Source organism: Hibiscus syriacus, unplaced genomic scaffold, assembly GCF_006381635.1.
Source record: "Hibiscus syriacus cultivar Baekdansim isolate YM2019G1 unplaced genomic scaffold, ASM638163v2 tig00112715_pilon, whole genome shotgun sequence".
In the NCBI taxonomy this organism is placed as follows: domain Eukaryota; kingdom Viridiplantae; phylum Streptophyta; class Magnoliopsida; order Malvales; family Malvaceae; genus Hibiscus; species Hibiscus syriacus.
In genome coordinates, this window is record NW_024063388.1 from 1 (window position 1) to 72,089 (window position 72,089).

Consider the following 72,089-nt stretch of genomic DNA (forward strand, 5'->3'; position numbering starts at 1 on the left):
CTAACATAAGCTAAGTATGAATATACATGAACTATTATATGTTATAAACATTGTGTTTAAGATATGAATGAAGGTAAATCATGTAATATGCATATTTAAACCTAAGTATAAGAATGTGGGGCTACTATATAATTATTGATTATGTATGGTCATGGTATAATGCATTATCAATATTCTAAGTATGAAATACATAACATGGTTACTAATTTAACATGTATTGTATCAAAATGCATGTGATCATAATAAATGAAACAATAGTAGAGTATAAGATGTAGAGAAGTGTAAATTAGGTTAAGAAACTTCCTCAGCCTTTAACCATGGAAGTGTTGTAATGAAAAAAAGTAAGGTGAGAAGAAATAGGATTGTATCATTATGGTACCATGATATTCCTTATTTAGTACATTGATACAATGTTGATGGTATTTGTACAAGTAACTGGCATAAAATGCAAATTGTGCATACTCAATGACTTGCATACCTTGCATTATCATTTATGTACTTTGGCTATGTTTGATTGAAATTGAAAAATGAAGAATCAATTGATTGTTTGAAAGTAAATATTATATAATACATTGAATTGCCATTAAATGCTTTATATCCCAACTGTTGATTTTCAAGTTATACTTATAAGAATGTGACTTTGATATAAGTCTTTTTTATTATCATATTTATTATATGATATTTTATGTACTATGTTATATGAATTATTTATATACTAATACGTTTACTTTTAAGTTTGGAAAATGCCTCACCAAGTGTATACTTACGTGATGATTTTCACGAGTAGGTAAAGCATATCGAGTGGAGTAGAGATATTTTGGCATCTACTAGCGAGGATTACATCTTCAGCATCATAATGCTTAAGAATGGCTTTGATTTGAATGTTAAAAACTTGAAATTATGTTTTTATGCGATTAAATGGTTTGTGGTTATTGTTTAAAAATGAGCAGTTTTAAAGAAACAAACTTTTTTTTATTGTTATCTAATAAGAAAGGTTTTACAAATTCATGTGACATCTTTTTACTTCTTTTTTTTTGTTTTGTAATTCATGTTGTAACCTTCTTCAAAACATTTTACTTCTTTTTATATGTAGGAATGTGTTTGTTGTTGTTTCTAACTGTTAATGGATGTTTGGAGCCATTGGAGACTTATTTTTTACAAAAAAAATTGCTTAGTACATGGAGTATCAATATTGCCTAAGGGAGTATCGATACTTCCTTTATAATATTTAAATAAACTAACCGTAGTGATTGTTGGGCTTGACCAATATCGATATTAGGATTTCATGGTATTTATATTATTGTGTAAAGTAGTATTGCTACTCCATCAATACCATTTTGCATACTAGAATTTGAACACTTGGAAAATAATAGGTATTGTTCACGCAATATCGATACTATTAGAAACAATTGGTACTACTTACCCAAAAAATTGTTTTGTGTTCAATTTAATAGTATTGATACTACAATTAGAGTATCGATATTTCTCTTACATTTGGTATCGGTACTGCAAGAACAATATCGTATTGTTCATGCAATATCGATACTATTAGAACAATATCGTTATTGCTCATGCAGTATCGATACTATTAGAACAATATCGTGCTACTTACCCATAAATTGTTTTGTGTTCAAATTATAGTTTTTGTGGACCTTTGAATTATTTTTGAAAACTTTGAACAAATTCAATCAAATCCAAAAACATTTTACCATTAAATTGTTGTACCAAATATATGATTAACATATACCTATTTAGGGACTAGGATTGAATTCTTCGAATATGATACCACATGTATAGTACTAATACTAAATAATCATTTAAATATTCAGTTTGACGTATGTCATGAATACCTCATGTTTAGGTATTGATATCTATGCATTACACAGCGAAGTTTTTATGCCAAACATGCTTGGAAAAACTTGGTCTAGACTATATGCAACCCATGACAATCAATAGCACTTCAATATTAACATATATTACTTAACTTTTGAAAGTATTTTAATTTTCAAGACCCCTCCGAGATTAATGCATTTTGTCACCTGTTTATAATTCAACGATTGATATATTATAGTTGGATGAGTGAAAATAGATATTTACGGTTAACAGAATAACAGTAAGAAATGAGAAGATATTCACTGGGAAAAAAAGAGTCAATCTCAGTCATCTATTTCACTCATCCAACGGTCCCAAATCAATGTAAAACTAAATAAATTTACATGCGTGGATATATATATATATATCTATATATATATATATATATATATATATCTATATATATATATATATATAGACATATTTCAAAAATAGGCAGGTAAAGTATCTCATTTTCCTATTTTGGTTCCTACAGTATTTTTAGGATAAATTATACATTTAGTACCCAAACTATTATTTTTGTTTCGTGTTGGTATTTAAACTTTAATTTTTTTCAAATTATACCTAACATTTAATTTAAATTTAAATTTGATATCACATAGTTAAAAATTTTACAAAACTGCTACCGTGATATTTTTTAATTTTTTTCAATAATAATTTGATATTATCTTATGGTGATGCGTCAATACACTATTAAATTTTTAACGGCGAAATACTAAAATAAAAACTAAACTAAACATTAAACATAATTTTAAAAATAAAATTTAGGCAATAAAACAAAACAAAAGTAATAATTTAGATACTAAATGTATAATTTATTCAATATTATATTATCAAAACGGAACACGTGATATTGACTGAAAAAATATTTTAAACATCTAAATAAAATATAATAATTTTACATATTTATTTTAAAAAAATACTTTGTACACTTAAATGAAAATAAAGATGGTATTCTTAGATACTTATTTTCGGTTTAATCCTATATATAATATGTATGTATTGGACGTCCGCCATTACTGTTCCTTAATTGATTTCTTTCTTGATCCTCCTGTTGTTTCCTCCACTTTTGATTTGATTTCCCCCCCTTTATTTGATTTCTTTTGCGAAGGTTTAGTGGAAAGATTGATAGTTTGATTAAAGAAAGAATGGGAAGGGTGTTTATTATTACTCTTGAAGGAAGCGTTTATAGCTGCAAGCACTGCCATACCCATCTGGCTCTCCTCAATGACATAATTTCTAAGGTTCTCTCTTTTTTCTTCTTTCACGTCTTCATTTTCTACGTTGTTTTGTGGGTTACATTTGATCCTGGGTTCCTTTTGTGAAGTTTTGTTTGGGTTATGGGAATTTGATAAATATTGTGATAGATGAATTAAATACCAAAAAATGATTGAACCATCGTCTGAATGATACCAGGGATTTAACTCCAATAGACTGATTCCTCTTCAGTTTTGGTCGTTGAATGTTGAAGTTTTTTCCTGGGGATGAAAATGTTGCACCATAACATTCAATGTGATTCCTTTTGGTTTTTGCAATTGTGGATGTTAGTTGAATATCCAGACTGATATTTTGTTTACGGGCATTCTAAATCCAAGCAGCGATTGACCGGGTGGCATATATTTTTTTTATTAAAAATCTGTTTTTCCCCTGAAATTTTATAAAAGTTGGCCTCCCTTAACATAAAATTCTGTTTCGGTCCTTGAATCCGAGCATAAACAAATCGAGACAAAAGGAAGCGGTAGAATAAGCAGGTTACATCAGGTTATTATGTTAAATTTTGGATACACATTTAGAATTACCGCATCCTTTAATCTAGATAGAAACATATGATTTGTACCAATTCTCATCAACTCTGATTCCTTACTTGAATCTGGATGGATTTTATATTTTATCTCTTCATGTAAGGCATGCGTTCTCATTGTTCCCTGCATTATACCAGGTATCTTTCTGCAATACAGGCACATACTAACCTCATCCTTTATTTGTGTTTCAGTCTTTCCATTGCAGGCATGGAAAGGCTTATCTCTTTGATAAGGTGTAAGTGTTTCTTGTTGCATGCTCAATTTTGTCTCTCTATAGTGCTGGCTAGAAATATTATTCTCTTATAAACATTTATGCTTGCTCATGTTTTTGTTAAGATAATTACTATATAATTGTCTCTTTTGCAATCTGTGAAAGTAATGTATTTATAAGGAATTGTGTTTATTTTCACAAACGGTCTTTGATTCATGGAAAAGATAGCGTTTTTTTCCTACAAGAACGACACCAAATTTTAGGTATTGCACAATTCCAATCCAGTTGGACTAAAATATCACTGAAATAATGTTATTTATTCATACAAATCATACTCTTTAATATAATAACATATTCACTTATTCAACTCAGATTCTATTTTTTATATAAATATGATTGATGGGGTCATTTACAAGCTATCTTGGATTTCTTAGGTTTTATTCTAACCCTACATTTAATATCCATTATAATTAATATCATATAAAAATAACATATATAATATAGGACTACAACACTAAAAATATATATTAAATTATTTATCTAGAACTTTATAGAAGAAGATTATATAAAATAGAAATAATAGAAAAAAACTTACATGTTTTTTGAAAATTTATATTAAAAAACAACTTGAAATATTCGAAGTATATGATGTTGAAATTAATTATAAAGGAAAAAATAAAGTTCTATTCTTGTATTAAAGACAGCAAATGACTGACTGAATGCAATTCCTTGACAAAGGGTAATAGGACTAGGAAGTCAAATAATTGATGTATTTTTTAAATATTTTTATTATGATACTAATTATATTAATATTTAACAAATTTAGATAAGTAACGAAAATAATTTTATCAGTTATTCTTATATTCTTCAATCAACCACGATAATCCTACATTACTATCAAACAAACTAAGCAAGTTAATGTAGTATTCATGTCAACCAATATTACATTCCATGAATTTTATTATCAGAGTTAATGTAATATTATGTGAACCAACGGTCCCCTAAAAGGTAAACAATTTGAACCTGTCAGCTGCTACCTGGTTCTAGACATGTATAGACAGATAGCCAAGAATCAATATATTGGTCATTCCGTTTTCTATCATGGCCCTCATTGCTTATATGCATTCTGCATATATGAATGCTTGAATTTACTTATTTTGTTTGTTAATCCATAACAGTGTGAATATCTCAGTAGGAGAGAAAGAAGACCGAATGATGATGACTGGGATGCACACCGTTGTTGATATATTCTGTGTGGGGTGTGGCTCAATTGTGGGATGGAAATACGTAAGAAATAGTTTTGCAATTTTTGGAGTTTTTGCTGGTTTGATTTCTTTCGAGGCTTAGTTCCATGAGTTAAATTCAGTAGAGCATCTTTCCGTTTTCCTAATGTTGTGAATTGTGAGTGATTTGATTCTAGGAGTCTGCACATGAAAAGACTCAGAAGTACAAGGAGGGAAAATTCATTCTTGAGAGGTCCAATCTTCACTCTCTCTTCTGCTTGCATATAATCAGGGATTTAAATATCACTTCGTTATATAGCGATATCGGTATTGTCCGAAACTGTTATTGCATAACTGCGATACCTGCAATAACACTTGTTGTGTCCGCATTCGTGACAAACGTAACGCAACTAAAAATGCGGCTGCAACCGTTATTTAAACCCCTGCATATAATAATAGCTACAAGTTCTCAAATGTATTGTTTTCTTTTTGAACTGTGGGGCAGGTTTAAGGTGTTGGGTCCTGATGGAAGCAACTACTGGTGAGCCATGAAGCTCTGGTTAGTGGCAGTGATGCCGATAATGCTTGATTGCTTTGTCCTTCAGTTGATTCTAATATTACCAAATGTTTAATTGTACATTCTCTTCACCTCATATGAACTCTGGCCTCTTAATGTGGTAAAATTCTGTTAGAGATCCTCTGCAAATGATACAAGAATGATACCATTCTTCCAAAGTCCATTTTGTTTCATTGGTTTCTTATGAATCTTTATGCAATTCTTACTATTAAATATTATAAATGGCACTTGAGTGATTACCCTTGAAATAATTAATACATGAATTGCACCAATTGAGTGGCCAGTGGTTAAAAAGAGTTCCATTCTCTCTTGAGGTCCTAAATTCGAGTAGTTGCATCTGCAAAATGTATACGCTATGATAGTGACAAAGTAAATTTATCAACATATACTATCTTTGTAAGATAGTAAATTATGAACTATCATTGTAAGATTATAAAGAGAGAATATCTTTGATCAACCATTGAGTACATCTCTTACATAAAACCACCACATTTTCTTCTCTTGAATCCCAGTACTGTCTTCCTCAAATATACACAGAAGACAAAACAAAGTGCTTCCTACCTAAAGGAATGATAAAAGTAGAATATTGTTAACTCCTGCTATTATTAATGCCAGAACATACCATAAACGAATAGACATGAAGCAGTACACAAGAACCTAACAGAATAAAAGGAAGCAATGTTTGCATGTACATACTAACAGTACTAATGCAGTAACAGTAGCCTAACCCTCTCATTTAACAGAAATGAAGCACAGCAATGAGCATTCTGCTTAAAAGACTATATAAAGATCTAGTTTATAGAGTAAATGAGCAATATTAGAAATCTTAAACCATTGAGAAGCTTCTGCAATGCGTTTCCACCCCATTAGACATCACTCTGCAACAAGTTGCTTTGAAAAGACTCCGGATCGGGTTGTTCTTCTTCGGCTGCTAGGGGATCCTGAATATTGGTTGAGCTGCTGCTCTTCTTTGGCTACTAGGGGCTCCTGGATTTGTTGGTTGAGATGTTTGTGATCTTTCGTTTCTACAGGCTCCTGAATATGTTGGTTGATCTGTTCCTCATCTTCCTTGATTGCTGCAGTTGTTTCTTCTTCCTGTGGTGTACCTTCGGATTCTTGCTTTTCTTCTGGCTGAATATTGTCACATTGGACATTAAAATACAATAGAAAAGGGAAAGACACGAAAATATTAGCTGCAATTGCAACAACCATGGCAAATTTTGCAAGGGAAAAATCACACATCGTCTCAAGATGATGTAGCTGTAACCAGATAATGATATTGAAGTAGCATGAAATTCTTAATAGGAATAGAAAAGATGTCAAAGAAGAAAAGAAAGGGTAGAGCAATACACTCGTGAGGCAATTACCTCGAACGATCTGTGATTTAAAGCTTCATTAACTCCAATCAGTGCATCGGTTGTACTATTTTTGACATCTTCACTCGCCTTTGATTCTTCAGCTGACATTGTTTCTACTGGACTCAAGCCAGGCACTAGGACAGGATTACCTTCATATGCTACCAAATTTCCTTTGGTAACCGCTGTTCCTACGCTGTCGTTATCTCCAAGATCTTCTGCTATCAAAGCATTCATATTTGAAACATCCAAAGCCTCATCATAGGGGTAGTTCGTTTTACTCAAACCGAGCACTCCATTATCTGCATTTGCTATAAAGTCTTCTGTTCGGTAACTAATATTCTCTGCAACGATAGGCAAGGGCTTCTCTAGTGAAGTATCACCATTGCTGGTGACTGATTCCTCGGATAATGCTTATAATTGCTCCTTTCCAGGAGAGGCGGGATTTTCCTCGGGGATTAGATCTTCCTCTGGAGGTGTCAAGTTTTCTACAACATTTGCCATCTCAGAATCAAGAAGTGGTTCATCTTCATTAACTATCTGCTCTTCCTCTATGACTTTCTGTTTTTCAGCTTTTTCCCAGTCTTCACAAACGACAATGGTATTCACAGTTTCACGGGATTAAAAATCCAATCAGGATCCGGTTGCCATAAAGGTAACCGGAGCGTGTTTTCAGAAAGAACTTGAACTGGACAGATACTCCAACAGGTATGTCCTGTGCAATTTCAATATAACAAATCCCATCAAATACATAGCCTTTACAAGTTTCAGAAGAAAAACAATTAACATTCTGCATAAAATTCCTCCTTACCAGCTCTGCTGTCCAAAAATGTCCTTCTGACCAATTCAATGCTAGAGCACTTTCAGGATCCCATAACCCTAACAAAGGATGATCCCCTACTATGAAAAATGCTCTCCAAAGGAACACTCTTTCTTCAACTGTAATTTGACCTTAACTGTCTTTGATGGAATTGTGCATCAGAGGATTTGGGATGAGACTCAGAATTCAGAGAAAGAAAGACAAATAGTTAAAAGGGCTAAAAGATCTTACTTTCTTGTTCAGGTTGAGTTTCAATATTCTTCAAGTCCACCTACATAAAGTAAATTTACCATTCGTAAAAGAGACCATATGATTATTAGATTCTTCATAATTCCTTAAGAACTAGACAGTCTAAATTACGATCCCCGAAGAGTAAACAGTAAGAATTGCAGTTTCCAGAAAGCAAAACCAATTGAGAACCAGAAAAAGAAAAACATTAAAAAAAACTATGAATTTCAAGAAATGATAAGGAAAACAAAACAGGTATAAAGGGTACATGCCAGTGGGTCTGGTGAAGGAGAAGAAGATGAAAGAACCGGCTGAAGACGCATGTGTTGTAGAGAGAACAGATGCAGGAACCGGATTCTAACATCTTTTGCAGGGAATAAGCATAATTCAGGTCTGTTAAAGGAAAAATCCTTGAGAAAACAAGAAAACCCTACATCTTTATGCTTCTCAATGTTGGCCTTGGAACAAAAATTTCATCTTTCCCAACACTAGCGATCTCCCTCTCTCTGCACAAAAGGCTTTTAAGTTGCGGTTCATAGAAATCAGTACCTCAAATAGTACTATACTTATAGAATCATCTTCCACGTGGCGTTTAGACACGTAATCAGTAGGGTGTATTCGGTTCGGTTCGGTTCGTTTTTTTACTAAAAATTGAACCGAATCGAAATAAACAGATTTTCAATATTTAAACCGAAACCGAATAGTTAAAAAATCGAAAAAATCGAAATCGGTTTTTTCGGTTCGGTTTGGTTTTTTTAACAGTTCGAGTTTTTCGGTTCGGTTCGGTTCGGTTTATCGGTTTTTCAATAAAAAAATCACTTGAAACTATAATTTTTTTTTACAAAAATTGCCTATTCGGATCAATATGGAACAAATGAGTTCCATATGGAAAACCCGAACCGAACCAAATCAAAAAAATGAAGCATTTAAATCGAATCGAAAACCGAACCGTTTAAAGTCAAACCGAATCGAACCGTTTTACTCGATTCGTATCAGTTTTTCGATTTTCTCGGTTTCGTTGCACAGCTCTAGTAATCAGCGTTGGAGTTGAGTATTATTTGAGATTTTCGTTTGAATCTCAAGCCTTGTTGTTTTGATCCGTGACCGTTGGATTGGAAGATGAGCGGAGACATATGTCTCGTTAGTATTATATATTCTTACAAGTAACTTGGGATCTCCAACTAATAATGATTCAGCTTACTGGAGCAGCTGCATTTTTTGCCACAAGTTTTGGAAAGTTGTTTGTTTCAGGGTTCAATCGATAAAGCTTTCGGCTCTAACCCAATCCCCAATCCGTTCAATCTTTAAATTTATTTTTGGGAAGAATCAATCCCCAATCCCCAATCCGTTCAATCTTTATGTTTTGGAAAGTTGTTGCTTCAGGGATCAGTCGATAAAGCTGTCGGCTTTAATATATATATATATATATATAGAGACAGAGAGAGGACAGGATCCTCTTTAATAATATACATTGATTTAAGATAATTAGATAATTAAAAATAGATGTTTTATATTAACATTAAGATATATGAAGATATTTACTAAAAAAGTAAAGAATTAATTTGTGTTATCTGTTTTTATTAATTCAATTGTTTTAAATATGTGGAAAATTAAAATATTTTACATTGTGTAAGTATATTCTAACTTATATATATATATATATATACTAAGATCTAATTTAAAACAAAAAAAATTTACACCTTTTTAAAATATTTTGATGAAGAGTTAACAATAGGAAACAACAAAATATTAATTAAAAAAATAATGAATTAATTTCAGCCTTTGATTTTCTCACCAATATATATATATATATATATATAATCTTGAATTATTATTTAAATAGTTATTTTAACACTAACTAAGTGCTTCAATATTTAAGGGGTAATTATCATCTCTAGAAATTTCGAGTTTGAAGATAACGTATGTAAGGCTGTTTGAGTGTTTATTGTCTAATAAAAATAGTTATTTTATTTTTTTAAACATTGTAACTCTTAATGTTTTGATTTTTTATTTAAATATGTCACATCAAACAAAATGTTTGAACGTACACAGTCAAACGATTGAGAGTATTTAAAACATATATTACACTTATAATAATCTTAAATTAGTAAAAAAAAAGTAATTCTCAATCCATCACTCATTTTTATCAGGTAAGGCAAAAGTGCTTTATGTAGGAGGAGGCGTCTTCTCTGGGATTGTCTCAGGAAAGGCAGGCTAATATACAGCTAATATACGATGTTATCGGATACATTAAAAGATATTTAATAAATTCGGTTTAGCGCTACTAGAAATATTGAGTAATAATAATGTAGTATGTCTAAATCATGAAGAAATATTAAACAATTTGGCAACCGACAAACTTAGCTTGTCGGTTTATGTCGATACTTTATAAAACTGTATCGATCCACATCAATATAACAGGTAAAAATATGACAAAATCAGTCTCGAAAAGACAAAACCAATAAAGCGGTACCGAATATATTGAAAGTGTCGATACTTTAATATAAGTATCGACACTTTGTGAAATTAAAAGAGAATCAGTTTTAGAGTCTATAAAGTGTCGATACTTTATAACAATGTATCGATCCAAAACGATATAATATGTACAAATATGACTAAACCGGTCTCTAAAGGACAAAACCCGTATAGACCGATCGGATATATTGAAAGTGTCGATACTTTAATACAAGTATCGACATTTTGTGAATTTAAAAGAGAAGCAGTTTTAGCGCCTATAAAGTGTCGATACTTTATAACAATTTATCGATCCACAACGATATAACAGTTAAAAATATGACAAAACCGGTATAGAGCGACCGAATATATTGAAAGTGTCGATACTTTAATATAAGTATCGACACTTTGTGAATTTAAAAGAGAAATAGTTTTAGCGCCCATAAAGTGACGATACTTTATAACAATGTATCGATCCAAAACGATATAACAGGTAAAAATATGACAAAACCGGTATAGAGCGACTGGATATATTTAAAGTGTCGATACATTAATATAAGTATTGAGACTTTGTGAATTTAAAAGAGAAGCAGTTTTAGCTCCTATAAAGTGTCGATACTTTATAACAATGTATCAGTCCACAACAATATAACAGGTAAAAATATGACAAAACCGGTCTCAAAATGACAAAACCGGTAAAACGCTACCGGATATATTGAAAGTGTCAATACTTTAATAAGTACGCGTAATAAATTATCGATACTTTCAAAGAAATAGGTAATTATACTATCGAAAGTATCGACACCTAACATAAAAGTATCGACACTTTTGTAGTTGTATCGATTAAATATAAATAACATATCCGGTGAAAATATAAAGGGCATAGTTAAATATCCTCTGAAAAATAGATAGAACGGACGAGTTTTTGAAATCGAAGCGTAATTGTTGCTGCATTTCAGAAAGCGTTTCTAAAGCGAAGTTTGTTTGTTTGTTGTTGCAGTCGAATCGAAAAGTACGTTGTCAAAACCCTAGTTTTTATTATTACAGTAATCGGAAATAGGGTTTTTATGTATTATTTGGGATTTTGGAGTAAAGAAGCATTTGGGACCGATTACAAGTTGAAAGTGATATTCTAGGTAAAATATAAATATTGATACTTTTATTAAATATTATAGGTAGAAAATGATATTATAGGTTGTATAAATGTGTCGATACTTGGAGTATTGAGTGTTCCCATTCGTTTGAAGAAAATAGGGATTAGGGTTTTTGTGTTTGGTTTGGAGATTTATAATCGAAGCCAAGAAGGATTTGGGACCGATTATATAATATTATAGGTACAAAATAAATATTGATACCAGTATATAATATTATAGGTAGAAAATTATATTTTAGGTTGTATAAATGTGTCGACACATTTTGTAGTGGCCATTCAAATTCTTTTGAAGAAAACCGTTTTACCACAAGAGTAGTTATCTATATTTGTATATTAAATCAAGTGTATGTAACAAGTATTTGATTTGATTTGCGTAAACTAATATATGAAGGAAAAATGGAGTCAATGGGTGGAAAAATTGTTGGTGGCACAGATGACTTTGAAATTGAGGCAGAGACTCGAAAGCAACCAAAGGGGGGATATATGTACTTCTAGTAAGTATCAATGTCTTTTTGTTATTATTGTTAACATGGTAATTGGATTAAAGTATTTAAGAACTTTAAATTGATTACAAATTTTAAATGTTGACAGTATGACCGAATGCCAAAGGATGAAGGAAGGTGGCGAACACATCGGTTCGGTATGTAAATTGAAATTGACATTGAGTATTATTTAGCGTTAATATATTGATTAAGAAACATTTATGCTTAATATTAGGTGAGAAATGATGTGTTGGAGAAATGAAATTCGATGAGTGATGCTGATAAGGAACCTTACATCGCACAGTCAAAGATGGATAGTGAAGAATACAAAGAATGGAGGAAAGCACATGAAAAGAAGGTATTCATTAAACTTGTAAATACGTTGATACAAAATATATAAGAACTATAACATTATATATTGTTAAAAAATGTAGGAAGTGTCAACAAGGTGCAACATTAAAAGGGTGAATTCATTAATTAAACACCTTAAGGAGAAGGGTCAGTTGAATGTGTTGGGAGAAATGGGGTTTGGATTATTGGTAGAAATAAGGGATCGACCTATTTGGAGGGAATTGTGTCGATCCTTGATGGCGCAATTTGATGTCGAACGATGTATTGCTAAATATGGTGATTTTTCATTTCCTCTGGGGATCCCATGTGCTGCAGCCGTCTTGGGGGGTAGGAAATGAAGGCAAAAGTGTTGTAGAAGTCTCTAAGAGTAAGAACTGGAAAGCATTTTCCTTCAAATATGGTTTGAAGCAGAAGGTGATATATGCTGAACTTGAAGAGAAAATCAAAAGTAGATCTTATGACCTGAAGGCCCTAGTTCTATTGTACCTTGTCGGGATCTTTCTTTGTCCAACGGGTGATACGTCAACGAACAAGGACTATATGAAGCTCATTTGCGATGAAGGCTTGAAGGGTGAATTCAATTGGGCTGAATATGTCCATTCGAGATTGATTGAATCAATAATCACCTTTAAAAAGGGTAGCCAGAGATACCTCAAAGGGTGCATAGCAATCTTAGAGGTAAATGAGTTAAAGAACGTTTTTGTTTTTTTTATATATAAAATGATAGTATATTTATTATATAAAATTATAAATTTATTATAAATGCAGGTTGCACTGTTCGATTTTTGGTCGGGCTGTGAGGCAATGCCAGCTTATGAAAGAACCGGAGTAGCACGTATCCGTACATGGGGGAAGGAAAGGTGGTTAGAGTGATGGCGAAGTTGAAATTGGATAGACCGAGGAAGCAAGAAAGGGTAATAAATGTAATTAAATAATATTAAGAATATAATCAATGTCTTAATATTGTAATTTAATTTTGAAGGTTATTGGCAAGGAGGTAGAGGAGGCAGAAGAGAAGGAAGAAGAGATGGTTGTATTGGGGGATGACGGTGAGGGAAAATAGAGTAAATTCGACATTTTGATGTATGAATTGGCTGATATAAAAAAATCTAATTTGATATCATGCAAAGACAATCAAGAGTCGAAGAGAAACTTGAGAGAGTCGAAGAGACACTTGAGAGGCATAAGGGGGAAGTGGAAGGAAAAATAGATGGAGTGGTGAAAGAAGTTAAGGTGTTGAGGGATGAATTAGTGAAAGAAGTTGAGGTGTTGAGGGGTGAAGTAGTGAAAGAATTTGAGGTGTTGAGGGGTGAACTTAAGATGGTGACGGGTAAAAAATTTGATGGAGTGGTGAAGGAGGTTGTGGAATCGAGGAGTGAACTTACGGGGGTGAAGGGGGTGGTTGATGAATACTTGGATGAAAGGGAAACATTGAAGGGTGAAATAAAATAGATGAAGAGTTATGTAGAGCAAAAATACGATGAAGTGAAAAAATATGAAGAATAAAATATGGAGGAAGAAGAAAAGATAGAGGAAATGAGGAGGAAGGATGTCGATGTGATCTATACACCAGAGAGTATTATAGATGCAGATTTGGATTCAGAATGTCCTCTACCCCAGAAGAAGAAGCATAAGGTAAGTTGAATAAAAGAAAACTTAATATTATCTTTATCATGTTGTTGTGACAAAAATTTGTATGCAAAATTGTAGGTTGAAAAAGCGGATATTCCAAGCGGAATTGATGACCTCGAAGTTACAATTTATGATTATTTATGGAATAGTGGGTTAGAATCGGGGTAAGTGAAATATTTTGCTTTGTGAGTGATATTTAAATATTTCATGACAAAGATATTAATCCTAATGATTCATACATATATTCTGTAATCTCAATAGGAAATCAATTCGCTAGTGTATCTGACGTTGCAATGTTGAAGCCTACGGAATGGGTTGGCGGTGTGGTAAGTAGAAAGTACAAAATGTTAAAACCTATTGAATATGTTCTGATTGTGTAATTAATTTTGTTAGGTTATTGATTTGCTCGCCTGCACAGTATGCTACGATTCGAAAAAGTCACTCCGGAGGATTGGCTACCTTCCATACCACTTAGCAGTGAGTTAAATTAATAAATGTTGAAAAGTAGTGTTATAGATGGTAAATTAATAATGATTGTCGTGTAATTGCAGCAACAGGCATTGGATGCCAATAATAAAGTAGGGGTTGAGGATATTGCTAGCTTTTGGGGTTCCATATTGTGTAACTATGTGAAATTCACCGACCGTGAGAAGGTAAGACACCATACGAATTGCAAATGATGTTTTCGGATATAGAATGTTGAATTTTGTCAAATTGGGTGTGAAATTTGTTGCAGATCATGATCACAATGAACTACCATAATTCACATTGGTATTTGTTGGTGTTGGATATGGTAGATCATGTTGTAACATTATATGATAGTTTGTTTACATCTGAAGCAGCAAAACAGAGAGTGAATGATGCTAAGAGATTGGTATGTATGAAAGGAAATAATGGTACTTATAATGCATAATTTGTTTGGATCATAACTTCATATATTTTAATGCAGATGAAAATATTAGATAGTTATAATAAGAAACGCAATTGGGTAGAAGCATGTGGATCTCTAGAAAACTGCCCCTTGAAAAATTTCAAATTTGTGGAGCATAAGATGAATGAGCAAGTGAATGGGTATGAGATGTTATCATAAATAGAAAGCTTAATTTATGCAGGTTTCATAATTGACATGTGTGGTATTCAAATTTTGTAACAGATATGATTGCGGCATGTATGTGATGATGCAGATGGAATCGATCGGTTCTATAGGAGCAACTGGTGATTTTGTAAGTGGAATTAAAAATTTGTTTGCGGTTAAATTGTTAAAAGTCGTAGATTGAATACTATGGTTTACAATACTTAACGTACTGACAATTTGAATATAGGTTATTGAGCAGTGGGATCGATCGCGAATATTAAACGATCTCGTAAGCCACAATCAAAATCAACTAAGAGATAAGATAACAAAAGCTGCCATGAGACACAAGAATAACAAAAGGAAGCGATGATGTAAATGTAGGGTTAATTTTGTATAAGATTTATAATTTTGTATACGATTTATAATTTTGTATGTGAATGTAATTATGTATGAGATGAGAAAAGTTAGAAGTAGGTTATTGTACATGTTTCTTATACATAGTAAGAGTTATGTTGATACTTCCTATATATGAAGATCGTTTTCTGCATTATTCCAAATGTCATCATAATTGTCATCATGTGCGCACTGAATGGCCATTCCATATTGAGGGTATGTACAATAACTACAAAATTCAACAACTTTCAAGTAAAAGGTAAATTTACAATGTAGGTGGTAAAAATAGAATTTTTTAATAACAAAATTAATAAACACAAAGATTTGTTTCCAACATTTTGTCCAGTATGGTTCTCAAACGTAAAGTTCCCAAACGTAAAGTTTCCATAAAATAGGTAAGCAGATGTGTCGATACATTTATAAAAAGTATCGATCTCAAAAACATTAAAACCCATAATTATAATGTAATAGGTAATTTTGTAATTAACCGGCATAAAAATACCGATTTTATGTGAGAATAGGTCTACATAATGTATCGACACTTTTGAAATTAGTTTCGATACTTTTTGTCCAGAATGAATCCCAAAATGGTAAACGCATAAAGTGTCGATACGTTTATAAAAAGTATCGATTCCAGAAACATCGAAACCCATAATTATAATGTAATAGGTAATTTTTCAATGTAACCGGTATAACTATACCAGTTTTATGAGAGAATAGGTCTACATAATGTATCGACACTTATGGAATTTGTGTCGATACTGTTTGTCCAGAAGGAATGCCCAAAAGGGTGCACAAATGAAGTGTCGATACATTTTTTAAAAGTGTCGATCCCAGAGACATCGAAACTCATAATTATAATGTAATAGGTAATTTTATAATGTAACCGGTATACATATACCGATTTTATGTGAGAATAGGTCTACATAATGTATCGACACGTTTGAAATTGGTGTCGATACTTTTTGTCCAGAATGAATGCCCAGATTCTGGTAAGGATTTCATAACTTTCAGTGATGCTTTATTGAATGGTCTTTAATTCGATTTGATGTATGAGCGTAAGGTTGTAGCTTATGTATCCCGACAACTTAAAACTCATGAGAGAAATTACCTCACCTATGACCTTGAGCTAGAAGCAATGGTGTTCGCCTTGAAGATTTGTTGATATTACCTATTTGGAGAGAAGTGTCACATTTTCACCTATTACAAAAGCCTTAAGTATTTAGGCATTCAAAAGGAGTTAAACCTCGGACAAAGCCGATGGGTAGAGTTGTTTGAGGATTACGACTGTGTGATAAACTACCATTAAGGAAAGGCTAATGTTGTGGCAATCACCTTGGACAGAAAGTCAATGACAAAGTTGCGAGCTCTCCTAGCACGATTGGGTTTATCAGGTGATGACGGGTTGTTAACCAAGTTATGATTTGAACCAAAATTGTTAGGTGAAACCAAGAGGTTGCAGAGTTTAGATGATAGGTTAAGGAATTGGATCGAACATATTCGTTGGGTGAGGACCTATATTTTGAGCCACGAAATAGAGATGTGTCATACTTCAGGGGTAGATTGTATGTACCATAGATACTCCGTTACTCAATAATATTCTTCACAAGGCACATTGTAGTCCACTCTCATTACACCCAAGAAGTCATAAGATGTTCCAAGAGCTTTGTTAGTTGTTTTGGTGGTTGAACATGAAAAGGCAAGTGTCAGAGTTTGTTTCTAAATGTCTAGTGTATCAGCAGGTTGAAGCGGAATATCAAATTTCCTCAGATTTGTTTCATACCATTTAGATTCCTTAGTGGAAATGGGTTAGCGTAACCATGGACTTTGTGATTGGGTTACCAATAACCAGACAGAGACATGACAAAATTTGAGACATAGTATACCACCTAACCAAATCAACTCATTTCCTCCTAGTTAGAATGGATTATACCTTAGATAGAGTAGCTTAGTTGTACATCCATGAGATAGTGAGGTTGCACGGTGTACAATCTTTCATCATTTCAGACAGAGACCCTCGATTCACTTTTTGTTTCAAGAAAGCCCTTCATGAGTCCCTAGGCACCAAACTACACTTTAACACAACTTTCCATTATCAGACAGATGGGCAGTCAGAGTGAGTTATCCAGATTCTAGAGGAAATGCTCAGGTGTATTATTTTTGATGTAGAGGGTAGTTGAGAGGACCATTTTTTGTTAGTAGAGTTTGTCTACAACAGTAGTTTTTAGTGGAGCATTCAGATAGCTCCGTGTAAGGCTTTTTATGGGCGCAAGTGCAGGACCCCGCTATGTAAGACAAATATCAGTGAGGGTAAGATAGTAGGCCTAGAATTGATTAGAGAGATAGAGGAGAAAGTTTGATTAATTCAGAACCGATTAAGGGAAGCTTCAGACAGGCAGATGTCTTACGTAGACTTGAAGCGTAAGGACACTGAGTTCATACTTGGGGACAAAGTGTTCCTCAAGGTTTCCTATTGGAAGAAAGTATTTCACTTTGGGTGCAAGGGAAAGTTGACTCATCGCTCTATAGGACCATATGAGGTGATGGAAAGGGTTGGACTGGTGGCTTACAGGTTAGCCTTACCACCAGGGTTGGAATGCATCTACAATGTGTTCCACGTATCCATGCTCAAAAGGTACCATTTCGATCGTTCTCATGTCATAGCCCTAGAGCATATTAAGGTTAACCTAGATACGACCTATTTAGAAAAACCAGTCAAGAATTTAGTAAACGAATTGAAGGAGTTAAGGAGCAAGAGGATTCATTTAGTAAAGATGCTATGGAGGAACTTTGACATTGAGGAGGCAACTTAGAAAACAAAGGAAGACATGCAGCTTCAATACCCTCACTTTTCCATCTAGGTAAATTTTGAGGACGAAGTTTCTATTTAGGATGAGAGATTTGTAACACCCCGAATTTCGGGTTAGTAATTTCTGGTTATTTCAAATTGGGCTCTAAATAGAACTCATAACTTGTATGAAGTCTTGACCCAAGAATAAGTGAAGTTGGGCTTGGATCAAGCCCAATAGTGGATAAAAAGGCATTTTTAGTTTTCAGTCAAAATTAAAAGGACTAAGGGAATAATTAGAATAATTTTAATTTGAAAGGTTGAATACCCATAATTTGGTAATATCACGTTTGAACCAAGCCTTCTCTTTTTCTTCACAAATCTTGTCTTATTCTCTTCATCTTCTTGCTCAAAGCCAAGGAAAAAGATAGAAACTTTATAGATTTTTAGGTCAAGGAGAAGTTAAGGTAAGAACCACTATCCTATCACCTTCAACTCCAATTCAGGCTCTCATTTGTAAGTTTGGGTGAAGGAAAACCAAAAAATGGGTTTAGTAGAGGTTTTAGAAACCTAAGTGGAACCATCTAGTTTTTTATGGTTTTGGACCTATAGAAACATTTTAAATTCCTTCCTAAGCTTCCCAACAATGTTAGTAACTTGCAAGCTTGATTTTGGCTTAGTAAGAGAAGTTGGAGAGAGCTCCAAAGCAAAAGGGAAGGAAAAGCTCACCTTAGGTGGAAGCTTGGATGGCTTCGGCACCCTATATTAGTAAGGTAACTCACTTATAACTTAACTCTACAACATGTAGCTCATTAAGTGAGATTTGGTAGGTTGCATAAGCTTGAAGCATGTTCGTGGTAGGTTGCATAAGCTTGAAGCATGTTCGTGGTAGATTGCATCGTTTGAGTGTTTATGGTATATTTCTGGACTCTTTATGACTCCTAATATCAAATAAAATGTTTAAACATCAATTATGGACATCAATGAGGCTTTTGGGATTGAAAGATATGATTTTTTGTGACATAACAGGGCACCTCGTAGTAGGGGTATTCGATATTGTAAGAACAATATCGATATTGTTCTTCATTCAGAGGCAAAATGAGTGTTTTTTGAGAGGGTAGTATCAATATTTATAAAAGGAGTATCGATACTAGGGTCTCGATCTTTATACTGACTTGGGTAGTATCGAGACTAATATTCTAGAGGATAATTTTGGTATTGGTACTCACATAGAGTATCGATACCAAGGTAGGGTATTAATACTGGGGGTGTTTTTAAAAACATCAAACCTAAAGTTGGTATCGATACTTAGTCTAGTATCGATACCCAGTACTAGATCATCAATACACAACCATGAATATCGATACTACCTTACCCTAATTAGCCTATTTCAATCAAAGGGTATCGATATTAACAATTTAGTATCTATATTGAAGGGTCAGTATCAGTACCCACAGGCAGTTTTGGATAAATAATCCAAGAGTTAAGGGATCAAATTCGAGGTACCCCAAATTTATCATAATGAAAGCAAATAAGAATTCAAGAGAAAACAATAATTAATATAAGAATAGTAGAAATAGTAACTGCTACTATTATATTAAACTAGCATTGTTTGATACTCATGAAACAATCAGGACACACCAACCCCTTTAGCAGAATACGACCGTTTAGTTGATATCCAAGTCAGTGTTGAGGTATTTCAGTATCCGATTGGGCATAGATGCCCCAAGACTTGATGAAGTGAGTTGGCTAGGTGTACGTTTTTGATGTAGATTCCGGATCTCACCTTAGTGTACCCGAGGGTATATCGGCAGGCTAGAAGGGTGCATGAGCTCATAGATGCAGAACCCTCAGTCACACCATGATGTCAAACAAATCTTAGTAGATCAATATTCATCATGTTTCAGAACTGTGCCACTAGCCAATTCATTTAGTGAATGCATGTAGTATAGTACAGTTATTAGTGAGGCACTGAACTCGTCAGCTCAGAATGTGTTTCCGTGTGTAGGTCTTAGGAGGATGTCCGTGGGGAGTTATCATACAGACATTTGAGTGCAACAGTTCAAATCTCCATAGACTTTCAGAGTACATCTTGAGTCATTCTTAGAGGATATGTACTATTATGGATGCTTTTGTGTATTCAGTCGTAACTTTGTTATGTACTTAATATTGTATTATTTTGTTTATACTTTGGGAGCTCCCCATATATTTTAAACTTCGATTATCATTATGTTTTATTTTACTTATTTTGGATGGATTTATAATTGGTTTTAATTTAGGTTTTAAAGAACATTTTTGGGTCACTATTTCAGTAGTCCGTGTAACATTTTAATCCATGATCTTCGGGTCAGACTAGATTAGGGTGTTACACATAGACTTTTAAGTATTCGAGTCAAAACTCTATTTTTGAAATACTTGATTTGTAACATTTTGGATATATTTTGGGAGCTCCTTATATTTGTAAACTTGAACACTATGTTTTTATTTTACAACTTTGATGGATGGTTTTCAAATGATGTTTTCCATGTATTTTAAAGAAACTTTTTAGGTTAACACTTCAGTGATCCCGTGTAATAATTTAATCCACCAATCTTTGGGTCGTATTGGATTAGGGTGTTATAATATAGACCAAGAAAAATGGTCTAATAGAGTTCTGGACCATGCTAGGGATATGGGTCTTATAGCTGAGTTTGGCGTTTCTAGAATTGGTGGGAGATCAATGGTTACTAATAAGAGTCAAAAGAAAGTTAGAAGGAAAGGAACAAAAAACATAACAATTGGGTGTCTAAGGTGGATGCTATGAATAATGCTCCTGTGAAAGATGTGAACTTTGGTTTATGAATGAGTTTACCTCTTATGAAGCTTAAAGTGAATGAGATGATCCTAGCGCATTTTTCGTTGATTTGTTGGAGGGGAGGAAATAAACAAGAGTTAAAAAATATGGCTCTCCAAATGAAATACAAGACAAAGTATTATCTTTTGTTAATAGTAAAAAGAGGGATAGAGAAAATCAAAGAAGAAAGATCTAGACTTGTTAGAACTTTTAAGAAGATCTCTTCCAGACATAGATCTTGTGTTTAGGTAGAATGCGCTCACTAAGAAAGCTAGGAAGATGTTAGAACTCGGAAAGAGCTTATAAATCAAAATCATCAAAGATGAAGAGGAGGTGGTAGGGAAAAAGTTGATCTCTAAGAAAATTAAAAAAGTGATGAAAGCTGATGTCATTATAAAAGATTGAATCGGTACAATGTTAAATAATCGGGTAAAGAAAACGGAAAGAACACAAGAATTTTAACGAGGTTCAGTAATGTGCTTACGTCCTCGGCAGCGTAAGAATTTTTATTCAATATCTCATAGGTTTTTGTTACATCTCCTTTTATAATAAATAAACCCTGTAACAACTTTCGTTTCGATGTCAAACAAAATTCCTTTTTCTCAATTAATAAATAAGGAAATACGCAGTATAGAGAAATAAGGGTCGAATCCTCAGGGACTTAGAAAATCATAAATTTATGCTTGAATGTTCTAACCAGGCGAAAAATAGTAAAATGGGGGGTTTGTAATATGAGATTTAAATAGTAATAAAAAATGTTTAAATAAAATAAAAGCAATTAAAGTAAAAATAAGAGGATAATGATTGAGAATAAATACGATAAAACTAGCCTCAAGCCTAGTTTTAACTCAATTTCCTTTTAATCATCGAATAAGATTTTTCCTCCATAATTCACGTTGGTTACTTTGTCTACAAGGGCTATCCCCGTGACTCTATCTTGTATATAGAATACCCAAGGCAATCTTTGATTCCGGCTTCAGAAATTGAACTAATCGACATAAATTGTCATAGGTCAATTACCGACTCGGATTGTTGTTTCAATAACCGTCAATTCCGATCTCAATTCCTTTTGGCGAAGCCATCTCGCCAAGTGTGTTCCCAGGAAGTCGAATTGCTCTCTATAAGCTGAATCTTCCTCCCACAAATTTAATCGCAACAACCTCTTGACCAAAGTCAATCTTTGATTTTGAAAACTTGTTTTGATTTTAAAAAATAAGCGCAGAGATTGAGAGAGATATTCCAAAGATATTAAGGGCATGTTTCAATTCTCCCGTTGGAATTGAGTTATCGCGTCAGCTCTCGACTTATGAAAAATTGAGCTAAGCATGGCAAAAGCATACTTAGCATATTAAAAATAAAACTTGAAAATAAAAGAAAAATGAAGAACTTGAAAAGTAAAAAGAGAAAGCTTTAATAAAAACTAGAGAGAAAAGAATATTGTAATTTGAGTGATGTGTTTAGGCTTACCCTAAGTGGCTAAATATTCAAGGCAAGGAACTAACAAATAACAAGTTTAACTCCATCAAAACATTAAACACAACAAGATCAAAAGACAAATTGTTGAACAACAAAATTCTTTTTGAAATACATTTGATTTTTTTCTTTTGCACACTTTTGTTGTTTTGTTTTCCATTTTTTCATGTCTTTTTTTTTCTCTATTTTTCGAACAACATCTTCTTTCTTTCTTTTTTCGAATAACTATCATTTTCTCTCTCTCTCTTTTATGGAGCATACATCGGATAATTGCTCACTTGTCCTGAAAATGGTAGAAAAGAGTGATAAAATAAAAGGCTCGGGTGAAAACAAAGAAGCGGGAATAGTCTCAAAAGTGGTTAACTAGGGGAAAATGCATAGGAAGACAATTTAGTGGGGAAACGGAATAGTTAATCCTAAGGTGCCCAAATCATCTTTAAGCATCACATTCATGTGTAATATCGACAGTATTTAACATCCATGTTATAGAATACCAATGTCAAATTTGACACACTCAATCCAACAAAATGAGAGCGAAAATGATATGCTCGTAAAGGCTCAAATCTCACCAAATTGTTTTATGCATTGAGCTAATCACATTTTAACCAACGAAGTCATGGAATATCACAAAAATACCAACTTATCACAATTCATGCTATCCATTATCAAGAACATCCTAACTTGAACAATTATGTGTTCCCAAACAAGCATAACATTCCAAAAATATTCATCAAGACAAATATATTTAATGGAATTTCCGTAAATCCAACCAACACATACTAGCATCAAAACATAAAGATAAGCAAAAGGGAAATTCAACCTACACTCTACTCCCTTCACTTAAAGTGTTTTGCCTCAAAACTTAAAATTAAAGTGCAAGAGAAGGAATAGAGTACTCCCTGGATTTATTATTGGCCACGGCCTCGGCCGCGGTGGGAGGCGCTAAAGTGGATGGCTCGGGTTTGATGTCGTGAACTAAAAACATAGTCAGGTTGTGTTGTCGGTGGAAAATCAACTTTGAAATCCTCTCTGGAGTATTTTCTAATGTCACCGAATGCATTGATAGTTGTGAAAGAGAGGAAGTAGCGACCACGGTTGGCGTGGACTAGAAGGACAGTGATGGAGAGCGCGACGGTGATGGATAACGAACAGTGCTAGATTCGGGTAGAGGAGCTATGGGGTTACCCGATTGGTTTCGCACCATTATGGAGTGGACGGGTTGAAGTACGTTAGCATGAGCGTAATGGTTCGATATGGCCAGAAACGGTGAGAAGAGGAAGGAACGTTTGTGTTTTTTAGGAAGGAAAGAAGTCTTTTAAAGAGGATTGGTGATTTTTGTTTTCTGTCGTAGGGGGTCTTAGAGTTGAAGGTGAATTGGATTTTTTTAGGATAAAAGAGAGTTTAAAAATTAAAAGGTATAGAGATAGGGATGGTGGGGTCTATGGTCAAAGGAAATTGAAGAGAAGAGAGAATTGGGGAGTGGGGGCGACAGAAAGATAATAAAAAGGGGGAAAACGGTTTTGGGTTTTGCTAATGTGCGTCGATCTCTTCTAAGGGGTTTTACTAACGTGCGCAGTTTAATGAAAAGGTGCGCATGGGTTGGGGTAATTTTTACATTGCTTTGCGCATCAGTAACTGCTCGAAATTGGCACTGTTCGAATGAGAATTTCCATAAATCTTTGTCGTTTAAGTTTGATTAAAAATATGTGGTTCCTGCAAAATAATAATAATAATTAAATAAAACATGCTCGATCAAAATAAAAATAAAAAATGTAACATAATTAAAAAAAACAATGGGTTGCCTCCTATGAAGCACTTTTGTTTAACGTTGTTAGCTCGACGACCTGACTCATACTACAGTTTCCGTGACAAATACTTCCACTTCATTCATTTTTTCCAACTAAGAAATTCCTTATAAGAAATTCGATAACTCTCATAAAGATTTCTTCAGATATTTCCCAATTTAAAAATATTATCGAAAAGAATACTCGTCAAAACATATTTTTAACCAAAAATTAATTTCCTTAAACGATTCCTCGATGGTTTTGACTTAATTTTTGGTGCCTGTAAAACAGAAGGCGGAATTTTAGACTTAGAAAGAATCAAATCGGCATAATTTGAAAATATTTTTTTCAACTTCCTGATATCCTAATCTTGATCGTCTAACTCCCTGCATAGATCAAATGAAAAATTAGTTTCTACAATCTCATTTTCCAAATGATCGATAATACCAATAAAATTTATGCTCTCCACTTTGTCTGGGTGTTTTATTTTCTTATACACATCAAATTTAATAATCTCACCATCAAACTCCATGGTTAAAGTCCCGCTTTTTACGTCAATCTTTGTGTGTGTAGTACTTAGAAAAGGATGCCCTAATAGAATATCAGACAAATATTGGTGTGATCACTCTCCATGTCAATTACATAAAAATCAGCATGAAATATTAAGTTGTTTACCTCCACTAGAACATTCTCTAAGAGTCCTTCTGGATAGATCACCGATCTATCAGCAAGCTGTATTGAGATATTTGTATCCTTCAAAGGCTCATTAGAATTCATATTGTAAACAGATAGAGACATTACATTAATAGAAGTGCCAAGATCACACATGGCTCGTTTTATCCAAACTTTACCAATTTTACAGGTATTGCGAATATACCTTGTTCTTTTAATTTCGGTGGTAACTTTTGTTAGAATACAGGTGAGACATGTTCGCCTAGATTTACCTTCTCATTCTCGGTAAGCTTCCTCTTTGTTGTACAAATATCCTTAAAAAACCGGGCATATCTTGGAACCTTTCGGATAACCTCAAGGAGAGGTATATTGATTTGCACCATCTAAAATACGTCTAGTATTTCATTTTCCTCAGCTTGTTTATCCCTTTTAACTAACCTCGATGGAAAAGGTGGTGGCACGTCATAGGGAGGTGGCGTTTAATCATCCATTTGTTCTTCGTCATTCTTCTTTTGGATCCTGAATCATCAGTCTTCTTCCCATTTTGGAACAGGTGGCACCACTATTTTGCCACTCCGAAGAGTGACGGTGCTGACATTTTCCATTAGATTTACCTCGATTTGGGATGGAATTTTATCTCGTGATTCCAAGCGGCCTATAGTTTGAGCTAGTTGGCTTATCTGCTTGTCTATCTCTTGTAAGTGAGCTTCAATACGATTTTCGATTTTTTCTTGGGAAAGTGCTAACCTCTCGACAATCGAATCTAATGATGTCTTTTGTGGCTGTTGTGGTGGTGGAGGTGGTCTTCCTTGATAACCTTGATTCAGTTTCGAGTTCTAAGCATAATTGAAGTTCGGATGATCCCTCCATCCTAGGTTGGATGTATTGCCGTAGGGATTATAAGATCTTTGGGGAAGTCTCGGAAAGTTTCTGACTGCGTTGACCTGAGCTGCTGTGTCGTCTTGAATCAGTAGACAACCATCTGTCGGATGATCATGTAATGCATATATTCCAATTAATCAGTTTTATCTTGTATTTCCTACAACAAGAGATTTGACCACTTCAGTTAACTTATCTATTTTATTTTCTAAGGAAGATGAACTTATCTCATGAACCCATCGAGGAGGTTCATTATTTGCATGGAACTGTTGTGAATTTGCGGCCATCGTGGATATTAAGTCCTTAGCCTCGGTAGGAGTCATATTCACCAAGGCTCCACCGTTGGCAGCATCGATCATCTTAATTTCTAGGGGAGATAGTCCTTCATAAAAGTATTGAAGGAGTGTTTGTTCAGTTAACCCATGTTGTGGGCAACTAGAATATAACTTCTTAAACCGCTCCAGTAGTCGTAAAGTGACTCTCTATCAAGCTGCATGATTCCAAGTATTCTCCTTCGTAGTTCACTTACTTTTACTGCAGGGAAAACCTGTCAAGAAAAAGACGAGTCATTTGATCCCATGTAGTTATAGAATTAGGAGGAAGATAAAATAACCACTCCTTAACCGAATCGACTAAGGAAAAAGTAAAAGCTCTAAGTTTGATTTGGTCATCGGTTACTCCTTGTGGTCTCATGTTGGAGCAGACCATATGAAATTCCTTGAGATGTTTATGTGGATCCTAATTTGGCAATCCACAGAATGCAGGGAAGAGATGAATAAGGTCGATTTTCAACTGATATAGAGTTTCGCCTTGGGAAAATCAATGCACATAGGCCCTTGTTCAGTGGGTGTCGCTTCTAACTCCCGGATAGTAGGACCAGCCATCAGATTTATATTAACTGAATTTGATTCTTCTTCTGGATCTGTTTGTTGTCTCATTCTTTCCTGAAGTGACTATGTGTGGAGTCTCCTAGCCTTGGCTTCGATCTCCGGGTCGTACTCAACTAATGCTCCCGGATTAGTCATTGTCATAAATAAAAAAACAAACAAAAAATCAGTAACTTTGGCGAATTCCCCGGCAACGGCGCCAATTTGACAACTGCCGTTTCGATGTAAAACAAAATTCCTTTTTCTCAATTAATAAATAAGGAAATACGTAGTATAGAGAAATAAGGGTCGAATCCTCAGGAACTTAGAAAATCACAAATTTATACTTGAATGGTTTTAACCATGTGAAAAATAGTAAAATAGGGGTTTGTAATATGAGATTTAAATAGTAATAAAAATGATTAAATAAAATAAAAGTAATTAAAGTAAAAATAAGAGGATAAAGATTGAGAATAAATACGGTAAAACTAGCCTCAATCCTTGCGTTGACTTAATTTTCTTTTGATCATCGAATAAGATTTTCCCTCCGGGATTCACGTCGGTTACTTTGTCTACAAGAGTTATCCTCGTGACTCTATATTTTTTTATACCGAATACTCAAGGCAATCTTTGATTCCGGCTTCAGAAATTGATCTAATCAACATCAATTATCGTAGATCAATTACCGTTTAAGTTTGTGGCGATCGACTCAGATTGTTGCTTCAATAACCATCAATTTCGATCTTAATTCCCTCTTGGCGAAGCCATCTGGCCAAGTGTGTTCCTAGGAAGTCGAATTGCTTTCTATAAGCCGAATATTTCTCTCACACATTTAACCACAACAACCTCTTGACCAAAGTCAATCTTTGATTTTGAAAATTTGTTTTGATTTTAAAAAATAAGCGCAGAGATTGAGAGAGATATTTCAAAGATATTAAGGGCTTGTTTCAATTCTCCCATTGGAATTGAGTCATCGTGTCAACTCTCGGCTTATGAAAAATTGAGCTAAGCATGACAAAAGTCATACTTAGCATATTAAAAACAAAACTTGAAAATAAAAGAAAATTGAAGAACTTGAAAAGTAAAAAGAGAAAGCTTTAATAAAAACTAGAGAGAAAAGAAGATTGTAATTTGAGTGATGTGTTTAGGCTTACCCCAAGTGGGTATTTATAGCCTCTCAAAGCCTAAGGATAAACAATAAAATAAAATAAAATAATCATAAGATAATTTTTTTTTAATTTAAATTCAAACTTAAATCTAGTCTCCTAATTCAACTACGCTCGTCCCATTTCCAGAAGGCGTGCGGAGGAAGTCTTCTAGAAACTGTCGCTGGCTGAACCTTCTAGAAACTGCCACGTCGCACCGCATCGTGCCCAGAGTCATGTCCATGTCTCCAGCTGTAACCAAATAATAAAAAAAATGCAGAATGCGCCCAATTCTGGAAAGTAAGGACCTGTACAGAAACAAGCATAACACGACCAATTCATCAACAATAATTCCATAAAATCGAAGAAATAACGGGAAAAGATTAACGATTTTGAACACTCATCCCCCTAGTACATATTTACAAAAATAACCCTGTAACGTACCGTAGGGGCACAACACCCGTACCCCTAACCCACATAATCATAACCCCAACTACGAGACTTTCTTTAACAAATCTCGGCTCCATCCTCTATCCTCTTTACCGATATATTTATGAGTCATACCTAACAAATCTCCACCTTGACGAATATTCTTCCCCTTAGGAAACATTCAATGTGGGTTGGGTTACCTTAGTTCTTTAACAACTCGAAACATTCAACAAGTCTAAGCAATGCATGAACTTGTCTGTCGTAATTGGCTTGGTGAACATATCAGCGGCATTCTCATCACTATGTACTCACTAAACCAGTAAGACATAAAGCTTATTTTGTTGCTTCAGCTGCTAACTTAAAGACATACCCTGTCGTAGATCTTCTATTATCCAAGTCACCCGCATAGTCTGAATCTACATATCCTACAACCAAAGGATTATCCCGCTGACTACCAAAAACATTTCTATGTCCCACAGTACCCTTTAAGTACCTAAAGATCCACTTGAATTCTTCCCAATGTTGCTTACCAGGTTTAGACATGCACTTACAAACTTGACTAACAACATGAGATAAATCAAGATGAGTACATACCATTGTATACATCAAGCAGCCAACAACATTAGAATACGAAACCTTTGCCATATCTTCAGCTTCCTTATATGTCTTAGGGCACTATTCTGATGAAAGCTTAAAGTGATTCACTAATGGAGTGCTCACTGGTTTTGCGTTGCTCATCGTAAACCTTTATAGCATTTTCTCAACATAACCCCATTGATATAGCCACAGTTTCCTTGAGTCTCTATCCCTGCAAATTTCCATTCCAATAATTTCTTTGCAGCACCTAAATCTTTTATATAAAATTCCTGACACAATAAAGTTTTCAAACCAATAACATCATCCATGTTCTTCGCAGCAATTAACATATCATCAACATACAATAAAAGAAAAATAAAAGAACCATCATTAAGGCTCTTAACATAGACACAATAATCATACTCATATCACTTGTAGCCAATTTTGATCATATAGGATTCAAACCGTTTGTACCATTCTCTCGGAGACTATTTCAACCGGTACAAATATTTCTTCAATCTGCAAACTAAATGCTCATTTTCAGGTTGAGTGAAACCTTCAGGCTACTACATGTAGATCTGCTCCTCTAAATCACCATGCAAAAAAGACCATGCAAAAAAGCAGTTTTAACATCCATCTGCTCTAAATGTAAATCCTAACTAGCCACCAATGCCAGTACTGCTCGGATTGAAGTGTGACTGACTACAGGAGAAAAAATTCCATCATAATCAACTCATTTCTGCTGTGAAAAACCCTTTGCTACCAAACGAGCCTTGAACTTCTCCCCTCTTTTTCTGTTACTGTTGGTTTCTTCTTATACACTCATTTGTAACCAATAGGCTTCTTACCCTCAAGAAGGTGAACTAACTCCCATGTACGATTGTGATTCAAAGACTATATCTCCTCAACCATGGCAACCATCCACTTGTCATTTTCCTGACTAGTAACAACATCATGAAAAGTGATTGGATCATCACTACTAACAGTAAGTGCAAAAGAGAAAATCTTCAAAGCCTAATCTGTTCGGAGGCTTTATATTCGTCCATCTCACCCTGTCTCTAGCGAGACTATAATCCTACAAATCAATTGTAGCGGAACCACCATAAGTCGATTGAGAAGTTTCTGTTTTCTCAACTGGAAACTGCTCGAAATCCACCACTGTCGTGTCTTTCTTCTGCTACAACATGGACTGTTCATCAAAAACATCTCTACTGATCACAATTTTCTTCGCAACTGGATCCCAAAACTTGAATCCTTTGACACCTACCTTGTAACCCAGAAAAATACAATCCTTCGATTTTTGCATCAAGTTTGGATCTCTCATCAATATGTACATGCACATAAGCATGACAACCAAAAATCCGTAAGTGATCAAAAGTAACATCATGACCAGTCTATACCTCTTCTGTAACTTTCCCAGCCAATGATGCCCTTGGCAATCTATTGATAAGATAACACTCCATGTTAACAACCTTAGCCCAGAAGTGTTTGGGAAGCCCCGCATTCAATCGCAAACATCTGGCTCTTTCATTCAACGACTTGTTCATCCATTCTGCAACACCATTCTGTTGTGGTGTCTTACGTACTGTAAAATGCCTCTTAATCCCATTCTCCTTACAGAAGTTTAGAAACTACGAATCTATGTACTCTGTACCATTTTCAGACCGCAAACACTTGATTTTTCATCCTATTTGGTTTTCTACCTCAGTTTTCCACAGCTTGAACTTCTAAAAAATGCGAAACATCTGTTTAAAAAAATACACCCAAACTTTTCGTGAAAAATCGTCAATAAAAGTAACATAATACCTAGATCCACCCAAAGACGATGTCGTGGAAGGCCCTCATACATCAGAATGTACAAAATCAAGAACCCCTTCGATGTGTGCTTCCCAGTCTTGAAACGAACTTTAGTCTGTTTACCAAGAACATAATACTTGCAAAAATGGAGCTTACAACTTTTAACACCATGCAACAGATTTATTTTATGTAATTCAGCCATACTACGTTCACTAAGATGAGAAAGACGCATATGCCACAGTTTGGTAGTATCACACATGACTGAACAAAATGAACTCCACCTACAACGGTACTCCCTAACAATATGTAAATATTCCCTGCAATCATCTTTCCTTTCATCACAGTTAAAGCTTATTTAACAATCCGAATGGTTTACCTATCCTCATCAGCCTTAGGGATAAAATCATTCTTGTGCAAACTGCCCAAAGAAATCAAATTCTTCTTCAAATCTGGGTTATGCCGAACACCACACAACGTCCGAACATAACCATCATACATCTTAATTTTGACATCACCAATACCAACAATATTGCAACATCGATCATCACACAAATAAACAGAACCAAAATCAACCGACCTGTATGTCGAAAACCATTCCCTATTTGGCGTGATGTGATAAGAACATCCAGAATCAAGAATCCAAGCATTCGTTAATTGATTCGTTGAAATTGAGAGCATATTACCCTCAATGCAATCATAATTTTCATCCTCAACCACATTCACTGACTTGGATGAGTCATCACGCTTCTCATCAGTCTATTTTTTAACTTCGGATAGTCTCGCTTCATATGCCCCGCCTCCTTGCACTTGTGGCAGTGAATTGTCTTTTTATCCCTAGATTTGGATATGAAATTTCACTTCCCATACCTTGCCCTCTCTGGCTTCCGTTCACGGTCTCGATTACCCTTGACATATAAGCTATCAACTTGAGAGCTTTCCCCTGCATTCTGCTTCCGCTGGTTGTGAGCCAACAAGGTTGCAGTAATCTCCTCAACTTTGATAGTCTCTTTTCCATATGTAAGAGTAGTCATCATGTGTTCATAAGAGGGAGGTAAAAAAACACAACAAAATCATTGCTTTGTCTTCATCCTCAATTTTCACATCAAACCGAGCCAAATCAGAAACGATTTGATTGAAGACATTCACGTGTTGCGCCAAATCATGATTATCCTGCATCTTCAACCCATACAACTGCTGTTTTAGATACAGTTTAGTCGTTAAGGATTTGGACATAAACTGACTTTCCAACTTCTTCTAAATTTCATCTGGAGATGACAGATGCATGACGTGATACATGACCTTGTCTGCCAAACATAATCGTATGGTTCCTGCCTCTCGCTACTGCAATTCTTCACAATCTTTCTCCTCCATCGACGTCGGCTTTGTAGGTCGCAAAGCCTTCAAGATCCCTTACTGTGCTAACAGATCATTCACCCTTATTTGCCATAATCCGAAGTTACCCTTACCATCAAGTTTCACAACTTTGAATTTAGTTCCTGACATCTGATACCAATTGTTGAATAATCGGGTAAAGAAAATGGAAAGAACACAAGAATTTTAATGAGTTTTAGTAATGTGCTTACGTCCTTGGTGCCCTAGGCGGCGCTAGAATTTTTATTCAATATCTCATAGGTTTTGGTTACATCTCCTTTTATAATAAATAAACCCTGGTATATATTTACAAAAATAACCATGTACCGTACCGCGGGGGCGCATCACCCGCACCCCCAACCCACATAATCGTAACACCAACTACGAGACTTTCTTTAACAAATCTCCGCTCTATCCTCTGTCCTCTTTACCGGTATATTTATGAGCCATACCTATCATACACCATGAGGGTGTTTTTATGGAATTTGTATGTTATAGGTCTAGATGTTTTAATAATCGATAATGCAAGAACTATTGAGAGAAAAGAAGGTGTAAGTGGTATTTTTAAAGGAACAAAATTGGAGTTAATATCGAATGAAGTAATTTGAAAATTCTGGTATGATGTGCATTTTGTTTTGGAGACTGAAATAGTTAGTCAAAGATTAATTTATTAAAATGTCGATGGACGGATTATGATTCTATTGTAGCCCTTATTATTGTCTATGCTACATGAGTGGGTTCTAAACAAGTTTTGGTGGTACAAAGTTTTGGTCCCAAGTGTTGGGACTGTGCCTCCTTACCATTAATTGTCAATTGCAAGTGCCACCTCAACCACGTTATTCCTGATGTTTATCATAACAATTAGAATTTCATAGTGTCTAATCAATTCAGTTTAGAAATTCAAAAAGAGGAAAATGATCATGGTATAGGTGTAACTATGAGTGAAACCCAATTGTAGGAAAATAGGAAGCCTCATATTGTCTTCAATTTGTTGTTACCAGAATTCTTTCAATACCTTTACCAATTGATTATGATGTTCTTATGCTCCCATAATTTTCAGAATATTTTTATTTTCATCATTTCCGACATCTTCACTTTCTATTGCTAGTGTTGTCCCGTAGCAACAACTTTTTGATGCATTTCCATGTAAGTTTAGTTTCACAGATACTGGATGTTTCATTTTTTTAGTTTGATCAAGAGAATAATATTGTTGATACAGTCGTAGTTAGAAGTAGAGCTGAAGTACTATAATTTGGAATTCCACCTCCTGCTTGTTGTCAAGAGTTTGATGCTACTGTCTTGAACATGGTGATGCCAAGTTTAAACAAGGGTTGAATAGGTTTATCTACATACTTGGAGATGGCGGTGTCTCGCTGAATAAAATTGAACGATGGGTGAAAAAGATCGTGAGAGTACAATTTGCTTATGTACCTAGGTAGGTGGAGTTTAATGGTTTGTTACTCTAAGGTTAGGAGATAAAACTGTGAAGAAGCGGGGTGTTTTTGGGTTGTTTATTATTGAGTGGTATAATTATTTTTGCATGTGCTAAGTGATGGTTCTCGTTTGTGTTTTTCAAGTGGTTCCGAAGAGGGTAATGTTTGTTCTATTGTATCCTCATGTACTGATTGATTTAACTCATGAGTCAATTGTGATTTTCTAGTTTGCCTGACTATTATGTACTCTTTTCCTCTATTTGAGTTTAGAGAGGTTTTTAATGGGACATACGGTCTATGTTATTTTATTTTTTTAATAAAATCCTATTACAGAGTAAAAAAAAAGTATTATAATATGGTAAATCTGAACCATTTGAATATTAATTATTATTTAGAGAGCAAAATAAATAGATAGATAAAAATAAATTATTTAATTTGTTGTACTTAATAACATAAAAATAAATTTTTTTTATTTCTATAACAATGTATAACAACAAAATTTACTTATATAATACATAACTAATAAATGTTATACATACAAAATTTTTATAACTTTGAGCAGAACTAACATGTTCATTTGAGTGTTCTTCATTTGTTGATTTTTTAAATTAAAAATATAGTATTTATCAAAATAATAAAATTTTCAGAAATTGATTGAACTAAATATACAACTTTACAATAAAAACACTTTCGAGACTTAGCTAACTTGAATTGTTTGTTTTCTTTTCTCAAAGATATAATTTAAATCTAACATTAAAGATCCTTTTTTCTTAGCACAGAATTTTAGATTGGAGAAATTTTATTTTCACAAGCCATCATCAGTATAAAGCTCATCAATTATCGAACTCTTAATATTTTCTATAGTAGGAAAACAATTATAATTTATGTAAAAATGCATAAAATGCTCTAAAAGTTTTTATTGTGTAGATATCTTATTATTGATGATATCATCTAAAAGGGTGAAATAGGGGGTTGGCCAAGTTTGAACGTGTGACCTAGGGTATGGCCGATCATTAAATTTATTTCTTATCAGATCAAACTACTCATCTTGAATTTGTCTTATTCTTTTGGAGCTCGTGATTCTTAGAGATGGTTAATTTTACCAATCCTTTCTCAACTTTCATATATCTTTTATATAGATTTCTTTTGACAAAGTTGCCGTATTTCTTCATTTTGTTGACTCTTTTTATTCAAGTCATAAGCAAAAGGAATCATTTGATTATGAAACACAATTTCAGCTTATGTATAATATTGTTGTGAGAGTTCAACAACAATACCACCATGCATGTTTTTCTTGGCATCTTTAGTTCATCATCGTGAGATATATCATTCATGAATTTTCTTAAAAATGTTAACACTAAGAATTCATGAAGTATGAGATCATAAATAACCACGAAAATCCAATTTCTTGCAAGTATAGTGAATCTTTACGACCGTTCAAACTCTAGAACTGTTTTCATCCATCATCACATTAAAAATTAATTTTGATCATTTTGAGCAACTTCTCTCCAAATCAGAAGAACATTATCAAGAAATTCTTTTTGAAATTATTTATATATCTTATAACTATAAACTTTTGGTACATGAGTTGCACACGTTAATGAATCATTTTTACAATTAAAATCTTTCTCACCAGAATGCAACCTTGTCACTAAATCCTCAAATTTAAAGATAAATCCAGTAAGAGAAGTAGTGACTTTAGAAATACCATGCAAAACATTATAGGTAACCTCAGTCTTTTGAGATGATTTAATTTAAGAAGAAAATATTTCAATGTTAAAAGTACTGATTCAATTTTTACGATACTTGTATATACATTTCAGCCATAAATTGTTTTAAATGTTATAATCACTTATATTTTTGCATGTTCAAGTTTTGATTTCGATTCACAACCTTGCATGCATTTATAGAATAAAACATAGAATTCAACACTTATATTAAGACTATCAATATTTGAAGAAGCATTCTTAGAAATATACCATAAACATAATATGTGGCATGAATTATGAAATAATTCTTTAACAACATTGATAATTGCATGACAATGATCTATCATGATAATCTTTGGTGCTAGATTTTTCATGGATTTCAAGAAAGATTTGAACAATCATATAAAAAAATGGTAGTCTTATATAACAAAAATGTACATCCAAACTTTATAATATGTCGATGATTATTAATCATTACAAATAGAGTACATATCAAATTATATATTAATACGATATGTTGTACAAAAAACTACAATCTCCAAAACAATCATAATCATTCTTAACATACTATCCCTCCAAGAAAAAGTTTGTCACTTGGACTTTTTTGATGCACTTTAACAATGTAAAAAATATTGTATTTTCGCTTACTTTGACCTTGAAATGATTTAATAAAAATTTGACCATTTTTTACTTCGATCATAATTAACTTTTGTTTGTTAATATCGTTGATAATACAAAGAATTTCACATTGGATATAAATATTTTGATGTGGTTCAATTTAGTTTTTATGTGTTTATTTTATATAAGATCCTCCTGGTAGAATATTATTTATCAGATTTTATATAGTCGTTACAAAATATTTAATACAATTTATGGTCATTAGAATAATATTTATGAAAATTAATTATTTTGTAACTGCTATTGGATCTTTTACCATTTTACACCTATGTTGAATTTATAAATGGATGTTTATTTTTCCATTTCATATGGCACTTTAAGAGAAATGTCTCTAAGGAATTGTTTGTTTTATAAACACTCTCCTTGTTTGTTATAAACATGTTTGGAGTATCATTTTGAGTTTTGAGAGAAGAGCAGTACCACCAAGTCTACTCCATCTTTCGGGTGTACGAGATTTGGAGAGCTGTGATAATCTTAGGGGGGCATTCATCTATCGTAGCGATTACACATATTGGTGTGAATTTCATTCTAAGGCAATGGTTAATACCACAACATGATTTATTTAATTTAATATTTTCCAGTCAGTACTAATGCCTCGTTTTGCAACAGTCTATTTTTTCAACAATTTAGAAGCGAATTCAATTGCCGCTAAAATATGTTCGTTCTGCATTAAACTAGATTCGAAATTCAAACCATGATTAGCTAAATAGTTAGCAAAAGGGTTTCACAGGCTTCTCGTCGATACAATAGGTATGATCTACAAATCTTTATATTTAAAGTATTACCACTAAATCAAATTTAGCAGTCGATGTTATAGCCAAATTTCTTGAAATTGCAAAGTTAATTTAAATTCATAACAACCCTTATTTTTTTTACACATGGAAAGTCGGTTATCTTTTATTGCAAGCATGTTGTGTACCACAAACCACAACAACCAAAGTTGAATTAAAAAGAAGTAAAATGAAATGGAAAAAACAGCAAATCAAACGATAAAACCGGTGATCCCATCCTTTACAGAAAAGACAAAGAAACACATTGAAAGAACATGCTAAGGAATTGCAGACAAACATCGAAACTTCATGAGCAAGCCCAAACCCACATCCGTTCTAGGGAGGGTCAAACCATCGCCTATCCTCCTTGGCTTGAAGCAATACACGCAGAGGAGCTTCCTCTATCTAGAAACAATCATCGTCATCACTCGTAACCTCAACAACAAGAAGGTGAGCCGTTTTGTTTTGCTTCTCTTGGGATGAATCTAAATTGCCATGCATGAAGCACCCGGACCCTCATATTTGCCTCCCAAGTCAACAATATGATATTTGACTGGTTGAGAGAGCCGGAGGAGATCTTCAAGATAACCGATCGAGTATCGCCTTCAAAGATCACTCGTTGAAAACCCATATCTGCAACAAACTCGATCGCATGGATGGTAGGCCGAGCTTCAGCTACAAAAGCTGAGGTAACTCCCCACTCTCCTTCTACAAGCGCCAAGCACTAACCCTGCCCCATCTCGAATAATCACTGTTGACCAAGAGACTTGATGTAATTGCATGTACCGAGCGTCAAAGTTGGCTTTAACATAAGGCTCTGTCGGAGGAGACTAACGAGCAAAGGTTATCACAACACCAACTGACAGCGACTTTGTGACGGACTCAAACTGAATGCAATACTCCTTAAGGAAGGTACATAACTCGTTTGGTGTTGTGCGATGACCTTCATGATACAACTTACTACGTAAGTGCCATAGTAACCAAATTACAGTAATAATTTCCCCATGTTTCGTTGCATTATTATGTGTAAAAAACCAACCCAACAATTCTGTAAAGTTGAAAGAACCAACCTGAACCGGCCATTGGTAGCCCAACGAATTCCAGACAGAAACTACGAACGCATGATATTAAGCAACGTGAACACCCGTCTCTGGTAAGGACTGCAGACCTGAAAAAAGCGGTCCAATATGATCCTTCGAGAGAAAAGAACCTGTTTTTTGGGAATAAAATTCTTGGCAAACCTCCAAATCTGCAGTTTGATTTTATGTTGACATTGAGCCCCCCCGCACTCTTCTGTAGAAGATTCATATAGAAGGGGCGATCTCTTCAAACCCAAGCAGCATACAGTAGCCACTACGAACACTATACTCCACCGAATGTTCACCACACCAAACTTGACAGTCCTCCTTGTCAAACCAAGATAAAGGGATGTTAAGGATAGCCTCTGAGTCCTCATCTCAAAAATGATGCAAAATAAACTGGACCATCCAGTCCTGATGAATCGGATCAATCAAGTCTGCGACTCTATCAATGCCTTCAACTAGTGGAGTCGCTACCGTCATAGAGGTTGGAGAAGGTAACCATAAATCATTCTAGACAGAAATTCCAAATCCTGAACCGATTCTCCATCTCAAGCCATTCTTAAGTGTTGACGAAAACGGGTAAAGAAAACAAAAGAACACAAGAATTTTACGAGGTTCGGCAATGTGCTTACGTCCTCGGTGCCTAGGCGGCGCTAGAAGTTTTTATTCAATGATATTTTAGGTCTAGGTTACATCTCTATTTATAATAGAAAACCCTGGTACATAATTACAAAATTAACCCTGTACCGTACCGCGGGGGCTACGCCCCCGCACCCTCAACCCACATAATTCGTAACCCCACAACGAGACTTTCTTTGTAAGGACAGTTGATGTTCGCTTCGCTCACTCCGCTCCATCTCCTGTCCTCTTTACTGGTATATTTATGAGCCATACCTAACAAATCTCCACCTTGGCGAATATCCTGCCTCTTGAAAATTCAATGTGGGTTGGGTTACCTTGATTCTTTAACAACTCGAAACATTCAACAAGTCCAAGCAATGCTTGAACTTGTCTGTCGTAACTGGCTTAGTGAACATATCAGCGGCATTTTCATCAGTATGTACCTTCTGAAACAAAACCTCTCCAGATGCAATCAACTCTCTGATCTTGTGGAACCTTACATCAATATGTTTAGTTCTAGCACGATACACCTGATTCTTAGCCAAGTGAATAGCACTTTGATTATCACAAAGCAACTAAACTCCACCTTGTTGAACACCCAACTCCTTCACTAAACCAGTAAGCCATAAAGCTTCTTTTGCAGCTTCAGCCGCTGCCATGTACTCAGCTTCAGTTGTAGATAGAGCCACAATAGATTGAACAATAGACTTCCAACAAATAGGCCCTCCACCAAGAGTAAAGACATACCCTGTCGTAGATCTTCTATTATCCAAGTCACCTGCATAGTCTGAATCCACATATCCTACAACCAAAGGATTATCCCGCTGACTCCCAAAAACAATTTCATGTCCCACAGTACCCTTTAAGTACCGAAAGATCCACTTGACTGCTTCCCAATGTTGCTTACCAGGTTTAGACATGTACTTACAAACTTGACTAACAGCATGAGCTAAATCAGGACGAGTACATACCATCGCATACATCAAACAGCCAACAGCATTAGAATACGGAACCTTTGCCATATCTTCAGCTTCCTTATCTGTCTTGGGGCACTGTTCTGATGAGAGCTTAAAGTGATTCGCCAATGGAGTGCTAACTGGTTTTGCGCTGCTTATCGCAAACCTTTCTAGCATTTTCTCAACATAACCCCGTTGAGATAGCCGCAGTTTCCTTGAGTCTCTGTCCCTGCAAATTTCCATTCCAAGAATTTTCTTTGCAGCACCTAAATCTTTCATATCAAATTCCTGACTCAATAAAGTTTTCAAACCGATAACATCATCCATGTTCTTCGCAGCAATCAACATATCATCAACATACAGTAATAGAAAAATAAAAGAACCATCATCAAGGCTCTTAACATAGACACAACAATCATACTCACATCGGTTGTAGCCAATCTTGATCATATAGGAGTCAAACCGTTTATACCACTGTCTCGGAGACTGTTTCAACTCGTACAAAGATTTCTTCAATCTGCAAACTAAATGCTCGTTTCCAAGTTGAGTGAAACCTTCAGGTTGCCGCATGTAGATCTGCTCCTCTAAATCACCATGCAAAAAAGCAGTTTTAACATCCATCTGCTCTAAATGCAAATCCCAACTAGCCACCAATGCAAGTACTGCTCGGATTGAAGTGTGCCTGACCACAGGAGAAAAGATTTCATCATAATCAACTCCTTTCTGCTGTGAAAAACCCTTCGCTACCAAACGAGCCTTGAACTTCTCCCCCTCTTTTTCTGTTACTACTGGTTTCTTCTTATACACCCATTTGCAACCAATCGGCTTCTTACCCTCAGGAAGGGGAACTAACTCCCATGTGTGATTGTGATTCAAAGACTCCATCTCCTCAACCATGGCTGCCATCCACTTGTCGTTTTCCTGACTAGTAACGGCATCATGAAAAGTAACCGGATCATCACTGCTAACAATAAGTGCAAAGATACCAAGTCTTCAAAACCCAATCTGTTCGGAGGCTTTATATTCGTCCGTCTCACCCTGTCTCTGGCGAGACTATAATCCTGCAAATCATCCGTAGTGGAACCACCAGAAGTCGGTTGAGAAGTTTCTGGTTTCTCAACTGGAAACTGCTCGAAATCCACCACTGTCGTGTCTTGCTTCTGCTGCAACATGGATTGTTCATCAAAAACGACATCTCTACTAATCACAACTTTCTTCGCAACTGGATCCCAGAACTTGAATCCTTTGACACCTTTCATGTAACCCAGAAAAATGCACTCCTTCGATTTTGCATCAAGTTTGGATCTCTCATCAGCAGGTACATGCACATAAGCAGGACAACCAAAAATCCGTAAGTTATCAAAACTAACATCATGACCAGTCCATACCTCTTCTGCAACTTTCCCAGCCAGCGATGCCCTTGGTGATCTGTTGATAAGGTAACACGCCATGTTAACAGCCTCAGCCCAGAAGTGTTTGGGAAGCCCCGCATTCAACCGCAAACATCTGGCTCTTTCATTCAACGACCTGTTCATTCGTTCCGCAACACCATTCTGTTGTGGTGTCTTGCGCACTGTAAAATGCCTCTGAATCCCATGCTCCTTACAGAATTGTAGGAACTGTGAATCTGTGTACTCCGTACCATTTTCAGACCGCAAACACTTGATTTTTCGTCCTGTTTGGTTTTCTACCTCAGCTTTCCACAGCTTGAACTTCTCAAAAACTTCAGATTTCTGTTTCAAAAAATACACCCAAACTTTCCGTGAAAAATCATCAATAAAAGTAACATAGTACCTAGATCCACCCAAAGACGATGTCGTGGAAGGCCCCCATACATCAGAATGCACATAATCAAGAATCCCTTGAGTTGTGTGCTTCGCAGTCTTGAAACGGACTTTAGTCTGTTTACCAAGAACACAATACTTGCAAAAGTCGAGCTTACAGCTTTTGACACCATGCAACAAGTTTCTCTTGTGTAATTCTGCCATACCACGTTCACTAAGATGAGCAAGGCGCATATGCCACAATTTTTTCGTATCATCACAGGACTCAACAGAGTGAACTCCACCTGCAACGGTACTCCCTAACAATCTGTAGATATTCCCTGCAGTCATTTTGCCTTTCATCACAGTCAATGCTCCTTTAACAATCCGAATGGTTTCCCTATCCTCGTCAGCCTTAGGGATAAAACCATTCTTGTGCAAAGTGCCCAAGGAAATCAAATTCTTCTTCAAGTCTGGGATATGTCGAACACCACTCAACGTCCGAACGGAGCCATCGTGCAGCTTAATTCTGACATCACCAATACCAACAATATTGCAACATCGATCATCACCCAAATAAACCGAACCAGAATTAACCGGCCTGTATGTCGAAAACCATTCCCTATTTGGCGTGATGTGATAAGAACATCCAGAATCAAGAATCCAAGCATCCGTCAATTGTGTCGTTGAAATAGAAAGCATATCACCCTCACTGCAATCAGAATTATCATCCTCGACCACGTTCACAGACTTGGATGAGCCATCACGCTTCTCATCAGTCTGCTTTTTCAACTTCGGACATTCTCGCTTCATATGTCCCGCCTCCTTGCACTTGTAACAGTGAATCGTCTTCTTATCCCTGGATTTGGATCTGGAATTCCGCTTCCCGGACCCTGCCTTCTCTGGCTTCCGTCCACGATCTCGATTACCCTTGACATATAAGCTATCGGCTTGAGAGCTTTCCCCTGCATTCTGCTTCCGCTGGTTGTGAGCCAACAAGGCTGCAGTAATCTCCTCAACATTGATAGTCTCTTTCCCATATGTAAGAGTAGTCACCATGTGTTCGTAAGAGGGAGGCAACGAACACAACAGAATCATCGCTCTGTCTTCATCCTCAATTTTCACATCAAGCCGAGCCAGATCAGAAACGATTTGATTGAAGATATTCACGTGTTGCGCCAAATCGTGATCGTCTTGCATCTTCAGCCCATACAGCCGCTGCTTCAGATACAGTTTTGTCGTTAAGGATTTGGACATAAACTGACTTTCCAACTTCCTCCAAATTTCGTCTGGAGACGATAGATGCATGACGTGATACATGACCTCGTCCGCCAAGCATAATCGTATGGTTCTTGCCGCTCGCTGCTGCAATTCTTCCCAATCTTCCTCATCCATCGACGCCGGCTTTGTAGATCGCAAAGCCTTCAAGATCCCTTGCTGCGCCAATAGATCCTTCACCCTCGTTTTCCATAATTTGAAGTTACCCTGACCATTGAATTTCGCGACTTCGAATTTTGCTCCTGACATCTGATACCAATTGTTGACGAAAACGGGTAAAGAAAACAAAAGAACACAAGAATTTTACGAGGTTCGTCAATGTGCTTACGTCCTCGGTGCCTAGGCGGCGCTAGAAGTTTTTATTCAATGATATTTTAGGTCTAGGTTACATCTCTATTTATAATAGAAAACCCTGGTACATAATTACAAAATTAACCCTGTACCGTACCGCGGGGGCGTAGCCCCCGCACCCCCAACCCACATAATTCGTAACCCCACAACAAGACTTTCTTTGTAAGGACAGTTGATGTTTGCTTCGCTCACTCCGCTCCTGTCCTCTTTACTGGTATATTTATGAGCCATACCTAACATTAAGCAAACCCCGAGCACTCCATATATTGCACCAAACATAAGAGGGTCTAGAGCCTAGATGAGCTTTTAAAAATCCATGGAGGGGAAATATTTAGCACGTATGAGCCGACTAACTAACGCCTCCAGCCTCGTGATTAGTCTCCAGCATTGTTTTTCTTGAAGGACAATATTAAACTTTGCAAGCTCTCGAAATCCGAGCCCGCCAGCTTCCTTTGAACTACTCAAGTCTCCCCAAGTAAACCAATGAACCCCCTTACATACGATTTATCGACTTAAGCCACCAGAACTTCTCCATAATAACTTCAAAGTCATGAAAAAGACTTCTCGGGAGGAGGAAATGATACATCGCGTATAAAGGCAAGGATTGAAGCATTGATTTAATAAACACCTTTTTCCCTCCCTTTTAATAACAACCTCGAACCACATGAATTAATACAGGAAAGAAACTTCTCCTTGAGCCCTAGGAATGCCTTCCATTTATTACGACCCACTAACGCCAGTAATCCTAGATACTTCTCTGGATTTGAGGAATTTATCACACCAAGAACCTGATAGAAATCCCTCTCGTTTTCCTCTGACACATTTGAACTGAAGAAGAGTCCAAATTTGTCAAAATTTATTTCCTGACCCGAACTTTGCCCATAAACTGCCAAAATTTCTTTAAGATCCTTGGCTTTTCTACCCATAGCCTCCCTAAAGACAAGGCTATCATCGGCAAATAACAAATGCGTGACAGAAGGGGCATAACGATTCACCCTAATACCTCTAAGAATTCCCTTCACTGAGCTCTCTCTAAGAAAAGCCGATAGTCGCTCACTGTAAAGCAAAAATAGATAGGGGCTCAAAGGGCATCCTTGCCTAAGATCACATTGAGGTAGAAAAGCTTCTTCAATCAGCCCATTCAAAATGACCGAGAAGGACGCTGTACATACACAACGGTGAAGAAATTTTATCCATTCCAATGCAAACCCCATACACTCCATCACTTTCCACACAAAGGACCATTCAACTCAGTTATAAGCCTTTCTCATGTCCAATTTCAGAGTGAAGTGGCCCTTCTTGCCATCTCGCTTGTTCACAAAAGAATGCAATAATTCGTAAGCGGGAATTATGTTGTCTGAAATAAGTCGTACTAGAACAAAAACACTATGTGCCTCATCCACACACAGGTGAATAAAATTTTGCATTCTGTTTATAAGCATCTTCAAGACAATTCTATAAAGAACATTGCATAAACTAATGAGCTGGAAATGAACTAGGCGAGAAGGATATCGTACCTTAGGGATCATGACAATGTGAGTAGCATTCACCAAAGTAATGTCGTATTTACCAGTAATCAAGCCAATACAAAATTCTAAAATATCTTTACAAACAATGCGCTTAAACTTTTGATAGAACACATCATCTTAACTGCATTGTGAACCTCCTCAAAAGTGAAATCCATCAAAAGAGTTCGATTGATACCATTTGTAATGCAAGGATTTATACCCCTCAGAATTTTATCATCGATCTCCGCAGAGTTTGATTAAAAAGGGTTTGGAAGTAAACCCTGGCCAGCTCTTCGACTGCCTCATCACCTTCAATATGCTCCCCCAAGTCAGAAGTCAAATAAGATATATGATTGAGACAAAGTGATGAAAAAATGCATTGTTGGTGTCGCCATGTTTTAGCCAGTTAGCACGCGCTCGTTGCTCCCAATACACCTCAGATTTGTCGATCTCCATATTCAAATGAAGTTTAGTGTTCGTAATGTCAGGTGACATATCAGCTGTAGGTGACTGCTCCATGAAATCCTTGAGCCGATTTTTTAAATCTGCCTCAGTCTACTTGCATTTCTTACGGAGTCATGAAACCAAACCTCTAAGCCCTTACAAACATTCTCCAGCCTGTTCATAATCGACACATCTAGTAAATTCCAAAGCCACTCAACATTCGGCTCTCAACTTTCTTCGACTAGCCAAACAGCTTAGAATTTGATGTGACAAACACGCTGCTGTTGTTCGGTGTGACCTGTCTCAAGGAAAAGGGGATAGTGATCTGAGATAGAGTGGGGTAAGTGGGCAAGACTATACTAGAATAACATATCCCCCTGACATCAATGGCCACACCTCGATCAAGACTCTCACGAATGTTCGTCTTCTCTCTTCGACCCCTCTCCCAAGTGTACCAAGGGCATCGGTATCGAAGATCTATGAGATTGCAATTCACCAATACCTGGCGAAAATCAGCCATCTGTCTCTCACTAATCAATAACCCTTCTTGCTTCTCTGTCGAATATAAGATTTCATTGAAATAACCAAGCACCACCCAAGGAACCATTGGGCTATCGTTCAACTATTGAAGCAAATTCCATGTGTCTTTACGATGACTCTCCTCAGGAGCCCTGTAAAATTCCGTACACCTCCACACATGGCCATCATCATTATTTATAAAAAAAAAATCAATGTAATCAACAGAAAATGATCGAAAACTCACTGTTACTGAACCACGCCACGCTAGACAAATACCCCCACTACTTCCTCGAGCGTCAACTTCAATGCCTCCATCAAACCCACACGACCTTTGAATTGTAGCCATTCTAGAACCTTGAATCTCGTCTCTATCATAAATACTGTAGACACTCATTTTCGTTCGAATTTGGATTTTTTATTTATTTATTTTTATTATAGTAATATAGTATATTTTTTTGAAAATGTTTTGAAAAAATATAGTATATAGTTTTCAAAAAATATTTTTTGAAATATATGTTATGTAGTTTTTAAAACGTTTTTGAAATCTTATATACAATATATAAGTTTTAAAACATTTTGAAAATTATATAGTATATAGTTTTGAAATCATTTTGAAAATATAATATATAATTTTAAAAAAATATTTTTTGAAAATTTATATAATATATAGTTTTAAAAAAAACATTTTGGAAAACATATATTTTTAAAATCATTTTTGAAAACTATATAATATATAGTTTTGAAAACATTTTTAAATATAATATATAGTTTAAAAAATATTTTTTTTGAAACATATATATTATATAATCTATATTATTATTATTATTTATTTTATTTCATTTAATTTCATTTTATTAATCTAATTTAATTTAATTTAGTTTCATTTATTTTACTTTTGTCAGGGTCCAACAGCAGGGTTTGACCTAACCCATAAATAAAATCCAAAGATTAGGGTTTCTACGTTAAGTCCAGTGTCGCAGCAGATCCTGGACCGTTGGATTTGACCCAATCCAACGGTCGAGATCAAGAGTTACAGAGGACCGAAAGTCACCGGCCGACCGAGTATTTCGGCGACGTGCAACACCAAAACCGGAACTACTCGGACTGAACCATCCGAGATCATCGAGAACGACCTCGGAATATGCAGAATCGACCCCAAAACAACCGGAAACAGACCCCCATCGGAGCTTATAAATACAATAGGTGGCTACACCAAACGAAACAGAGAGACAAGGGATAAAACATCAACCATCATCACAAAACCACAGTACATCGAGAAACAACAAACCATAATTGAGTACACAAAAGAACCACAACCATCACACTACATAAATATTCGCGTGTTGTGAGTACTATAAAATATACGCAAATAATGTGCAAGTATACACAATCGCTCAAGTAATATAATGATGAGTGAGTATCGTCTCCACAGGGATTGGGTGAAATTACGAAAGTCTAACCAAAGCAACGCACTAAATTATCTAAGTATAGTTAGTCTTGATATATACAAATGTCACGGCAATGGATATGTGTATGTTGGTGGATGCGGATTGATGGTGTGATGGTGTAGCAAATTGAAATGCACTGGCAATGATGTATGTTTAATGTTGAGTATGGTGAAATGTTGAGGCAATGAGAAATGGTAAAGACAGTAAAAAAAAATAAATAAAATAAATAAAATAAATAAAATAAGAAGAAAATAATCATCACGTGACAAGCTTCTAATGAAATGAATAAGGATTGGTCTAAGGTTGCTAAACTTATTTCTCAAGTATATTTAAGCTATCTTGTCTTTACTTACTCGACAGGGCTTTCCTAAGGTGTTCAAAAGAACCTAACAGAATAGGATGCCAAGGCATCTGCTCTCACTCAACGATGTTGGACAGCCAACCCTATTAATAAAGACACCCTTTTTAGTCGTTGAAATCCTATCCTAGTCTCTTCCGAAATCTACGGGATTAAGTTATAATATTCCTAAGCCGGTTCAAAGCCCCTTGAAAATACCATAACCCATTGCTTATGAGGATCTTATCTTGCATTTCTTCCGAATACTTACAAGTATTTTTAGCTTAGGATTCTTCCGAATACCTAACCTTCATCTAAGAGATGGACATTTCCATGCCTCTTACAAGCCTAGATGGTGAAGCATTCATAAGCAAAGCAAATAAAGAACCCAAAATAAACTTAAATATACCCTAAAAAATAAAGTTTAAACAATCATTCAACCAACCACCACCAAATAAGTTAGTTCATGGTGGGGTTCGAAATATCCAAACACAAAGTCATGAAAATATTCGTTCCAAAAACCCACAAATTAATAGAAAAATAGCAGCAAAAAGGAAGTGAGAAGAAGCCTTTGACGCGCCACCGGAGGTCTCCTCTCGGCCACCACGAACCACCTAGCTCGCTAGCTCCTTCCGGCGCCTAGCTTGCCACTCCTTGGAGCTTTATCAATGGAGGAATATCCCAAGGAAGAAGAAAGGAAAAGAGAAAATAAAAATGTGATTTTTTTCTGCTCTATGCGTGTGCTCTCTGTCCCCCCCTTTTTTTTCTCTCCTATGAGGTGTCATATATAATAAAAATATCTAGGGGTAATGATGAGGTTGTTGGGTGCAAAATACCCCTCATACCCCTAGAATCACATGTTGTGCATGAACCTTATCCTCCAAGTGGCAGTGGTCCTTTGGCAGCTCTGGCAGGCGGTTACAGCAGTCCTTCACGTGCAGAGACAGCTGTCTAGTGCCAGCTGTTCTTATGTAGAAATATCTTTTTGTCTTTTTCTGCGCCAGAAATGCCAAGGCATTTCAATCTGCTTTAGCAACGTGTGATGCCGCGTCATTACTTCCCAAAGAATCCTTTTTCTTGCTATTCCCTGCACACTATAGACAAACTGTACCTTTCCCTCAAACAGCACCATTAAGAAATAAAATAGCACAACCACCACAAATGCAACTATATGCAACTACATGATCCTAAAATGACTAAAATGAGCTTTTAAACAAACAATAACTCAAGTGAAAAAGGCTTTAAAAGTAGCCTTTTTAGGAAGTTAACACACCCCCAAACTTAAGCTATTGCTTGTCCTCAAGCAATGGATAGCAGTTATATAAGCATAATGTCATGGCAAAGTTCGATAGTAAGACAGTAGGACAAAATTGAATTTCAACCCTCAGAACGATAGGCTTCAACATACTAGACTTATCAAGAATTCAAGTACTTTTCCCTAGGTCAAAATCCTTTATGGTAGTGTGTGTGCGTGATTGTATCCAATCTATACTTAGCGAATTTAGACAATTTCTAATCAAGTCCCCTAGTTTTTGTCAAGGCATTTACTTATCATTAAGCACATTTTTACTCCATTTTCTTTGATTTTTTTTATGCTGTTACGAAGGGAATCAGCTCATCACACCTACTCTCCCACACTCTAGATGAAAGGGAGCATACCTTCCATCCCCGAGCTAGTTAGGTAGAGTCATCCCGTGACTTCTTTCATTCACTCATATGCACAAGGCTTCCATTTATTAAAGAAAGTTCCAGAAAATGCCACGACAAAGAGGAGTGTCCCTCTACAGCTATGCTTAAGCATTTATTCACAGTTTCATTTCTAAGGGAGTTTGTTTTTGATTTTTCTTTTAAACACCATACTATATTTCAATGCCAAGACTAACTAAAGTTCCTTCATAAAAATTTCCTAAATTTTCTAAGTATAGAAAACATATAAATCGTGTAAATATTTTTCACAAAGCATTAAGCCCTAGAGTGAGTTCTATCATTCTCAACATTCATTTACATTCAGATTCTAGCCTAACAAAATTATCATCATCGGGTATCCTCAAAACATTTCATCTAACTGTCCTACCATTTACTGATGCCATGGCATAATACTATGCTAATGCTATCATGCATATGACCTACCAAGAACAATACCTCCCCCAAACTTAAGGGAAGCATTGTCCTCAATGCTTTAAAGAGAACTAAACTAACTATAAACTATATGTTATGCAATGAAATGCAACTAAATGAAAATGGATGCAAGAGAGGTACCTCAATGTTTATGTGGTGGTGGTGCTTTGGAGGTGCTAGCAGCTCCTCGTCGGGTGCGCTTTCGGATAGATGCTGGGCTGGACTCAGAAGAAGTGGAGTAATAGTGCGCAATGCATCCAGCCGTGGTCTTGGTGCGGCGACCACTACATTGTGCATGAGAAGGATTGGGTGCTGGGACGGGGCTGGGTGTTTCTTCGACAGGGACAGTGGGCGGATATTCAGGAGTCTCGGACCGGTATGTATCAGGAGTAGGGTCAGCAGCAGGAGGATCGGGTGCATCGTGCTCAGGCTCTGGATATGCCTCGGCATTGAATGCCGGCAGAATTTCATCTGGGAAACCTGGGAAATTCCGTTGACCGTGGGGAATAATTTCTTGAAACAACGATTCCACCATAGCATCTCTATGCTTCACGTATCCAAAGAAATTACGGATGTCACCGTGTAAAGCATGCAGTTGAGCTTGAGTCTGCGTCACAGCTTCCTCGAGAGCAAGTAACCTTGCCTCGACATTCGATTCTGTAGTACCTGCAGATTGCTCATGAACAGGGTCTTTAGACTTGGGATTTTCAAGTCCCAACAATAGTGGAAGTCTAGCCCTAGTGATGCCCGATAATCCAGGTAAAATTTCATCAAAAACATTTTTCTCAACCTTTTTTTTACGACATAAAGCGGTAATTAAATTAGGAAACACCAAAGCACTTGCCTTTTTACCCAAACAGTCATGAACTTGCTGAACAATAATACGACCCACATCGATCGGACAAGATACTATCATAGAATGTAAAAGCAATAAGCGTGAAAGTGATACCGTAGTGTTGTGGGAAGTGGGCATTAGTTTATGCTTGAGAAAGTGATTCCATAACTTTGCGCGCGGCTGAAGACGTTCTCGGTTGACCGAGTATCTACTCGTTTGTCGTCTATTCCACTCAGTGTTTTCAAAACAAAGGTCATCCAAGACCCCATCGTATGTGTTGCTATCGGCTTCCTCTTCAAACATGGCATGGCCGTCTACTACCTCCTGTAAATGAAAATAACGATTAATAGCAGTGAATGTAAAATGGATTTGCTTACCTCGAACGAAGATGGAGTGTTGATTGGGCTTGGAAATGTTCGCATAGAACTCCTTAACTAATGAGGCGTTCACCGAACCAGGATGGCGGGCAAACTTCTGCCACTTGAGCGGCGTCACGATGTCCATAACATCGGGTCCAAAACCACCATCGGGTCCAAAACCACCATCGGTTTCCTCGATAAAAATAAATCCCAACTCAAAAAAGAGTTTTCGGTTCTTAAAGTTTTGGAACTGAGCCTTGGCCTCATCGTTCTCAAACTGTTGCCAAGCGGTCGTGTCGGTTAGAGCTGGTCTTGAACGCACCATTTTCAGTGTTTTTGAAGTAAGCAAAATGGAAAAGGAAGAAGCTTTTGAAAGCTTTAAAAACTTGGATGTATTTCGGCTATGGAGAGAATAAGGGAAGAAGATGAGTAAAAGAGAGAGAAAAAGTAAAAGTTAACATGAAAGAGAAAAAATGAATAAAGAAAGAGAAAAGAAAAAGTTAAAAATTTGGGAGGGAAAAGGGGTGATAGGACGGTTAAGAGAGGAATTAGTGGGTGGGGGGTTGTGCATGTATAGGGAAGGAAAAAAATTGCCAAAGGGTAATGATGGTGATAGGATAAGTCTGTGGAAAGAGAAAAAGAAATGTCATAAATTAAATTAAATAAAAAGAAACAAATCAAAAGAATATCTCTCCAATTAATGCTTTGTCCTTTCCTCCCTTTGGTAATCGCTCCTTGTACGGTTTGCAGCAATGTGGTCCCTACAAATCAGATCAAAAATTAATTACAAAATAAAATAAAATAAAACTAAAGAAAAAAACTTGAATGTTAAATTTTATTTATGCACAGACACAAATTCCATGCCGAGGCATCGAATTTTGGTTCTCCTCTGGGCACGCTTCAGTATCGTGCAGCCGTAACACGTCCTTGTTGTGCGGTGGTGGAATTCCATTGTAGGCTTTCAAACGCTGGCCATTGACCTTGAAGATCTTCCCATAGTCTATTCTCTTGATGTCAACAGCTCCATAGGGATAGAAATAATGCACCTCAAATGGCCCTGACCATCGAGATTTTAGCTTCCTAGGAAAGAGTTTAAGTCTGGAGTTGTAAAGCAAGACTTAGTGCCCCACATGAAAATGCCGTGGCATCAGTTTTTGGTCATGCCACTTCTTGGTTTTCTCCTTGTATATTCGAGCATTCTCATATGCTTGTGCTCTAAACTCTTCCATTTCATTAAGTTCTAATAATCTCTGCTCCCCAGCAAGTTGAGCATCGAAATTCAATCGCTTGATAGCCCAATAAGCTTTATGTTCAAGCTCAACCGGGAGATGACAAGCTTTACCATACACTAACTTGAAGGGTGACATCCCCAAAGGATTTTTGAATAATGTTCTGTACGCCCAAAGTGCTTCATCCAACTTTGGCGACCAATCCTTTCGCTTTGGGTTCACCACTTTCTTTAAAATATGCTTGATCTCTCGATTAGATATCTCAGCTTGGCCATTTGTCTGCGGATGATATGTCGTGTCAATCTTGTGTCAAACTCCATATCTCAGCAATGCCTTGGCAATCAACTTGTTATCAAAATGGGTTCCTTCATCACTGATGATAGCACGAGGTACTCCAAACCGAGTGAAAATATACTTGTGCAAAAACTTGAGTACGGTCTTGGAGTCATTCCTTGATGTTGCTATTGCTTCCACCCACTTTGACACATAATCCACAGCAAGCAATATATATAATTTTCCTTCAGAAGATGGGAATGGTCCCATGAAGTCGATGCCCCACACATCAAACAGCTCTATCTCCAAAATATTTTACAGCGACATCTCATATCGTCTGGAGATGTTTCCAGTCCGTTGGCATCGATCACGTCCTTTGTAAAATGCTTGGGCATCTCTAAACAAAGTTGGCCAGTAAAAGCCTGATTGCAGGACCTTAGCAGCAGTGCCTGCTCCACCAAAATGGCCTCCACTTGGGGCCGAATGACAATGGTACAAAATATCACTTTGCTCCTCTTCAGGTACACATCGTCTAATGAGCTGATCGGCACAATGTTTTAACAGATATGGCTCATCCCAAAAATAGTGCCTTACATCGTGCTTGAACTTCTTTTTAGCCTGACTATTCAAATCAAAAGGAACAATTCCACTAACAAGAAAATTAACAAGGTCAGCGTACCATGGGATTGCCGCGGCATATAAAATTTTCTCATCAGGAAATTCCTCTTGGATATCTACAGTGTCATGGCATTCATAATTGTTCTCTAGCCTAGATAAGTGATCAGCAACTTGATTTTCAGTTCCTTTTCTATCTACCACCTCTAAGTCAAATTCTTGCAAAAGTAAGATCCACCTAATAAGTCTAGGCTTGGCATCCTTTTTGTTCACTAAGTATTTTATAGCCAAATGATCAGTGTGAACAATAACTTTAGTGCCTATTAGGTAAGGTCTAAATTTATCAAAAGCAAATACTACGACAAGTAATTATTTCTCAGTGGTGGTGTAGTTCAATTGTGCTTTATTTAAAGTGCGGCTAGAGTAATAAATAACATGAAAGATTTTACCTCGGCGTTGCCCCAAAACAGCTCCTACGGCATAATCGCTTGCATCACACATCAGCTCAAATGGTGATGTCCAGTCGGGAGGGACTACAATGGGTGCCGAGATCAGTTGTCGCTTTAGCTCAGTAAACGCGCCGAGGCATAATTCGTCAAACACAAAGGGTTGGTTTTGTTGAAGCAATGTGCACAAGGGTTTAGAAATCTTGGAGAAGTCTTTGATAAACCTTCTATAGAATCCAGCATGTCCAAGAAAACTTCTTATTTACTTGACCGAAGTTGGTGGTGGCAATTTTTCAATCACTTCAATCTTTGCCTTGTCCACCTCAATACCCTTGTGTGAAATTTTGTGGCCTAATACAATACCTTTAGTCACCATGAAGTGACATTTTTCCCAGTTTAAGACCAACTCAGCCTCCTCACATCTCTTGAGAACTTTTGCTAAATTGCCGAGGCATCGTTCAAATTCGTCCCCACAAACAGAAAAGTCATCCATGAAGATCTCCAGAAAATCCTCAACCATATCTGAAAATATAGCTTGTATACAACGCTGAAACGTTGCCGGGGCATTACAGAGTCCAAAAGGCATCCTCCTAAAGGCAAAAGTGCCATAGGGACAAGTAAATGTAGTATTCTCCTGGTCCTCTGGTGCGATGGCAATTTGATTGTACCCCGAGTACCCATCCAAAAAGCAATAGAATGCTATGTCGGCCAATCGATCCAATATTTGGTCGATGAAAGGTAGAGGAAAGTGGTCATTCTTTGTAGCTTTGTTGAGTTTTCTATAGTCCATACATATCCTCCATCCGGTCACAGTGCGAGTGGGTAATAACTCAGTATCCTCATTCGTAACCACCGTCGTGCCTCCTTTCTTCGGAACACATTGGATAGGGCTCACCCATGAGCTATTGGAGATAGGGTAGATCACTCCAGCATCAAGCCATTTCAGAATTTCTTTCATCACCACTTGCTTCATAACAGGGTTGAGTCTTCTTTGTGGTTCAATTGAATTGCTGTGGCAATCTTCTAGCAGAATCTTGTGCATGCAGATCGTGGGACTAATGCCTTTCAAATCGGCCATAGTCCAACCAATTGCTTTCTTATGCTGCATCAAAACACTTAACAAACTTTGCTCTTGGTTAGCAATAAGGTTAGCGGAAATAATCACTGGTAAAGTCTCATCGCTACCTAAGTAAACATATTTAAGATGCCCTGGCAAAGTCTTAAGCTCTAGATTGGGTGCATACAATAATGAAGGCTTAGGAGAATTGAATTCATCAAAATTCAGAGGTTCAAAATTCATACCTGATCTAACTTGTACTAAGCTAGATTGCTCCTCCAAAATTGGAAAGTCGTCGGACTCCACTAAGCTTTCATCATCCACCCAATATTCATTTTCTGCTAGCTGAATGAAGTTGTTCTGGTAAAGATGTTCAGTCTCTTCTTCAATCACTGAGTTCAATTCAGAAATGCCTTGGCATTCTTCAGTGTCATCAACATATTTAAGCGTTCTAAAAACATTGACGGTCATACACTGATCAACCACTCTCATGGTGAGTTCACCTTTTTCACAGTCTATCAAGATACGTCTAGTGGCTAGGAAAGGTCTTCCCATAATGATTGGTGCCTTGGCATCAACTTCACAGTCCAGAATTAAGAAGTCGACTGGAAACACAAACTTGTCCACCCTTACTATGATATCCTCGACTCTCCCTTCAGGTTTAACATGGGATTTGTCGGCAAGTTGTAAAAAACTGAGGTGGGTCTTGCATCTCCTATGCCAAGCTTCAAGAATATCGATTTCGGCATTAAGTTGACACTTGAACCAAGATCACATAAAGCCTTTCCAACGAAATTAGCTCCAATTGAACAAGGAATAATGAAGCTGCCCGAATCATTTCTCTTTGGCGGCAACTTACTCAATGAAAAAAAAAATTCTGTTACCGTGGAAACATTCTCTACTTTCCTCTTCTTGGTACAGATGTCCTTTAGAAATTTGGCATACATCGGCATCTGTTCAACAGCTTCCAAGAGAGGTATATTGATATGGAGCTGATCAAGAATGTCTACGAACTTCTTGAACTGAACTTCATCATTGTGCTTCTTCAATCTTTGTGGGACGGGTGCGGGAGGTCTAGCTTCCTTAGACGTAGGAATAGAATTTTCTTTTGCCTTGGCATCAGAATCTGGTACCTTGGCAGAATCCTCCTCCTTTTCCTTCTCAGAAACTCTATCATCTTGTAATTCAGCTTCAGTAGTGGGATTAGAATCATCATACTGTGGCCCACTATCCTTTACTTGTCGATTGATTTGTGTTCCACTCCTAAGAGTTAACACATTGCAGTGCTCTTTTCCAGGCCCTTTAGTGACTTCAGTATCACTTGGCAAACGTCCTTGCTGACGCTCTTGCAATGCCGTAGAAATCTGACCAACTTAACCTTCCAATGCTCTCAGAGACGAGCTATGGCTTTGAAGTAAGGCGCCTTGACTATGAAGTAAAGCTCCTTGATTTTTAATTGAAGTAGAATGGTCTTGCAGCATTGTCTTCGTAGTAGATATGAATTCTTGAATTGTAGCTTCTAAGGAACTTATGCTCGCTGAAGATGAAGCTCCTTTGTTAACATTATGCCATGGCATAGAATTTTGGTAACTTTGAGGCTCATTGTGATTCTGCTGCCTAGTAGGTTGATTAGCATTGTGGGCTCCTTGATTTCCCCATGAGAAATTGGGATGCTGACGCCGTCCAGCATTATAAGTGTTTGAGTAAGGATTGTTGCTGCCTCGATTGTAATTACCAAAAAAGTTGATGGACTCATGGTTGGTTGGGCATTCGCTCTCGTGATGATTGCCTTGGCATAACAGACATGCCAGATTAGTTGTTTTCACTTCCTTCACATCAGTGGAACATTATAAGTTCTTCAACATATTAGTAATAGCGGAGAGTTGAGCGGACACCGAATCTTTGGCTTCTAACTCGAATGCTCCAGGTGCTCTCCTCCCACTCCCAAGTCTTGAGGAAGGAAATTGATAATCATTGTTAGTAATTCTGTCCAAGATAGCAAACGCCTCCGTAGGTGATTTATCCAGCAATATCCCATTTGCCGAGGCATCCAGTAATATCCTCGTGGGTGCATTGACTCCATTATAGAACATGACTACTTGAGTCCAATCATGAAAACCATGATTTGAACACTTTCGAAGCAAACTCTTGTAACGATCCCAACACTCATACATGGATTCGTCGTCGCCCTGGCGAAAAGATGATATTTCATTCCTTAGCCGCGTATTCATGTTTGGTGGGTTGTACCTCAATAAGAAACTCTTGCAAAGATCGGCCCATGATTCCATCGAACCGGTTGGTACACCACTCAACCAAGCTCTTGCTCGGTCACGCAATGAATACAAAAAATGATTTAATTTCAGAAAATCCTCATGCACTCCTTCTTGGCGGAAAGAATCACAAACTTCCAAAATATTGCGAATGTGCTGCCTGGCATCTTCAGTTGGCATACCCCCAACCTGCCCAATGGAATTCAACATGTTGAACATGACTGGTTTCAGCTCGAAATGTGTAGCTTGAATTTCGGGTGCCACAATCCCAGTATTCAGATTATCCAGCATCAGATTTAAATGATCTCGAATAACACGAGGCCTGATAGCAGGTTCAGCATTGTTTAATGCCGCAGCATTCTGATTTCCGTCATCTTGACCAATGCCTTGGTTTCCAATCTGATACATATTTCCTTGAGTACGTCTTCTTCTTCTAAAGAGTCTTTCAATCTCAGGTTCTATTGGTTCCAAAGGCTCTTCAGAATTTCTTCTAGGCATACACTAAATAAACCTGAAAAATAAACAAAAATATCAAGTAAACTATACAAAAAAATAAAAATGCAAAACAAAATAAAATGCTCTGGCAAAACTAAATAACTTCAGGCTGCCAATCCCCGGCAACGGCGCCAAAAACTTTTTCACGTGTTGTGAGTACTATAAAATATACGCAAATAATGTGCAAGTATACACAATCGCTCAAGTAATATAATGATGAGTGAGTATCGTCTCCACATGGATTGGGTGAAATTACGAAAGTCTAACCAAAGCAACGCACTAAATTATCTAAGTATAGTTAGTCTTGATATATACAAATGTCACGACAATGGATATGTGTATGCTGGTGGATGCGGATTGATGGTGTGATGGTGTAGCAAATGGAAATGCAGTGGCAATGATGAATGTTTAATGTTGAGTATGGTGAAATGTTGAGGCAATGAGAAATGGTAAAGACAGTAAAAAAAAATAAATAAATAAAATAAGAAGAAAATAATCCTCACGTGACAAGCTTCCAATGAAATGAATGGTAAGGATTGGTCTAAGGTTGCTAAACTTATTTCTCAAGTATATTTAAGCTATCTTTTCTTTACTTACTCGACAGGGCTTTCCTAAGGTGTTCAAAAGAACCTAACAGAATAGGATGCCAAGGCATCTGCTCTCACTCAACGATATTGGATAACCTACCCTATTGATAAAGACACCCTTTTTAGTCGTTGAAATCCTATCCTAGTCTCTTCCGAGATCTAAGGGATTAAGTTATAATATTCCTAAGCCGGTTCAAAGCCCCTTGAAAATACCATAACCCATTGCTTATGAGGATCTTATCTTGCGTTTCTTCCGAATACTTACAAGTATTTTTAGCTTAGGATTCTTCCGAATACCTAACCTTCATCTAAGAGATGGACATTTCCATGGCTCTTACAAGCCTAGATGGTGAAGCATTCATAAGCAAAGCAAATAAAAAACCCAAAATAAACTTAAATATACCCTAAAAAATAAAGTTTAAAAATCGTTCAACCAACCACCACCAAATAAGTTAGTTCATGGTGGGGTTCAAAATATCCAAACACAAAGTCATGAAAATATTCGTTCCAACAACCCATAAATTAATAGAAAAATAGCAGCAAAAGGGAAGTGAGAAGAAGCCTTCGACGCGCCACCGGAGGTCTCCTCTCGGCCAGCACGAACCACCTAGCTCGCTAGCTCATTCCGGCGCCTAGCTTGCCACTCCTTGGAGCTTTATCAATGGAGGAATAACCCAAGGAAGAAGAAAGGAAAAGAGAAAATAAAAATGTGATTTTTTTGCTCTATGCGTGTGCTCTCTGTCCCCCCTTTTTTTTCTCTCCCATGAGGTGTCATATATAATAAAAATATCTAGGGGTAATGATGAGGTTGTTGGGTGCAAAATACCCCTCATACCCTAGAATCACATGTTGTGCATGAACCTTATCCTCCAAGTGGCAGTGGTCCTTTGACAGCTCTGGCAGGCGGTTATAGCAGTCTTTCACGTGTAGAGACAGCTGTCCAGTGCCAGCTGTCCTTATGCAGAAATATCTTTTTGTCTTTTTCTGTGCCAGAAATGCCAAGGAATTTCAATCTGCTTTAGCAACGTGTGATGCCACGGCATTACTTCCCAAAGAATCCTTTTTCTTGCTATTCCCTGCACACCATAGACAAACTGCACCTTTCCCTCAAACAGCACCATTAAGAAATAAAATAGCACAACCACCACAAATACAACTATATGCAACTACATGATCCTAAAATGACTAAAATGAGCTTTTAAACAAACAATAACTTAAGTGAAAAAGGCTTTAAAAGTAGCCTTTTTAGGAAGTTAACAATAACAAAACCAAGATCGACAATGAGAGAAACCAAACAGTGAACAGCACTGCCATCAACCACGACTAGACCGAAAAAATAGAACCCATGAAACAAAAAATAAACAGAACCCACAACACAAACGTCCGCTGAAAAGCAAAACACGAAAACGAGAATGCCAGAGAACCGAGGAGTCACCATCGTGAAGGTAAAAACCCCGAGGACATTTCTGTAGATCTACGTCGATTCGGTTGTTTTTTGAAAAAACGGACTATGGAACGATGTTTACGGGATTGAGAAGAGCCGGGTAGGCGAGTTTCTGTTTTTCTGGCCGTCGCGAGCGGCGGCGAGTGGTGGTCGGGGTTTGCCCAAAGAGTGATGTTGAGAGAGTTGGGAGAGGGGAGAAGATGTCTGTGAGTGAAATGGGAGAAAAATAAGAGAGTAAGGTGAAGTTTGGCCTATGGTTGGGCTTTATATCCATCCAACGAAACTACGTCGTTTTAGCTATCCCTTACCCGTGTTTTTCAAAAATACTTGGGTAAATATCAGGTTTGATCCTTCCTGCTCTGAAAGGTCTTCGTTTAGTCACCAAATGAAGTTTTAATGTCCTATTTCTGGCGTGTATCTTTCGGAAGTCATGTTTCAGTCACCCAATGGACTTTCACCTTATTTCATTTCGAGCCTTAATATTCCAGAATTTACATTTTAGTTTTGCTTGTTATTTTATGTTCTTTTTATTTTTAGTATATATATATTTATTTATTTATTTATTTTATTTCTTTATTACTATTTAATATTCCACTTTATTATATATATATATATATATACATACATATATTTATTATTTTTTATTACTATTTATCTTTATATTTTTTTTCATTCATATATATATATATACATATATATATATATATATATATATATATATTAACTTTAGTTTTTTATTTTATTTTTGATTTCTTTAATATTTTTTTTCATTTTTACGACTTATTCTTTTTTATTTTTTTAATTATTTTACAATATATTTGTTTAATTTTTTTTATAATTTATATAATTTTTTTATTATTATTCTTATTCATTTATTCTTATTTTTTTTGTCTAACATTCTTGATCCCTTTTAGAAGAACTCCAACCAATCAAAGGGAATTAATTCGAATCGAATTTTTAAATTTTAATTTAATCTCTTAATTTTCGCAATTAAAGACAACTGACAAATTAATTGGTATTGAAAGGGGCGGTTCAAGGGTGCTAATCCTTCCTTGACCGTAACCGACTCCCGAGCCCGACATGTTTCTGGTGAAACGTAGATCAGGTAAGATGGTGTCCGACCCACCTAAATTCGTTTTAAAGTGGTCGGTGACGACTCCTAATCTAATTATTCAAGTCGAAGCCCAATTATGAGCCCAACCGAAAGACGGTTCCGACAAACACCACCCTGGGATTATATTCCTTCAGCAAGTGCCGAAGGCAGCGAACTGCCGGGGGCTGTCCCAAACCCCGGACGTTCTAACTTATGATTTTAATTACACTCGGTGGTCCTAATCAGATACACCATCCAATATCATGAAAGTATGATGTCTCCACTGTTTATATCATTCGAAATTGAGTCTAGATTTCTACGTTGTCGCTTAGTCCCATCCGACTTAACGAGAGGGTTGTTTTCCTCCTCCGAAACCATCTCGACATCATCACCAATTCGTAATCCCCCTCAAAACCAGTACGCAAATAACCTGAATGAAACTTGGCTGTTACCCATTCCATCGTGGACAGTAGAACCTCTTGACGCACGAAGTTGACATTTACTTGCGGACGAGGCGGATCCGATGGGTTTTCACCTGGTCCTCTAGAAGCATTGCTACTTTGATTTCCATCAACTACGGAATCGTAATAAATATCATCACGGAGCTAAGGGCTAGAAAGGGGTCCCTTCCACCGCAATGGAGCTCGAATGGACAAATCCCACTGCGTAACAAATTCTTCTTCTCTTGCAAAACTCGAAGATGACAGTTTCTCACCATGCCCCAACTTACCACAGACAAACAGAAGAGTAGTGGTTTTCTCATATTGAAACTGTGCATACGTAGAAACTCCATTTTACAACACAAGCCTTTTCTTGTGTTTCAGAGGTTTCCTAACATCCATTCGAACTCAAATCCTAATGCATCCCCGGTAACCATGTGTGATAGCCGCATTGTCATAGTCTAGAAAAGTACCAAGGAAATTGTTGAATTGCTTTGCTACTTGCTCAGAAATATATCCTACTTGTAAATCGTTGATAAGAACCCAAAAACCTACGCTATTCAATTCCACTGTCATTGGATTATTCCCCTCCTTCAACCGATGCAAAAGCAATAAGTGCGAATTGAAATACCAGGGTCCTTCAGCATCGATCCGATTCACATCGTCCTCATGGAACAGACAAAATAAATACCTACCATCTCCTTCATTCGAAATTGAGATCCCTCCTATCATATGCAAATGATTTTCCAGAGTAACTCTCATAACCAGAAAATTAATTGTGCTGTCTAACAAAAATTTGCCCACAAAGCAGTGCTCGAAAGAGATCTGAGGAGCAGTTTCCACTGGGGCTAACTCGAGGCTTTCCTCCTCTTCATCGCCGAGGTTCAAACGGCCTCCAACTCACCCTCAATATCACCCATGAAACAGAACAAACAAACAGAGAACGAAAACGACAAAACTGAGTAAATCTCAGATAATGTGCCACAAAGACAGAGTGAAGGCTACCAAAAAAAAAGTAGAAAACCCTAACACAGAGGGCTCATAAACGTATTATAATGTCTTCTGTAAGCATTAAGCATTATGGTAAATATTTATAAACTGTTTTACTGAGTGAAATAATGTGAAAATTACTTTTGATTCGTATTAAATTATCATGATGAATTATTTATTATATGACAAATGTTTTTGAATCATGGTATACGTTTATATTTTTATCAATAATGCTTTATGGTCTATTTTTCGTAGACTCATGGTCATTTTGTGTTTTGTTTATATGTATACCGGTCATATAATTTTATTAATTTTAAAGCAGAAGGGGGAAAAACTTGTTTCAGCTTTTAATTCCTTTGAGAAAGGGCAGGCTACGTTCAATATTATGGAATTGATTTCCTTTCAAAGAAAAACAAATGTTTCTATTTCAAAACGTGTTATATTTATGGAGGTATATTATTCATGCATTGACTTCAAAATCTTAAAACCATTTATTGGTGGTTGCTTTGTGAATTTAAAGCATTGAAACGTTTTGAGTTTAAAGTATATAATCGCTATATGAAGTTTAAAACATAGGAACGTTATGTCTATATTAAAGATATGAATCAGATATTTTTCTCTCTATATATTTTGAATTGTCAACGTTATGATGCTATTAGATATTAGAGGTATATTCAATGCCTTGGAGAATAGTATGTTATTTTAGATGACATATTGTGGTAATTGATGGAGACGTTGAATTATTAATACATGCGTTAAATCAAAGTTAAGTTATGCCTTTGAATTGAACATTAAAGGTGGAATCAAGTAAACGTCTAATAATATTATTATATTAACGTTAAAGGTTTTGGTTTAACGGCATGTAAACAGAGCCGGGAATAGGCGATTAGTCGGAGCAATCTGAGCAAACAGCTCAGGGCCCCACTTTCTTTAAGGGCTCCATTTGTTTCAATTTTATAAATTTGTCTATACTTTTTAACTTAATTATTGAAAGCTCTTATTGTTTTTAAATTTGATAAAATTATCCTCATTTTCTAACTTAATTATTTAAGGTCTTCAATTTTTTTCCTTTTTTATAAAATAACCATAATTTTTTACCTTTATAATTGGTGCCCTCTATTTATTAAATTTTATAAATTGGCCCTACTATCTACCTTTATAACGGAGAGCTCCTAATTTTTTTTCAATTCTATAAAATTCTCAATTTTCATCCCTTTCCCTATCTCCCTCATTAATTCATTCAACTTTGAACTAAATCTAATTATTTTTTCTTTTCCAAATATCATTTTTTATTTATCAAATATCCTTTAACTCTTAGATTTCTTCAATCTTAACCTAATAGTAAAATAATATATTATTCTTTATTTTCTTATTTATTGTTCAAACTCAAACATCATAGCATACTTACATTCAATTTTTTTGTTCTCTTAATTATATTTAAGATGTTTTCTTAACAAACAATAAAAATAATATATATGACAAAATGTAATCATTTTTATGTTTTATTAACATAATATTAAATTAATTTTTTAAAGTAATAAAATATAATTTTATTTTATAGTCTATTTTTAAGTTTTCGTCTATGCCCCTAAAAATGTATGATACGAATCTGCATGTGAATGTTTGAATATAAAGGCATGTTCTAATTAGGTCTGAATACCTTATATTCCTTTTAATGGAATGTATTAGATTTATATGGATGAAAGTTGACAGCAATACAAAATGGTGGTTTCATATATCACATTAAAAATACCATACGATGATTAGTGGAGGAAGAAATGGTATTCGTAATGATATGTTTTTTAATTAACACACGTAAAGTGTTAATACATTTTACAATAATGACAATATTTACATGCATTGATATGAGTTTACAAAACTCATGTATGATTTATTAACACTTATAATGACGAGTAAACAATTTATTCTCAGGCGTGTATAAGATTATTTAGCTTCTGGGCTCATGTTGTGGATACACGAGTTTTTGTTTCAATGCTTGAGGACATTTGTACCGTGCGAGAGTTCTTCGTTGTGTTCTTGAAGGAATTATAGGGGTTACCACCCGACCGAGGTTTAATTCAGCATAGAGGTTTTGCCAGGTTCAGCTTCGTGTCCATTGCACCTTATCGCATTGCACCGACAAAGTTGAAGGACTTAAAGAATCAAATTCAAGAGTTGTTAGATAATGGTTTAATTTGATCGAAAGATTCACCTTGGGGAGCGTGTGTCTATTTTCCAAGATGAAAGATGATTCAATGAGTTTGTGCATGGACTATCGACAACTAAATAAGTTGATTATCAAGAATCGTTACCCTCCCTATGGTAGATGATTTTTTTGACCAGCTTATGGGTGCATGTGTGTTCTCTAAGGTTAATTTGAGGTCAGGGTACTATCAGTTGAAGGTTAAGGATGTCTATATAGTGAATACAACTTTTAGGATAAGGTAAGGCCATAATGAGTTCCTCATGATGCCATTCGGACTCACCAATGCCACGACGACATTCACGGATTTGATGAACTGGGTTTTTCATCCCTTTCTAGATCAATTTTTGGTGGTCTTCATTGATGAAATTCTTTTGTACTCTTGGTCCGAGGAAGAGCATGATTAGCTCCTCTGCATCGTTTTATAGACACTTTGGTAGCTTCAGTTATATGCCAAGTTTGGGAAATACAAATTTTGATTAACTGAAGTTACATTTTTGGGATGTGTGGTAGTAGTTGATGGCATACGGGTAGACCCTAGAAGATTAAAGTAATGTTAGAGTGGGAACTGCTGAAGAATGTCACCGAGGTACGCAGTTTCTCAGGCCTAGCAAGATACTACCGTTGTTTTGTCAAGAGTTTCTCCATGATCGTGGTACCACTGATCAGGCTATTTCAGAAATGAGTTCCTTTTATATGGAATGAGAGGCGCCAAGAAAACTTTGATCAGTTGAAAGAAATCCTCACTTAAGCTCCCGTTCTTACACAACCAGAATATGGTAAAGAATTCATCGTGTTCAGTGATGCATCGATAAATGGTTTGGGATGTGTTCTCATGCAAGAAGGAAAGTTGTAGCATATGTGTCCCTTTAGTTAAAGTTATCCTACCCACAATCTGGAGCTTGCCGTAGTGGTTTTTACATTAAAAATTTAGAGATACTACTTATTCGGGGAGAAGTGTCACATCTTCACAGATCACAAGAGCCTTAAGTATTTGTTTAGCTAAATGAGTTGAACTTGAGGCAAAAAATATGGGTAGAGCTTTGAAAAACTATGATTGTGTTATTGACTACAACCAGGGTAAAGCGAACGTTGTTGTATATGCTCTGAGAAGGAAAACCGTGGTTGTGTTGTGATCTTTGCTAGCACGTATGAGTTTGACTAATTTGGGTTTCTTTTGGTCGGTTAAGAGTTGAGGCCAACTTAGTGGGTGAAGTTAAGAGGTTACAAGGTTCACCGATCGATTGAAGGCTCAAGTAGAGCAAGTACTCGGAGGTGAAGCCCCAGGCTTTGAGTTACGTGATGGATGTGTGTTGTACTTCCAAAGGCATCTATGCATATTGTCCGACATACAACTTCGTGACAAGATCCTCCATGAGGCATATGTAGTTCCCTCTCATTCATCCAGTAGCAATAAGATGTACATGGAGCTTCGACCATTGTATTGGTGATCGGCATGAAGAAAAAAGTGTTCGAGTTTTGTTTCTAAGTTTTTGGTTTTACAATAAGTCAAGGTAGAACATTAGGTTCCTTCAGGATTGCTACAGCCAATTCAGATTTGAGAGTGGAAATAGAAGAGTGGCAATGGATTTCGTAACTAGCCTTTTGATGACAAGGTTCTGACATGATGTAATTTGGGTTATAGTGGATTGATTAACCAAATCTGCTTATTTTCTTCTGTTTGTATGGATTTCACGTTATAGAGATTGTCTCAACTGTACATTCATGAGATTGTGAGTTGCATGGAATTCCTATCTCGATCATATTCGATTGAGATCCGCGATTCACTTCTCGGTTAGAAAGCACTGTATGGAGCTTTGGGTACTAACTGCAATTTAGCACTGCCTTCCATCTACAAATAGATGGATAATCCAAGCGTGTTATTCATATTTTAGAAAATATGCTTAGGTGCACCATTTTGGACCTTGAAGGTAGCTGGGATGATCACTTACCCTTAGTGTAATTGCGTACAACAACATTTATCAAACAAGTATCTAGACGATTTCTTACGAAACCTTGTATGGGCACAAGTGTAGAACTCCATTGTGTTATACAAACTCAGTTAGGTAAGATGGTAGGTCATGACTTGATTTGAGAAACCGAAGAGAAAATTTAGTTGATTCAGAGTCGTTTGAAGGAGGCTTCAAACTGACATAGGTCTTATACAAACCTGAAGAGAAAAGATATAGAGTTTGCAGTGTGAGATAAGGTATTTCTCAAGGTTTCTGTAACACACCAAAATTTTGGTTAGTGACCAAATATAAATTAAAAGTTTTAGTGGCCAAAGTATAAAGTTTGGAAAGGTTTAGGAACCAAAAAGGTAATTTTCAAAAGTTTAGGGACCAAAAGTGTGTATTTTGATCCTAAAAATGACAGTTCACCCCAAGAATGACGTTTTGACGAGAATCGGATTTTGGATTCAAAATCTGTGTTAAAAGTTTTAAAGTGTTGAAGTTCAATAAAATTAAGTAAATATGATCGAATAGAAATGTTTTGAATATTTGATGTGACATTTTTAACTCGTAATATTACACATTTATGGGTTAAGCGTGTTACATTTATTGGTATCAGTTACAGGTTTAGCCGATGCTAGGACACGACACAACTTGTTTTGAGTCAAAAAGTGTAGACATGCCACTATGATGTCATTGTTACTGATATGGTGTTTGTAAGTTTTGATTGATACCACTCCTTACTCATAAAGGTGAACAAATATAGTGTATGCATATATGTGTGTAATCGAGGGTTTGAAGTAAGTGACGAGTAGGAAGTTCAAGAATAAGCCAATGGTGATAGTTATGCAGTTAACTTTAATTCTTCTGTTTAGTCTAATAATGATGATGCATCGGTACAATAGGAATGCCAATGTAAGTTTAAGAAAACCCTCGTTCATGCATAAGTATAGCATGGATTAAAGAATGGAACATTCTGATAGAATTGATCTTAAGTTACATGTATGAGCCTAACCCTTTAGGCTTGAATACGAGGGTGAGTAGTATTTGTAGACAGTAAGTTGTTTGGTAAGGATTCAAGGTGTTGAGTTTTAAATAGATTTGATAGAATTACCTTTCATAGGTAATTTTAAAATGGATTGATTTCCCCTACCATGTCATTATAAATCACTTAAAACGATTGATTTTAAAGAATTTGAAAGTTCTGAGATATTAGTGGTAGGGAAAGAGAGTAAATAGTTTCATAATGTGAATTTTAGCAGTAATTGTTACGAAGTTATTGTTATATTTTTAAGCCTTCTTAGCTAATGCGATGGATACTCAAACTTTTAAAGTTAAATTGGAAGAAATGGCAACTGTATGAGTATCGATATGTTTTTAGGGAGTGTCACCTGGAATACTTCCATATTGAGATTTAGAAATTAAAATAGGGATATTACCAGATACTGCATTTATTTCTATTACCTCGTATTGATTGGCTTCGACTGTGCCCAAAGGCTTAAAGGGACACACCAGTGTCATTTGAGAAAAGAAGACGAGTCTATGCAATCATGCCTGGATTATCGTTAGTCAAATTAAGGTAACAATGAAAAATAAGTATCCTATTCTGAGGATTGATGATCTTTTGATCTTAAAGGTGTATTAGTGTTTCCAAAGACTGATCTTGATCTAGATGTTATTAGTTAAAGATAAAGAATAAGATCTTCCTAAGATAGCTTCAAAATTCAATATGAACTACGAGTTGTGGTAATGATGTTTGGTTTAACAAAGTTCCCATGACATTTATGGATAGATAAAACTGAGTATTCCAGTTATACTTGGATTAATTTGTATTAGTGTTCATTGATGGTATTTGATATATTGTAAATCAAGGAAGAAGAACATAATGCATATCTTTGTACAACTCTTCCAACTCTTTGAGAGAAATGTTGTATGCTAAGTTAGCAAAGTATAAATGCAATTGTCTAAAGTGGTATTCCTAAGCCATGTGGTCTCAATTAAGGGGATGAGAATATACATAAAAAAGCACGAGTCTTAGTCGAATGATAAGTCCATAGAATGTTTATGAATTTGAAGTTTCTTGGGACTTTAGTTACTATCAAAGGTTCCTGAAGAACTTTTGATGATTATTTTTCTATGACCAAGCTTTTGAGATAGGATATGCTATTTATTTGGACTGATACGTACCGAGAAAATTTTGAGATGTCAAAAAAATACCAACATAACATCCAGGGTCAATATAATCAGATCTTGTAAAAGATATGTGATTTATAGTAATGAGGCTCGTAATGGTTTGGGATACGTGCTCGTGTAAGAGGAAAAATTAGGGCTTATGTTCAGCTAAGGGGTCATGAAAGAAATCATCGGATTCATGATCTCAAATTGGTAACAGTTGTGTTTACTTCATTGATATAACACCACTGTCTATATGATGAGTGACGCTATGTCTATACGGATCTCAAAAGTCAAAAGTATGTGTTAACTCGAATGAGTAAAAATAAAGAAATGGATGAATTTCTCTAAAGAATGATGACCTGGTTATCGACTACCATCAGAAAAGGCTAATATAGTGGATGACTTGATAAAACTGAAACACATTTATATTCTTAGAGTTTTGAATATGTGATTGTCCTTAAGGAAAGATGGTGCTCTGATTGTAGAATTAAAGTTAAAGCCTATGTTGTTAGATCAAGTGAAAGATCTTAAAATATGAAAATTATTGTTCTTGTTAAAGATAGAACAAGTGGAAAAATTTGAAACCAAAGACCTTGAAGTTAAGTCTAATGAATGCTTGTATTATCGAGAAAGATTCAATATTAGTAGCAGATATTAAAAGAGTATCATTGAGTTTGTTCTAAATACCTGACATGTCAGCAAGTTGAAGTAGAGCATCAAGTGCCTCTAGATTGTCGTAACGATTTTTTTCTTAGTGGGGATAGGACGAGTTACAATGGACTTTGAAACATGTAAAGATTTTTTAAAATAATCTCATGATAATTGCCGATCAACAAAAGTATTTTCAGATTCAAAAAGAAAAAAAGATATTCTATTAATGTGGTGATAAGTGTTTCTGAAAGTCTCAATCAGATCCTTCTCATGTTATCACCAGATAATTTGACTTATGAAATCAATTCTTATAAAGTTTGTTAAAAATCAAAGGATGGAAAAACTAATTGGAAATATGAGCAGGTTTATGAAAAAACAGTAAATTCATATGTCTACATCATGTGCGTATTGAATTTTCTTAAGCGGAAGAATTGTAACCACCAAAATTTTGGTTAGTGACTAAAATGTACATTTTGAAAGTTTAGTAGCCAAAGTATAAAGTTTGGAAAAGTTTAGGGACCAAAAGTGTAAATTTCAAAAGTTCAAGGACCAAAGTGTAAATTTCAAAAGTATGTATTTTAACCCAAAAATGAATAGTTCACTCCCAAGAATGAAGTTTTGCTGAGAATCAGACTTTGAATCCATAATTGTGTTAAAAGCTACAAAATGTTAAAGTTTGATAAATTCAGTAATCGAATTGAATAAAAATCTTGAGAAAATTTGAAGGATATTAAATTAAGTTTGGAAATATTATTCTCACATTTTAAAATGATGGAAACTAATATGGATCATTGGATTGATAAATTATTTCTATGTTCAATTTGGATCGTTGGATGAAAATGACAAAATTGAACTTTTTGGAAAAGTGCATGAGCAAGGTTGTAAAGGGGTAAAATAATTTGTTCTCATTTGACTTTGGAAGATGATATTGTTATGTATCAAGGTATGGATGAGATTATCAAGTTTCGTTAATGGTAAAATTTTCATTTCCCACTAAATGAATTTTAAGTTCATTTAAGCTTAATAAATGGAAAATTACATGAAATTTACTAGAAATTCATGATAAATTCATCTTCAAATTCAGTCATGGATGAGAGCTTCATAAGGTATGGAGAAAAATATTTATTTTGAGTTTCAAGCAATTTTCTTACGTTTTTTTATTAAAACATTAAATAGAAAAGTCTATCCAAGGAGCTCTATCATTTGGTACCATTATTGCATGTTTAATCATTGGGTTTAAGTTTTAAATTTGTAGGGTTTATATTCATGTTTGGGTTCATGAATTAATATTGGATTTTGAGGTTATTGAGGTTATTGAATCATTTCTAAGCTTGTCTGATAATCAAAACCACCTAGAAATGCTATTAGTGATTTTTGACCTAAACCCTAATTTAGGTAAGTTTATGTTTTGATGAAATTAGATTAGGGGTTTAATTGTAGAAGATTAGAAATATTGATTTGAGGTTGATTTCATGCTTGAATTAATTGAATCAAGTGAAAATCATGGAACCCTAAACTTGAAGAATTGACCATGATGTTTAAGGATGAAAATTTATGTAAGGGTTGGAAATGATGTAAGAAGGGTTCTACAAGCCTTAGAAATTTGTAGGGACCCTCTTGTAATTTTGTGAAAGTTAGGGTACCTATTCAGTAATTATGGAAAATTATGGGATCAATGTGTATTTGTTCAATAGTTGATGTACTATGCTGGAAATTAATTTAGAGTGTTGAAATTGATGTTAGGATGAGAAATTGGGCCATATTGAAAAGTTTGTAAAAGTTGAGGATAAATCACAATTATTGAAAAGTTGGAACTTAAGTGAAAATGTTATGTGAAGTTTGGATAAATTTAGATAAAAAGTAACTTGAATGGTCAATTAAAAGTGTTCAGATAAACATTATGCTGTGACATAGATTTAGTATCGATTAAGCATAGGAATATTTTTAGGAATTTATTTTTTTATGTGTCCATATGTTAGTAAGATTCTAACAATCAAAAGTCTTGTAATGATGCTCATTTAGATTGTGTGCTTGAAATCAAGATCAAACATTATTAAAGATAAAATCTTAAGTATGAAATGTGAATTTCTAAGGAAGATTTACAAGGTAAGGACACCATGTGAGTGCAAATTTAATTTGTACTTATGTTATTGAACAAACATTGGCTTGTGATGAGCCAATGAAGGAGTTAATATGGTAAGAATAACTCCTAATTGTTATATATTTGAGGTCATGCATATTTGTTCTTTTGATGCTAATAGAATTAGCAAATAAGCCGAAAATGCAAATTGGGGAAATCTGCATAGAGTTGTGTTCTCAACAATAGTTTAGAAAATCACCATAAATTATAAAGAAATAATAAGAGAATGATCTTTATACTGTTGGATTCTGTATCAGTATAGTTTCATTTAAAACAAACGATACTATTTCAAATTGTATACAAAATGATATGATTTTTATCGAGGACATGTCAGAAAAAAAGGCCAGCATATTTTGCTCAAAACAACTTTGTAGGTCAACTTTGAAAATTCACCATAAATTGTAAAATTGAACTAGAAGTGCCTTATATGGTTAGATTTTTATTCAAGTCTAGTTTCCATTGGTATAAGAGGAATAATTTTTGAGTGTGTGTATTAGTATAGAATAGTATTTCTTTGAAGGTAGTACAAACTACAAGAAAATGAAATGGTGATAAAATTGGGATCTAACCAAACCGAAAGCAAATGATTAAGTTAAAGCTTAATGAGGCTTATATTTTGACTTGTATATAATGTCAAAGTGATTGCATTTATTATATACTCATATGATATGTGGAAGAGTCGCGATGAGTCAACCTCGAATGTTTCATAAATGCTTTTGAAAATGATTTTTATTGAATGATTTTAGGTTATGAATGACCCTAAAATGAATGGATATGTTTCAAACTATTTATCATCTGTTGATGTTTTAGAATAATTGTTTAATATATGATTTGAATATAATAGCCTATTGCATGTACACTGAGAGTCTAGGTGTAATTGACATATTGAGTATGATGATTATCGATCGATTTGGTTTGATTCATTATTTCGTTCTTGTAGTAGTACATTTTTTTTACTATGGCACTATGTGTGCTAGGATGGGTTCATAATGAATTACCACTCTGTAATTGTTAGTTAGTGTCGTTGTGTACTACAATTCCTATATGTCATTGTAGCACTTAAGTACTACATGTTATCTATCGATTTGTTTAATGCATTATTGCGTTTTTGTAGTAGTATATTTGTTGTACCATAGCACTATGTGTGCAAGGATGGTGTTCATAATGAATTACCATTATGGAATTGTTAGTATAGAGTCGTTGTGGACTAAATACCTATACGTCATTGTAGCACTTAGGTACTAATTGTGTACCATTCTTTCTCATCTATCATACATTGGCATGTGAATGGATTTTTGAATATAGCGATTGAAGTATACTATACATACGAAAATAATATATCATAATTTAGGTGACAGAAATATTGCTTATCAAGTCAGTTTTATGTGTTTATATATTTTATACGAAATAAATCATATTTGATTTCTTATGATTACCTATGTTTTTAAATGCCTTATTTATTTTTATTATGCCCCTAAGTGTATACTTAGCGTGTGTATAATTTTCACACATAGGTAAAAGAAAGTGAAAGGAGTAAGGGCTGAGCTTGGTATCAATCACCAAGTAATACTTTTAGGAA

At 35.6% G+C, this 72,089-nt stretch overlaps 2 protein-coding genes across 2 annotated transcripts; one reads left to right on the forward strand and one right to left on the reverse strand.

The window, feature by feature from the left end:
* The first annotated feature begins 2,966 nt into the window (after nucleotides 1-2,966).
* On the forward strand, nucleotides 2,967-5,700 carry LOC120182665 (protein yippee-like). Its single transcript, XM_039187571.1, has 5 exons — nucleotides 2,967-3,116; nucleotides 3,866-3,909; nucleotides 5,064-5,172; nucleotides 5,306-5,361; nucleotides 5,614-5,700. Exons 1-5 carry the CDS (start codon nucleotides 3,021-3,023, stop codon nucleotides 5,651-5,653), a joined length of 345 nt encoding a protein of 114 aa, XP_039043502.1. The 5' UTR covers nucleotides 2,967-3,020; the 3' UTR covers nucleotides 5,654-5,700.
* A 657-nt stretch (nucleotides 5,701-6,357) lies between these two features.
* On the reverse strand, nucleotides 6,358-8,209 carry LOC120182666 (RNA polymerase II degradation factor 1-like). The gene is made up of 3 exons (XM_039187572.1): nucleotides 7,852-8,209; nucleotides 7,053-7,755; nucleotides 6,358-6,816 (listed from the first exon to the last, which is right to left on the reverse strand). Exons 2-3 carry the CDS (start codon nucleotides 7,275-7,277, stop codon nucleotides 6,559-6,561), a joined length of 483 nt encoding a protein of 160 aa, XP_039043503.1. The 5' UTR covers nucleotides 7,278-7,755; nucleotides 7,852-8,209; the 3' UTR covers nucleotides 6,358-6,558.
* Nucleotides 8,210-72,089: the final 63,880 nt, after the last annotated feature.

Excerpts from the sequence above, each read along its gene's own strand:
- LOC120182666 (XM_039187572.1), bottom strand. The coding sequence starts at position 7,277 with ATGAATGCTTTGATAGCAGAAGATCTTGGAGATAACGACAGCGTAGGA. Across the intron at positions 6,817-7,052 it reads TAAATCACAGATCGTTCGAG|CCAGAAGAAAAGCAAGAATC; the intron begins GTAATTGCCTCA and ends GACAATATTCAG.
- LOC120182665 (XM_039187571.1), top strand. The coding sequence starts at position 3,021 with ATGGGAAGGGTGTTTATTATTACTCTTGAAGGAAGCGTTTATAGCTGC. Across the intron at positions 3,117-3,865 it reads TCAATGACATAATTTCTAAG|TCTTTCCATTGCAGGCATGG; the intron begins GTTCTCTCTTTT and ends TTTGTGTTTCAG. Across the intron at positions 3,910-5,063 it reads GCTTATCTCTTTGATAAGGT|TGTGAATATCTCAGTAGGAG; the intron begins GTAAGTGTTTCT and ends AATCCATAACAG.